Source organism: Salvelinus alpinus, chromosome 2, assembly GCF_045679555.1.
Source record: "Salvelinus alpinus chromosome 2, SLU_Salpinus.1, whole genome shotgun sequence".
In the NCBI taxonomy this organism is placed as follows: Eukaryota; Metazoa; Chordata; class Actinopteri; order Salmoniformes; family Salmonidae; genus Salvelinus; species Salvelinus alpinus.
In genome coordinates this window covers 97,533,540-97,605,407 of record NC_092087.1, presented here as the reverse complement: position 1 = coordinate 97,605,407, position 71,868 = coordinate 97,533,540, and the positions used below count along the sequence as shown (strand labels likewise).

The 71,868-nt window shown below is 40.0% G+C and overlaps 2 protein-coding genes, 1 long non-coding RNA gene and 1 pseudogene across 5 annotated transcripts in view; 3 read left to right on the top strand and 1 right to left on the bottom strand.

Moving 5' to 3' along the window:
• The first annotated feature begins 16,475 nt into the window (after positions 1–16,475).
• On the top strand, positions 16,476–16,604 carry LOC139569047 (5S ribosomal RNA; annotated as a pseudogene).
• Positions 16,605–27,244: 10,640 nt separating this feature from the next.
• On the top strand, positions 27,245–46,551 carry LOC139541913 (perforin-1-like). The gene is made up of 7 exons (XM_071346799.1): positions 27,245–27,255; positions 27,585–27,938; positions 28,043–28,282; positions 30,140–30,356; positions 30,831–31,139; positions 42,388–42,581; positions 45,562–46,551. The coding sequence occupies exons 1-7, from the start codon at positions 27,245–27,247 to the stop codon at positions 46,055–46,057; spliced, it is 1,821 nt and encodes a 606-aa protein (XP_071202900.1). The 3' UTR covers positions 46,058–46,551.
• A 4,646-nt stretch (positions 46,552–51,197) lies between these two features.
• Positions 51,198–53,284, top strand: LOC139541902 (uncharacterized). Its single transcript, XM_071346787.1, has 2 exons — positions 51,198–51,672; positions 52,482–53,284. The coding sequence occupies exons 1-2, from the start codon at positions 51,198–51,200 to the stop codon at positions 53,282–53,284; spliced, it is 1,278 nt and encodes a 425-aa protein (XP_071202888.1).
• Positions 53,285–66,155: 12,871 nt separating this feature from the next.
• Positions 66,156–71,868, bottom strand: part of LOC139568359 (uncharacterized) — a 9,141-nt gene continuing 3,428 nt past the window's right edge. For 2 of the 3 annotated variants that reach the window (XR_011673588.1, XR_011673590.1), the window contains one exon: positions 70,106–71,868. This exon is cut by the window's right edge. This is a non-coding gene — a long non-coding RNA (uncharacterized lncRNA). Of the gene's footprint in view, positions 69,035–70,105 lie in introns of those variants that run through there. The other variant, XR_011673589.1, reaches the window with a different exon arrangement.

Sequence of the window (71,868 nt, the reverse complement as noted above, 5' to 3'; positions counted from 1 at the left end):
TTCTGTTTCTGTTTCTTCTGTCTACTGTTTCTTCTAACTGTCTACTGTTTCTTCTAACTGTCTACTGTTTCTTCTAACTGTCTACTGTTTCTTCTAACTGTCTACTGTTTCTTCTAACTGTCTACTGTTTCTTCTAAGTGTCTACTGTTTCTTCTAACTGTCTACTGTTTCTTCTAACTGTCTACTGTTTCTTCTGTCTACTGTTTCTTCTAACTGTCTACTGTTTCTTCTAACTGTCTACTGTTTCTTCTAACTGTCTACTGTTTCTTCTAACTGTCTACTGTTTCTTCTGTCTACTGTTTCTTCTGTCTACTGTTTCTTCTGTCTACTGTTTCTTCTAACTGTCTACTGTTTCTTCTGTCTACTGTTTCTTCTAACTGTCTACTGTTTCTTCTGTCCTGTTTCTTCTAACTGTCTACAGTTTCTTCTAACTGTCTACTGTTTCTTCTAACTGTCTACAGTTTCTTCTAACTGTCTACTGTTTCTTCTAAGTGTCTACTGTTTCTTCTGTCTACTGTTTCTTCTGTCTACTGTTTCTTCTAACTGTCTACTGTTTCTTCCAACTGTCTACAGTTTCTTCTAACTGTCTACTGTTTCTTCTAACTGTCTACTGTTTCTTCTGTCTACTGTTTCTTCTAATTGTCTACTGTTTCTTCTAACTGTCTACTGTTTCTTCTAACTGTCTACTGTTTCTTCTAACTGTCTACTGTTTCTTCTAACTGTCTACTGTTTCCTCTAACTGTCTACTGTTTCTTCTAACTGTCTACAGTTTCTTCTAACTGTCTACTGTTTCTTCTAACTGTCTACAGTATTTCTAACTGTCTACTGTTTGTTCTAACTGTCTACTGTTTCTTCTGTCTCCTGTTTCTTCTAACTGTCTACAGTTTCTTCTAACTGTCTACTGTTTCTTCTAACTGTCTACAGTTTCTTCTAACTGTCTACTGTTTCTTCTAAGTGTCTACTGTTTCTTCTAACTGTCTACTGTTTCTTCTGTCTACAGTTTCTTCTAACTGTCTACTGTTTCTTCTAAGTGTCTACTGTTTCTTCTGTCTACTGTTTCTTCTGTCTACTGTTTCTTCTGTCTACTGTTTCTTCTAACTGTCTACTGTTTCTTCTAACTGTCTTCTGTTTCTTCTAACTGTCTACTGTTTCTTCTGTCTACTGTTTCTTCTAACTGTCTACTGTTTCTTCTGTCCTGTTTCTTCTAACTGTCTACAGTTTCTTCTAACTGTCTACTGTTTCTTCTAACTGTCTACAGTTTCTTCTAACTGTCTACTGTTTCTTCTAAGTGTCTACTGTTTCTTCTGTCTACTGTTTCTTCTGTCTACTGTTTCTTCTAACTGTCTACTGTTTCTTCTAACTGTCTACTGTTTCTTCTAACTGTCTACTGTTTCTTCTGTCTACTGTTTCTTCTAACTGTCTACTGTTTCTTCTGTCTACTGTTTCTTCTGTCTACTGTTTCTTCTAACTGTCTACTGTTTCTTCTAACTGTCTACTGTTTCTTCTAACTGTCTACTGTTTCTTCTAACTGTCTACTGTTTCTTCTAAGTGTCTACTGTTTCTTCTGTCTACTGTTTCTTCTGTCTACTGTTTCTTCTAACTGTCTACTGTTTCTTCTAACTGTCTACTGTTTCTTCTAACTGTCTACTGTTTGTTCTAACTGTCTACTGTTTCTTCTGTCTCCTGTTTCTTCTAACTGTCTACAGTTTCTTCTAACTGTCTACTGTTTCTTCTAACTGTCTACAGTTTCTTCTAACTGTCTACTGTTTCTTCTAAGTGTCTACTGTTTCTTCTAACTGTCTACTGTTTCTTCTGTCTACAGTTTCTTCTAACTGTCTACTGTTTCTTCTAAGTGTCTACTGTTTCTTCTGTCTACTGTTTCTTCTGTCTACTGTTTCTTCTGTCTACTGTTTCTTCTAACTGTCTACTGTTTCTTCTAACTGTCTTCTGTTTCTTCTAACTGTCTACTGTTTCTTCTGTCTACTGTTTCTTCTAACTGTCTACTGTTTCTTCTGTCCTGTTTCTTCTAACTGTCTACAGTTTCTTCTAACTGTCTACTGTTTCTTCTAACTGTCTACAGTTTCTTCTAACTGTCTACTGTTTCTTCTAAGTGTCTACTGTTTCTGCTGTCTACTGTTTCTTCTGTCTACTGTTTCTTCTAACTGTCTACTGTTTCTTCTAACTGTCTACTGTTTCTTCTAACTGTCTACTGTTTCTTCTAACTGTCTACTGTTTCTTCTGTCTACTGTTTCTTCTAACTGTCTACTGTTTCTTCTAACTGTCTACTGTTTCTTCTAACTGTCTACTGTTTCTTCTAACTGTCTACTGTTTCTTCTAAGTGTCTACTGTTTCTTCTGTCTACTGTTTCTTCTGTCTACTGTTTCTTCTAACTGTCTACTGTTTCTTCTAACTGTCTACTGTTTCTTCTAACTGTCTACCGTTTCTTCTGTCTACTGTTTCTTCTAACTGTCTACTGTTTCTTCTGTCTACTGTTTCTTCTGTCTACTGTTTCTTCTAACTGTCTACTGTTTCTTCTAACTGTCTACTGTTTCTTCTAACTGTCCACTGTTTCTTCTAACTGTCTACTGTTTCTTCTGTCTACTGTTTCTTCTAACTGTCTACTGTTTCTTCTAACTGTCTACTGTTTCTTCTGTCTACTGTTTATTCTAACTGTCTACTGTTTCTTCTAACTGTCTACTGTTTCTTCTGTCTACTGTTTCTTCTAACTGTCTACTGTTTCTTCTAAGTGTCTACTGTTTCTTCTGTCTACTGTTTCTTCTAACTGTCTACTGTTTCTTCTAACTGTCTACTGTTTCTTCTAACTGTCTACTGTTTCTTCTGTCTACTGTTTATTCTAACTGTCTACTGTTTCTTCTAACTGTCTACTGTTTCTTCTGTCTACTGTTTCTTCTAACTGTCTACTGTTTCTTCTAAGTGTCTACTGTTTCTTCTGTCTACTGTTTCTTCTAACTGTCTACTGTTTCTTCTAACTGTCTACTGTTTCTTCACAACCTCCCCCATCACCCCCCCCCCCCCCCCCCCCACGCACACACACACGACACAGAGGTCATGGTAGACAGTTTCTGTTTCTGTTTCTTCTGTCTACTGTTTCTTCTAACTGTCTACTGTTTCTTCTAACTGTCTACTGTTTCTTCTAACTGTCTACTGTTTCTTCTAAGTGTCTACTGTTTCTTCTAACTGTCTACTGTTTCTTCTAACTGTCTACTGTTTCTTCCAACTGTCTACAGTTTCTTCTAACTGTCTACTGTTTCTTCTAACTGTCTACTGTTTCTTCTGTCTACTGTTTCTTCTAATTGTCTACTGTTTCTTCTAACTGTCTACTGTTTCTTCTAACTGTCTACTGTTTCTTCTAACTGTCTACTGTTTCCTCTAACTGTCTACTGTTTCTTCTAACTGTCTACAGTTTCTTCTAACTGTCTACTGTTTCTTCTAACTGTCTACAGTTTCTTCTAACTGTCTACTGTTTGTTCTAACTGTCTACTGTTTCTTCTAACTGTCTACTGTTTCTTCTGTCTACAGTTTATTCTAACTGTCTACTGTTTCTTCTAACTGTCTACAGTTTCTTCTAACTGTCTACTGTTTCTTCTAAGTGTCTACTGTTTCTTCTGTCTACTGTTTCTTCTGTCTACTGTTTCTTCTGTCTACTGTTTCTTCTAACTGTCTACTGTTTCTTCTGTCTACTGTTTCTTCTAACTGTCTACTGTTTCTTCTGTCCTGTTTCTTCTAACTGTCTACAGTTTCTTCTAACTGTCTACTGTTTCTTCTAACTGTCTACAGTTTCTTCTAACTGTCTACTGTTTCTTCTAAGTGTCTACTGTTTCTTCTGTCTACTGTTTCTTCTGTCTACTGTTTCTCCTAACTGTCTACTGTTTCTTCTAACTGTCTACTGTTTCTTCTAACTGTCTACTGTTTCTTCTGTCTACTGTTTCTTCTAACTGTCTACTGTTTCTTCTGTCTACTGTTTCTTCTGTCTACTGTTTCTTCTAACTGTCTACTGTTTCTTCTAACTGTCTACTGTTTCTTCTAACTGTCCACTGTTTCTTCTAACTGTCTACTGTTTCTTCTGTCTACTGTTTCTTCTAACTGTCTACTGTTTCTTCTAACTGTCTACTGTTTCTTCTGTCTACTGTTTATTCTAACTGTCTACTGTTTCTTCTAACTGTCTACTGTTTCTTCTGTCTACTGTTTCTTCTAACTGTCTACTGTTTCTTCTAACTGTCTACTGTTTCTTCTAAGTGTCTACTGTTTCTTCTGTCTACTGTTTCTTCTAACTGTCTACTGTTTCTTCTAACTGTCTACTGTTTCTTCTAACTGTCTACTGTTTCTTCCAGCTGTCTACTGTTTCTTCTAACTGTCTACTGTTTCTTCTAACTGTCTAGTGTTTCTTCTAACTGTCTACTGTTTCTTCTAACTGTCTACTGTTTCTTTTAACTGTCTACTGTTTCTTCTAACTGTCTACTGTTTCTTCTAACTGTCTACTGTTTCTTCTAACTGTCTACTGTTTCTTCTAAGTGTCTCCTGTTTCTTCTAACTGTCTACTGTTTCTTCTGTCTACTGTTTCTTCTAACTGTCTACTGTTTCTTCTAACTGTCTACTGTTTCTTATAACTGTCTGCTGTTTCTTCTGTCTACTGTTTCTTCTAACTGTCTACTGTTTCTTCTAAGTGTCTACTGTTTCTTCTGTCTACTGTTTCTTGTAAGTGTCTCCTGTTTCTTCTAACTGTCTACTGTTTCTTCTGTCTGCTGTTTCTCCTAATTGTCTGCTGTTTCTTCTGTCTACTGTTTCTCCTAATTGTCTACTGTTTCTTCTAAGTGTCTACTGTTTCTTCTAACTGTCTACTGTTTCTTCTAACTGTCTACTGTTTCTTCTAACTGTCTACTGTTTCTTCTAACTGTCTACTGTTTCTTCTTTCTACTGTCTCTTCTAAGTGTCTACTGTTTCTTCTAACTGTCTACTGTTTGTTCTAACTGTCTACTGTTTCTTCTGTCTCCTGTTTCTTCTAACTGTCTACAGTTTCTTCTAACTGTCTACTGTTTCTTCTAACTGTCTACAGTTTCTTCTAACTGTCTACTGTTTCTTCTAAGTGTCTACTGTTTCTTCTAACTGTCTACTGTTTCTTCTGTCTACAGTTTCTTCTAACTGTCTACTGTTTCTTCTAAGTGTCTACTGTTTCTTCTGTCTACTGTTTCTTCTGTCTACTGTTTCTTCTGTCTACTGTTTCTTCTAACTGTCTACTGTTTCTTCTAACTGTCTTCTGTTTCTTCTAACTGTCTACTGTTTCTTCTGTCTACTGTTTCTTCTAACTGTCTACTGTTTCTTCTGTCCTGTTTCTTCTAACTGTCTACAGTTTCTTCTAACTGTCTACTGTTTCTTCTAACTGTCTACAGTTTCTTCTAACTGTCTACTGTTTCTTCTAAGTGTCTACTGTTTCTGCTGTCTACTGTTTCTTCTGTCTACTGTTTCTTCTAACTGTCTACTGTTTCTTCTAACTGTCTACTGTTTCTTCTGTCTACTGTTTCTTCTAACTGTCTACTGTTTCTTCTGTCTACTGTTTCTTCTAACTGTCTACTGTTTCTTCTAACTGTCTACTGTTTCTTCTAACTGTCTACTGTTTCTTCTAACTGTCTACTGTTTCTTCTAAGTGTCTACTGTTTCTTCTGTCTACTGTTTCTTCTGTCTACTGTTTCTTCTAACTGTCTACTGTTTCTTCTAACTGTCTACTGTTTCTTCTAACTGTCTACCGTTTCTTCTGTCTACTGTTTCTTCTAACTGTCTACTGTTTCTTCTGTCTACTGTTTCTTCTGTCTACTGTTTCTTCTAACTGTCTACTGTTTCTTCTAACTGTCTACTGTTTCTTCTAACTGTCCACTGTTTCTTCTAACTGTCTACTGTTTCTTCTGTCTACTGTTTCTTCTAACTGTCTACTGTTTCTTCTAACTGTCTACTGTTTCTTCTGTCTACTGTTTATTCTAACTGTCTACTGTTTCTTCTAACTGTCTACTGTTTCTTCTGTCTACTGTTTCTTCTAACTGTCTACTGTTTCTTCTAAGTGTCTACTGTTTCTTCTGTCTACTGTTTCTTCTAACTGTCTACTGTTTCTTCTAACTGTCTACTGTTTCTTCTAACTGTCTACTGTTTCTTCTGTCTACTGTTTATTCTAACTGTCTACTGTTTCTTCTAACTGTCTACTGTTTCTTCTGTCTACTGTTTCTTCTAACTGTCTACTGTTTCTTCTAAGTGTCTACTGTTTCTTCTGTCTACTGTTTCTTCTAACTGTCTACTGTTTCTTCTAACTGTCTACTGTTTCTTCACAACCTCCCCCATCACCCCCCCCCCCCCCCCCCACGCACACACACACGACACAGAGGTCATGGTAGACAGTTTCTGTTTCTGTTTCTTCTGTCTACTGTTTCTTCTAACTGTCTACTGTTTCTTCTAACTGTCTACTGTTTCTTCTAACTGTCTACTGTTTCTTCTAAGTGTCTACTGTTTCTTCTAACTGTCTACTGTTTCTTCTAACTGTCTACTGTTTCTTCCAACTGTCTACAGTTTCTTCTAACTGTCTACTGTTTCTTCTAACTGTCTACTGTTTCTTCTGTCTACTGTTTCTTCTAATTGTCTACTGTTTCTTCTAACTGTCTACTGTTTCTTCTAACTGTCTACTGTTTCTTCTAACTGTCTACTGTTTCCTCTAACTGTCTACTGTTTCTTCTAACTGTCTACAGTTTCTTCTAACTGTCTACTGTTTCTTCTAACTGTCTACTGTTTCTTCTAACTGTCTACTGTTTGTTCTAACTGTCTACTGTTTCTTCTAACTGTCTACTGTTTCTTCTGTCTACAGTTTATTCTAACTGTCTACTGTTTCTTCTAACTGTCTACAGTTTCTTCTAACTGTCTACTGTTTCTTCTAAGTGTCTACTGTTTCTTCTGTCTACTGTTTCTTCTGTCTACTGTTTCTTCTGTCTACTGTTTCTTCTAACTGTCTACTGTTTCTTCTGTCTACTGTTTCTTCTAACTGTCTACTGTTTCTTCTGTCCTGTTTCTTCTAACTGTCTACAGTTTCTTCTAACTGTCTACTGTTTCTTCTAACTGTCTACAGTTTCTTCTAACTGTCTACTGTTTCTTCTAAGTGTCTACTGTTTCTTCTGTCTACTGTTTCTTCTGTCTACTGTTTCTCCTAACTGTCTACTGTTTCTTCTAACTGTCTACTGTTTCTTCTAACTGTCTACTGTTTCTTCTGTCTACTGTTTCTTCTAACTGTCTACTGTTTCTTCTGTCTACTGTTTCTTCTGTCTACTGTTTCTTCTAACTGTCTACTGTTTCTTCTAACTGTCTACTGTTTCTTCTAACTGTCCACTGTTTCTTCTAACTGTCTACTGTTTCTTCTGTCTACTGTTTCTTCTAACTGTCTACTGTTTCTTCTAACTGTCTACTGTTTCTTCTGTCTACTGTTTATTCTAACTGTCTACTGTTTCTTCTAACTGTCTACTGTTTCTTCTGTCTACTGTTTCTTCTAACTGTCTACTGTTTCTTCTAACTGTCTACTGTTTCTTCTAAGTGTCTACTGTTTCTTCTGTCTACTGTTTCTTCTAACTGTCTACTGTTTCTTCTAACTGTCTACTGTTTCTTCTAACTGTCTACTGTTTCTTCCAGCTGTCTACTGTTTCTTCTAACTGTCTACTGTTTCTTCTAACTGTCTAGTGTTTCTTCTAACTGTCTACTGTTTCTTCTAACTGTCTACTGTTTCTTTTAACTGTCTACTGTTTCTTCTAACTGTCTACTGTTTCTTCTAACTGTCTACTGTTTCTTCTAACTGTCTACTGTTTCTTCTAAGTGTCTCCTGTTTCTTCTAACTGTCTACTGTTTCTTCTGTCTACTGTTTCTTCTAACTGTCTACTGTTTCTTCTAACTGTCTACTGTTTCTTATAACTGTCTGCTGTTTCTTCTGTCTACTGTTTCTTCTAACTGTCTACTGTTTCTTCTAAGTGTCTACTGTTTCTTCTGTCTACTGTTTCTTGTAAGTGTCTCCTGTTTCTTCTAACTGTCTACTGTTTCTTCTGTCTGCTGTTTCTCCTAATTGTCTGCTGTTTCTTCTGTCTACTGTTTCTCCTAATTGTCTACTGTTTCTTCTAAGTGTCTACTGTTTCTTCTAACTGTCTACTGTTTCTTCTAACTGTCTACTGTTTCTTCTAACTGTCTACTGTTTCTTCTAACTGTCTACTGTTTCTTCTTTCTACTGTCTCTTCTAAGTGTCTACTGTTTCTTCTGTCTACTGTCTCTTCTAAGTGTCTACTGTTTCTTCTGTCTACTGTTTCTTCTAAGTGTCTGTTGTTTCTTATAATTGTCTACTGTTTCTTCTGTCTACTGTCTCTTCTAAGTGTCTGCTGTTTCTTCTGTCTACTGTTTCTTCTAAGTGTCTGTTGTTTCTTATAATTGTCTACTGTTTCTTCTAACTGTCTACTGTTTCTTCTAACTGTCTACTGTTTCTTCTAAGTGTCTACTGTTTCTTCTGTCTACTGTTTCTTGTAAGTGTCTCCTGTTTCTTCTAACTGTCTACTGTTTCTTCTGTCTACTGTTTCTTCTGTCTACTGTTTCTTCTGTCTGCTGTTTCTCCTAATTGTCTGCTGTTTCTTCTGTCTACTGTTTCTCCTAATTGTCTACTGTCTCTTCTAAGTGTCTACTGTTTCTTCTGTCTACTGTTTCTCCTGTCTACTGTTTCTTCCAAGTGTCTCCTGTTTATTCTAACTGTCTACTGTTTCTTCTGTCTACTGTTTCTTCTAACTATCTACTGTTTCTTCTGTCTACTGTTTCTTCTGTCTACTGTTTCTTATGTCTGCTATTTGATCTAACTGTCTACTATTTCTTCTGTCTACTGTTTCTTCTGTCTACTGTTTCTTATGTCTGCTATTTCTTCTAACTGTCTACTATTTCTTCTGTCTACTGTTTCTTCTGTCTACTGTTTCTTATGTCTGCTATTTCTTCTAACTGTCTACTGTTTCTTCTAAGTGTCTACTGTTTCTTCTGTCTACTGTTTCTTCTAACTGTCTACTGTTTCTTCTAACTGTCTACTGTTTCTTCTAACTGTCTACTGTTTCTTCTAACTGTCTACTGTTTCTTCTAACTGTCTACTGTTTCTTCTAACTGTCTACTGTTTCTTCTAACTGTCTACTGTTTCTTCTAACTGTCTACTGTTTCTTCTAACTGTCTACTGTTTCTTTTAACTGTCTACTGTTTCTTCTAACTGTCTACTGTTTCTTCTAACTGTCTACTGTTTCTTCTAACTGTCTACTGTTTCTTCTAAGTGTCTCCTGTTTCTTCTAACTGTCTACTGTTTCTTCTGTCTACTGTTTCTTCTAACTGTCTACTGTTTCTTCTAACTGTCTACTGTTTCTTCTAACTGTCTGCTGTTTCTTCTGTCTACTGTTTCTTCTAACTGTCTACTGTTTCTTCTAACTGTCTACTGTTTCTTCTAAGTGTCTCCTGTTTCTTCTAACTGTCTACTGTTTCTTCTGTCTACTGTTTCTTCTAACTGTCTACTGTTTCTTCTAACTGTCTACTGTTTCTTCTAACTGTCTGCTGTTTCTTCTGTCTACTGTTTCTTCTAACTGTCTACTGTTTCTTCTAAGTGTCTACTGTTTCTTCTGTCTACTGTTTCTTGTAAGTGTCTCCTGTTTCTTCTAACTGTCTACTGTTTCTTCTGTCTGCTGTTTCTCCTAATTGTCTGCTGTTTCTTCTGTCTACTGTTTCTCCTAATTGTCTACTGTTTCTTCTAAGTGTCTACTGTTTCTTCTAACTGTCTACTGTTTCTTCTAACTGTCTACTGTTTCTTCTAACTGTCTACTGTTTCTTCTGTCTACTGTCTCTTCTAAGTGTCTACTGTTTCTTCTGTCTACTGTCTCTTCTAAGTGTCTGCTGTTTCTTCTGTCTACTGTTTCTTCTAAGTGTCTGTTGTTTCTTATAATTGTCTACTGTTTCTTCTAACTGTCTACTGTTTCTTCTGTCTACTGTTTCTTCTGTCTACTGTTTCTTCTAACTGTCTACTGTTTCTTCTAACTGTCTACTGTTTATTCTAACTGTCCACTGTTTCTTCTAACTGTCTACTGTTTCTTCTGTCTACTGTTTCTTCTAACTGTCTACTGTTTCTTCTAACTGTCTACTGTTTCTTCTGTCTACTGTTTATTCTAACTGTCTACTGTTTCTTCTAACTGTCTACTGTTTCTTCTGTCTACTGTTTCTTCTAACTGTCTACTGTTTCTTCTAACTGTCTACTGTTTCTTCTAAGTGTCTACTGTTTCTTCTGTCTACTGTTTCTTCTAACTGTCTACTGTTTCTTCTAACTGTCTACTGTTTCTTCTAACTGTCTACTCTTTCTTCTAGCTGTCTACTGTTTCTTCTAACTGTCTACTGTTTCTTCTAACTGTCTACTGTTTCTTCTAACTGTCTACTGTTTCTTCTAACTGTCTACTGTTTCTTTTAACTGTCTACTGTTTCTTCTATCTGTCTACTGTTTCTTCTAACTGTCTACTGTTTCTTCTAACTGTCTACTGTTTCTTCTAAGTGTCTCCTGTTTCTTCTAACTGTCTACTGTTTCTTCTGTCTACTGTCTCTTCTAACTGTCTACTGTTTCTTCTAACTGTCTACTGTTTCTTCTAACTGTCTGCTGTTTCTTCTGTCTACTGTTTCTTCTAACTGTCTACTGTTTCTTCTAAGTGTCTACTGTTTCTTCTGTCTACTGTTTCTTGTAAGTGTCTCCTGTTTCTTCTAACTGTCTACTGTTTCTTCTGTCTGCTGTTTCTCCTAATTGTCTGCTGTTTCTTCTGTCTACTGTTTCTCCTAATTGTCTACTGTTTCTTCTAACTGTCTACTGTTTCTTCTAACTGTCTACTGTTTCTTCTAACTGTCTACTGTTTCTTCTTTCTACTGTCTCTTCTAAGTGTCTACTGTTTCTTCTGTCTACTGTTTCTTCTAACTGTCTACTGTTTCTTCTAACTGTCTACTGTTTCTTCTAACTGTCTACTGTTTCTTCTAACTGTCTACTGTTTCTTCTAACTGTCTACTGTTTCTTCTAACTGTCTACTGTTTCTTTTAACTGTCTACTGTTTCTTCTAACTGTCTACTGTTTCTTCTAACTGTCTACTGTTTCTTCTAACTGTCTACTGTTTCTTCTAAGTGTCTCCTGTTTCTTCTAACTGTCTACTGTTTCTTCTGTCTACTGTTTCTTCTAACTGTCTACTGTTTCTTCTAACTGTCTACTGTTTCTTCTAACTGTCTGCTGTTTCTTCTGTCTACTGTTTCTTCTAACTGTCTACTGTTTCTTCTAACTGTCTACTGTTTCTTCTAAGTGTCTCCTGTTTCTTCTAACTGTCTACTGTTTCTTCTGTCTACTGTTTCTTCTAACTGTCTACTGTTTCTTCTAACTGTCTACTGTTTCTTCTAACTGTCTGCTGTTTCTTCTGTCTACTGTTTCTTCTAACTGTCTACTGTTTCTTCTAAGTGTCTACTGTTTCTTCTGTCTACTGTTTCTTGTAAGTGTCTCCTGTTTCTTCTAACTGTCTACTGTTTCTTCTGTCTGCTGTTTCTCCTAATTGTCTGCTGTTTCTTCTGTCTACTGTTTCTCCTAATTGTCTACTGTTTCTTCTAAGTGTCTACTGTTTCTTCTAACTGTCTACTGTTTCTTCTAACTGTCTACTGTTTCTTCTAACTGTCTACTGTTTCTTCTGTCTACTGTCTCTTCTAAGTGTCTACTGTTTCTTCTGTCTACTGTCTCTTCTAAGTGTCTGCTGTTTCTTCTGTCTACTGTTTCTTCTAAGTGTCTGTTGTTTCTTATAATTGTCTACTGTTTCTTCTAACTGTCTACTGTTTCTTCTGTCTACTGTTTCTTCTGTCTACTGTTTCTTCTAACTGTCTACTGTTTCTTCTAACTGTCTACTGTTTATTCTAACTGTCCACTGTTTCTTCTAACTGTCTACTGTTTCTTCTGTCTACTGTTTCTTCTAACTGTCTACTGTTTCTTCTAACTGTCTACTGTTTCTTCTGTCTACTGTTTATTCTAACTGTCTACTGTTTCTTCTAACTGTCTACTGTTTCTTCTGTCTACTGTTTCTTCTAACTGTCTACTGTTTCTTCTAACTGTCTACTGTTTCTTCTAAGTGTCTACTGTTTCTTCTGTCTACTGTTTCTTCTAACTGTCTACTGTTTCTTCTAACTGTCTACTGTTTCTTCTAACTGTCTACTCTTTCTTCTAGCTGTCTACTGTTTCTTCTAACTGTCTACTGTTTCTTCTAACTGTCTACTGTTTCTTCTAACTGTCTACTGTTTCTTCTAACTGTCTACTGTTTCTTTTAACTGTCTACTGTTTCTTCTATCTGTCTACTGTTTCTTCTAACTGTCTACTGTTTCTTCTAACTGTCTACTGTTTCTTCTAAGTGTCTCCTGTTTCTTCTAACTGTCTACTGTTTCTTCTGTCTACTGTTTCTTCTAACTGTCTACTGTTTCTTCTAACTGTCTACTGTTTCTTCTAACTGTCTGCTGTTTCTTCTGTCTACTGTTTCTTCTAACTGTCTACTGTTTCTTCTAAGTGTCTACTGTTTCTTCTGTCTACTGTTTCTTGTAAGTGTCTCCTGTTTCTTCTAACTGTCTACTGTTTCTTCTGTCTACTGTTTCTTCTGTCTACTGTTTCTTCTGTCTGCTGTTTCTCCTAATTGTCTGCTGTTTCTTCTGTCTACTGTTTCTCCTAATTGTCTACTGTTTCTTCTAACTGTCTACTGTTTCTTCTAACTGTCTACTGTTTCTTCTAACTGTCTACTGTTTCTTCTTTCTACTGTCTCTTCTAAGTGTCTACTGTTTCTTCTGTCTACTGTCTCTTCTAAGTGTCTACTGTTTCTTCTGTCTACTGTCTCTTCTAAGTGTCTGCTGTTTCTTCTGTCTACTGTTTCTTCTAAGTGTCTGTTGTTTCTTATAATTGTCTACTGTTTCTTCTAAGTGTCTACTGTTTCTTCTGTCTACTGTTTCTTGTAAGTGTCTCCTGTTTCTTCTAACTGTCTACTGTTTCTTCTGTCTACTGTTTCTTCTGTCTACTGTTTCTTCTGTCTGCTGTTTCTCCTAATTGTCTGCTGTTTCTTCTGTCTACTGTTTCTCCTAATTGTCTACTGTCTCTTCTAAGTGTCTACTGTTTCTTCTGTCTACTGTTTCTCCTGTCTACTGTTTCTTCCAAGTGTCTCCTGTTTATTCTAACTGTCTACTGTTTCTTCTGTCTACTGTTTCTTCTAACTATCTACTGTTTCTTCTGTCTACTGTTTCTTATGTCTACTGTTTCTTATGTCTGCTATTTATTCTAACTGTCTACTATTTCTTCTGTCTATTGTTTCTTCTGTCTACTGTTTCTTATGTCTGCTATTTCTTCTAACTGTCTACTATTTCTTCTGTCTACTGTTTCTTCTGTCTACTGTTTCTTATGTCTGCTATTTCTTCTAACTGTCTACTATTTCTTCTGTCTCCTGTTTCTTCTATCTACTGTTTCTTCTGTCTACTGTTTCTTCTGTCTGCTGTTTCTTCTAACTGTCTACTATTTCTTCTGTCTACTGTTTCTTCTGTCTACTGTTTCTTCTGTCTACTGTTTCTTCTGTCTACTGTTTCTTATGTCTGCTATTTCTTCTAACTGTCTGCTATTTCTTCTGTCTACTGTTTCTTCTGTCTACTGTTTCTTCTGTCTCCTGTTTCTTCTGTCTACTGTTTCTTCTGTCTCCTGTTTCTTCTAAGTATCTCCTGTTTTTTCTGTCTGCTGTCTCTTCTAAGTGCCTGCTGTTTCTTCTGTCTACTGTTTCTTCTATGTCGTTAGTTGTGTGAACATGCTGTACATGATGTCAGAGTGCAATTTTTTGTTGTTGTCTGAGTGAAATGCTGTAAATAAAGGAATCTATGTACTTTGAAAGATGAGACGTTGAGGATTATGTTAAATACAGATTTGATGTCATGCAAGCAAGCCAAACACCAAAAACACAGAAGGCCATAAAGATCATCAAGGCCAACAACCACCCGAGCCACGGCCTGTTCACCCCGCTATCATCCAGAAGGCCATAAAGATCATCAAGGCCAACAACCACCCGAGCCATGGCCGGTTCACCCCGCTATCATCCAGAAGGCCATAAAGATCATCAAGGACAACAACCACCCGAGCCACGGCCTGTTTACCCCGCTATCATCCAGAAGGCCATAAAGATCATCAAGGACAACAACCACCCGAGCCATGGCCTGTTCACCCCGCTATCATCCAGAAGGCGAGGTCAGTACAGGTGCATCAAAGCTGGGACTGAGAGACTGAAAAACAACTTCTATCATCAGGCCATCACTAGCCAACTCCCACATGATTATGCAACCCTGCACTTTAGAGGCTAATGCCTTATCTACATAGACTTGGAATCACTGGTCACTTTAATAATGGAACACTAGTCACTTTAATAATGTTTACATGCTGCTTTATTCATCTCATTTGTATACACTATTCTATTCAACTGTATTTTAGTCAATGCCACTCTGACATTGCTCAATCTAATATTGATATATTTGATATATTTCTTAATTCCATTCTTTTCCATTTAGATTTGTGTGTATTGTTGTGAATTGTTAGATACTACTGCACTGTTTGAGCTTGGAACACAAGCAATAACATGTGTATGTGACCAATACAATTTGATTTGATTTTTGATTTGAACTCTCTTGGGTTCCATGTAAAACCCTATTGGGAAAGAGTTCTACCTGGAACTAAAAAAGGGTTCTTCAAAGGGTTCTCCAATGGGGACAGCCGAAGAACGTTTTTAGGTTCTAGATAGCACCTTTTCTTCTAAGACTGTATGTACACAGAAATTACGATCAGTTTCTCTGAATTTCCTTGTGAAAGACTAACACTGTAAGGTCGTATTTTGTAACTTTGCCAGCCATGCTGGCATAGAAAACACTTTCAAATAATTGATGACATTCCAGGAATATTCTTATCATGTTACTGAATGTATCCAGAGTATTTTTAGATTTAGTTAGCATAAAAATGTGGTGAAAAGTAAATGTAAAGGTAAAATGCACATAAAATCAACAGCGTAATGTTTGGATTCAGTCTTAACGGTTTTGTCCTCACCTTTAGTTTAATCATTTTCCCATAATCTCCAACTGTTCCCTTTTGATTGGTCATGCATTTACTTTCATTATTATTCTGTAAAAAACATTTAAATTTAGCTCTATTATTATAGGCCAATTTCCAACAGTGTGAAGGGTTAAAGGACTCTAGCTTTAGGAACGTTTTGTCATAGTCAGAAAGTCAGCTGTTCTGTGTTAAAGACCATCCCTGGTTGTAGAGAAAAACAGACAGGCAAGAGAGGAGGGAGAGACAGACTTCATCACTGACTCCAGATCTGAGGACAATCTGAAGAACCCCTTTCACCAATTCAAACAGGTTGTAGAGAGAAGCAGACAGACAGAGAGGAGGGAGAGACAGACTTCATCACTGACTCCAGATCTGAGGACAAACTGAAGAACCCCTCACACCAATTCAAACAGGTGAGCGGATTTAAAGGCTTTAACGACAAGGTTAAGATTCAGAGGAATCTTTGTCAGATTTCCGACAGATTTCCGACTTAAAATGTGTTTTTTCATATCATAGTTGTGTATTTCAATTCAATCCAAAATCTTCAGGATGTTGTAACTTTTAAATTGTCACTAGCCTATTAACCAAACAAAGGTTTGGCAGTGGCAATTGTCAGGATAATGGTAAAACGCTAAATATTTCACCTAATCATTGTCTTTTGGTTCAACAATTCTGGTGTGTGTGTTGTTGAGAAGACTATGTAATCCCAATGATAATTAATAATAATGAGACTCTGTAAGTAATAATACTAATAATATAATTGTTATTCTGTAATTCTGGAGACATCCTGTGGAGAAGGTATAAATAAGACCAGCAGAAAGTCTGTTTTTTGGACTACTGCCAAGAGTAAGGAGATAAGATTTTCTTGCCAATGAACTCGTGGGACTGTTGAAATCCACAAGGACACACAAACTCAAGGTCACACAACGCCCACACAGGCTAATGGCCACATACCCACGCAGTATATTTAAACACACAGAATTACATGCACATTTACACGCACAAACAATGGTTGTGTGTCGACAGACAAACAGCATCTCAGGGGAAAACATAGGTTCTGGAAAGCCTTTATACTAAATACACACACTCTGACACACACCTATCACAAGAAAAACATACACTTACAGAATACTGAAGGGTTAATGAACAGGTGATTGAGTTATTAAATACGGGAATGAATGATTCAATACATGAATGAGATATTAAATACATGAATGAGTGAATAAATACATGAATGAGTGATTAAATACTCACACACTCACCCCCCCACACAGCGGTGAGACAAGGTTGTAATTCAGGGAGAAAATGGGGTAGAAAATACACTTGTGGTCATACCACCCTGAACACGTCTGACCTCGTCTGATCTCGTCTGATCTCGGTGGCTGAGCAGGGTCGGGCCTGGTTAGCACTTGGATGGGAGACCACCTGGGAATGCCAGGTGCTGTAAGCTCAAAACAATACATTTATAAAATACATGAATGACCAGAAGTAAAGTAGGAAATAATTTTTGTAGAAAATAATATTTGTTGTTCGATGGGGAGGGGACCGGGACCGGGGAGCTTTCACTGAGAGATTATACTGTGGAAGCTCTTGAGTCAGATACAGGGGTCTACACAGTCTACGCAAAAGGAGCTGACAGATCAAATCAAATTGTATTGGTCACATATATACGTGTTTAATTAACAGGTGTTATTGCAGGTGTGGAGAAATGCTTGTGTTTCTAGCTCCAACAGTGCAGTAATATCTAACAAGTAATATCTAACAAGTAATATCTAACAATTTCACAACAATCCAACACAAATCCAAAGTAAAGGAATGGAATTAAGAATACCAATGTCAGAGCGGCATAGACTAAGATACAGTAGAATAGAATACAGTATATGAGATGAGATAGGTAAACATTATTAAAGTGACCAGTGTTCCATTTTTAAAATGACCAGTGCTCCATTTTTAAAGTGACCAGTGTTCCATTATTAAAGTGACCAGTGTTCCATTATTAAAGTGACCAGTGTTCCATTTTTAAAGTGACCAGTGTTCCATTATTAAAGTGACCAGTGTTCCATTATTAAAGTGGCCAGTGTTCCATTATTAAAGTGACCAGTGTTCCATTATTAAAGTGGCCAGTGTTCCATTATTAAAGTGGCCAGTGTTCCATTATTAAAGTGGCCAGTGATTTCAAGTCTATGTATATAGAGCAGCCGCCTCTAAGGTGCTACTGATGGCTTTTTAACAGTCTGATGGCCTTGAGATTGAAGCTGTTTTTCAGTCTCTCGGGTCCCAGGTTTGATGCACCAGTACTGACCTCGCCTCCTGGATGATAGCGGGGTGAACAGGCAGTGGCTTGGTGGTTGTTTCCTTATATTTTACAACAGTGGGCTAATTTTACAACAGTGGGCTAATGAAAAAAGTGGAGTGGAGTTCACCTTTAAATGTATAAAACTCACTAAAAGGAGATTGTAACCTCTGAAAACCTTGTACCTTACTTGTATAAATATTAGTCACATACTGTAAATTATGTTTTGTGGTGTCAGGATTTCATGTTATTAGTGTATTGTGTTCATGAGGTAATATGATGAAACTAGCTTGCTAGCATTTACAGGCTTCGGTTTTCCATGTATATTTAGAGGTTGGACGTTGGCACGTCGGGCGCACCGATTGGTGTCACCTTGTTATTAAGTGTTACACCTGTGCTGGCTTGTCATCTCGTTGGTCAGAAGGTGTTACACCTGTGCTGGATTGTCATCTCGTTGGTCACAAGGTTTTTCAACTGTGCTGGCACAGGTGATATTGAAGAGCGGCTGGCCCAGTGCTTCAGTAGGCTTGAGAGATGTGGAGGGTTAACCTTTAGTTGGCTTGAGAGATGCGGAGGGTTAACCTTTAGTTGGCTTGAGAGATGTGGAGGGTTAACCTTTAGTTGGCTTGAGAGATGCGGAGGGTTAACCTTTAGTTGGCTTGAGAGATGCGGCGGGTTAACCTTTAGTTGGCTTGAGAGATGTGGAGGGTTAACCTTTAGTTGGCTTGAGAGATGCGGAGGGTTAACCTTTAGTTGGCTTGAGAGATGCGGAGGGTTAACCTTTAGTTGGCTTGAGAGATGTGGAGGGTTAACCTTTAGTTGGCTTGAGAGATGCGGAGGGTTAACCTTTAGTTGGCTTGAGAGATGTGGAGGGTTAACCTTTAGTTGGCTTGAGAGATGCGGAGGGGTAACTTCTTATGGCTGCAGCCCGGCGTCGGTACACCTATGACAACAGCCACTTCAAGTGCAGGGCGCGAAATATTTAACTTTCACACATTAACAAGTCCAATAGAGCTAATGAAAGATACACATCTTGTGAATCCAGCCAACATGTCCGATTTTAAAAATTTTTACAGGGAAAACACCACGTATATTTATGTTAGCTCACCAACAAATAGAAAAAAGCACAGACATTTTTCACAGCACAGGTAGCAGGCACAAAACCAACCAAACTAACCTAGAACCAACCAAACTAACCAAGAAACAACTTCATCAGATGACAGTCTTATAACATGTTATACAATAAATCTATGTTTTGTTCGAAAAATGTGCATATTTCAGGTATAAATCAGTTTTACATTGCAGCTACCATCACAGCTACCGTCACAAAAAGCACCGAAGCAGCCAGAGTAATTACAGACACCAACGTGAAATACCTAAATACTCATCATAAAACATTTCTGAAAAATACATGGTGTATAGCAAATGAAAGACAAAGATCTTGTGAATACAGCCAATATTTCCGATTTTTTAAGTGTTTTACAGCGAAAACACAATATAGCGTTATATTAGCTTACTACAATAGCTAACACACAACAGCATTGATTCAAGGCAAACGGTAGCGATAGCTAATAAACCAGCAAAAGATATTAATTATTTCACTAACGTTCATAAACTTCATAAACTTCATCAGATGACAGTCCTCTAACATCATATTACACTATACATATATGGTTTGTTCGAAAATGTGCATATTTAGAGCTGATATCAGTGGTTATACATTGTGCTAACGTAGAATATTTTCCCAGATTGTCCGGGTGTGTTTACGACACTCACCTATTCTGACCAAATAACAATTCATAATCTTTACTAAAAAAGACATGTTGTATTGGAAATGATAGATACACTAGTTCTTAATGCAATCGCCGTGTTAGAATTCTAAAAATATCTTCATTACAACATAAGGCTTACGTTATGGCGAGAGAGTGGCCAAAACCTGGGCGCAAAACTAATAGTACACAGTTCGACAGATATATGAAATAGCATCATAAAATGGGTCCTACTTTTGATGAGCTTCCATCAGAATGTTGTACAAGGGGTCCTTTGTCCAGAACAGTCGTTGTTTGGATTTAGAACGTCCTTTTTCCCTCTTGAATTAGCAAGCACACTGGCCAAGTGGCGCGAAGCTCTCCTTCCTGAACAAAGTCACACAACGCAACACGCCTAACGTCCCGAATAAATTTCAATAATCTAATAAAACTATATTGAAAAAACATACTTTATGATGATATGGTCACATTTATCAAATAAAATCAAAGCCGGAGATAGTAGTCGCCTATAACGACAGCTTTTCAGAAGGCAATTCCAGGTCCATCCTCGCGCCTTCCAGAAAACAGGAAATGGGTGACTTGTCATGCCAAGAGGATTTATTCCACCTCAGACCAAGATAAACACTCCATTTCTTCTCTCACTTCCTCTTGACATCTAGTGGAAGGTGTATGACGTGCATGTATACTAATACATATCATGCCCATTTATAGGCAGGCCCTAGAACAGAGCATCGATTTCAGACTTTCCACTTCCTGGTCAGGAAGTGTGCTGCCAAATGAGTTCTGTTTTACTCACAGACATAATTCAAACGGTTTTAGAAACTAGAGAGTGTTTTCTATCCAATAGTAATAATAATATGCATATTGTACGAGCAAGAATTGAGTACGAGGCCGTTTGAAATGGGCACATTTTATCCATCTACTCAATACTGCCCCTGCAGCCCAAACAGGTTAACATTTAGTTGGCTTGAGAGATGCGGAGGGTTAACCTTTAGTTGGCTCTCCCTATTTCTTCCCTGTTTTCGTTTTGCTCCACTTTTTGGTTTGCTTCCTTTTTATGTTTGGTGTGGGTTTTATTTTGTTTACCTTAAGTTTGGTGTGGGGTTTTATTTTGTTAACCTTAAGTTTGGTGTGGGGTTTTATTTTGTTTACCTTAAGTTTGGTGTGGGGTTTTATTTTGTTTACCTTAAGTTTGGTGTGGGGTTTTATTTTGTTTACCTTAAGTTTGGTGTGGGGTTTTATTTTGTTTACCTTAAGTTTGGTGTGGGTTTATATTTTGTTTACCTTAAGTTTGGTGTGGGGTTTTATTTTGTTTACCTTAAGTTTGGTGTGGGGTTTTATTTTGTTTACCTTAAGTTTGGTGTGGGGTTTTATTTTGTTTACCTTAAGTTTGGTGTGGGGTTTTATTTTGTTTACCTTAAGTTTGGTGTGGGGTTTTATTTTGTTTACCTTAAGTTTGGTGTGGGGTTTTATTTTGTTTACCTTAAGTTTGGTGTGGGGTTTATATTTTGTTTACCTTAAGTTTGGTGTGGGGTTTTATTTTGTTTACCTTAAGTTTGGTGTGGGTTTTATTTTGTTAACCTTAAGTTTGGTGTGGGTTTATATTTTGTTTACCTTAAGTTTGGTGTGGGTTTTATTTTGTTTACCTTAAGTTTGGTGTGGGGTTTTATTTTGTTTACCTTAAGTTTGGTGTGGGGTTTTATTTTGTTTACCTTAAGTTTGGTGTGGGGTTTTATTTTGTTTACCTTAAGTTTGGTGTGGGGTTTTATTTTGTTTACCTTAAGTTTGGTGTGGGTTTATATTTTGTTTACCTTAAGTTTGGTGTGGGGTTTTATTTTGTTTATCTTAAGTTTGGTGTGGGGTTTTATTTTGTTTACCTTAAGTTTGGTGTAGGGTTTAATTTTGTTTACCTTAAGTTTGGTGTGGGTTTATATTTTGTTTACCTTAAGTTTGGTGTGGGGTTTTATTTTGTTAACCTTAAGTTTGGTGTGGGGTTTTATTTTGTTTACCTTAAGTTTGGTGTGGGGTTTTATTTTGTTTACCTTAAGTTTGGTGTGGGGTTTTATTTTGTTTACCTTAAGTTTGGTGTGGGGTTTTATTTTGTTTACCTTAAGTTTGGTGTGGGTTTATATTTTGTTTACCTTAAGTTTGGTGTGGGGTTTTATTTTGTTTACCTTAAGTTTGGTGTGGGGTTTTATTTTGTTTACCTTAAGTTTGGTGTGGGGTTTTATTTTGTTTACCTTAAGTTTGGTGTGGGGTTTTATTTTGTTTACCTTAAGTTTGGTGTGGGGTTTTATTTTGTTTACCTTAAGTTTGGTGTGGGGTTTTATTTTGTTTACCTTAAGTTTGGTGTGGGGTTTATATTTTGTTTACCTTAAATTTGGTGTGGGGTTTTATTTTGTTTACCTTAAGTTTGGTGTGGGTTTTATTTTGTTAACCTTAAGTTTGGTGTGGGTTTATATTTTGTTTACCTTAAGTTTGGTGTGGGTTTTATTTTGTTAACCTTAAGTTTGGTGTGGGTTTATATTTTGTTTACCTTAAGTTTGGTGTGGGTTTTATTTTGTTTACCTTAAGTTTGGTGTGGGGTTTTATTTTGTTTACCTTAAGTTTGGTGTGGGGTTTTATTTTGTTTACCTTAAGTTTGGTGTGGGGTTTTATTTTGTTTACCTTAAGTTTGGTGTGGGGTTTTATTTTGTTTACCTTAAGTTTGGTGTGGGTTTATATTTTGTTTACCTTAAGTTTGGTGTGGGGTTTTATTTTGTTTACCTTAAGTTTGGTGTGGGGTTTTATTTTGTTTACCTTAAGTTTGGTGTGGGGTTTTATTTTGTTTACCTTAAGTTTGGTGTGGGGTTTTATTTTGTTTACCTTAAGTTTGGTGTGGGGTTTTATTTTGTTTACCTTAAGTTTGGTGTGGGGTTTTATTTTGTTTACCTTAAGTTTGGTGTGGGGTTTTATTTTGTTTACCTTAAGTTTGGTGTGGGTTTATATTTTGTTTACCTTAAGTTTGGTGTGGGGTTTTATTTTGTTTACCTTAAGTTTGGTGTGGGGTTTTATTTTGTTTACCTTAAGTTTGGTGTGGGGTTTTATTTTGTTTACCTTAAGTTTGGTGTGGGGTTTTATTTTGTTTACCTTAAGTTTGGTGTGGGGTTTTATTTTGTTTACCTTAAGTTTGGTGTGGGGTTTTATTTTGTTTACCTTAAGTTTGGTGTGGGGTTTATATTTTGTTTACCTTAAATTTGGTGTGGGGTTTTATTTTGTTTACCTTAAGTTTGGTGTGGGTTTTATTTTGTTAACCTTAAGTTTGGTGTGGGTTTATATTTTGTTTACCTTAAGTTTGGTGTGGGTTTTATTTTGTTTACCTTAAGTTTGGTGTGGGGTTTTATTTTGTTTACCTTAAGTTTGGTGTGGGGTTTTATTTTGTTTACCTTAAGTTTGGTGTGGGGTTTTATTTTGTTTACCTTAAGTTTGGTGTGGGGTTTTATTTTGTTTACCTTAAGTTTGGTGTGGGTTTATATTTTGTTTACCTTAAGTTTGGTGTGGGGTTTTATTTTGTTTACCTTAAGTTTGGTGTGGGTTTATATTTTGTTTACCTTAAGTTTGGTGTGGGGTTTTATTTTGTTTACCTTAAGTTTGGTGTGGGGTTTTATTTTGTTTACCTTAAGTTTGGTGTGGGGTTTTATTTTGTTTACCTTAAGTTTGGTGTGGGGTTTTATTTTGTTTACCTTAAGTTTGGTGTGGGGTTTTATTTTGTTTACCTTAAGTTTGGTGTGGGGTTTTATTTTGTTTACCTTAAGTTTGGTGTGGGGTTTATATTTTGTTTACCTTAAATTTGGTGTGGGGTTTTATTTTGTTTACCTTAAGTTTGGTGTGGGTTTTATTTTGTTAACCTTAAGTTTGGTGTGGGTTTATATTTTGTTTACCTTAAGTTTGGTGTGGGTTTTATTTTGTTTACCTTAAGTTTGGTGTGGGGTTTTATTTTGTTTACCTTAAGTTTGGTGTGGGGTTTTATTTTGTTTACCTTAAGTTTGGTGTGGGGTTTTATTTTGTTTACCTTAAGTTTGGTGTGGGGTTTTATTTTGTTTACCTTAAGTTTGGTGTGGGTTTATATTTTGTTTACCTTAAGTTTGGTGTGGGGTTTTATTTTGTTTACCTTAAGTTTGGTGTGGGGTTTTATTTTGTTTACCTTAAGTTTGGTGTAGGGTTTTATTTTGTTTACCTTAAGTTTGGTGTGGGTATATATTTTGTTTACCTTAAGTTTGGTGTGGGGTTTTATTTTGTTTACCTTAAGTTTGGTGTGGGGTTTTATTTTGTTTACCTTAAGTTTGGTGTGGGGTTTTATTTTGTTTACCTTAAGTTTGGTGTGGGGTTTTATTTTGTTTACCTTAAGTTTGGTGTGGGGTTTATATTTTGTTTACCTTAAGTTTGGTGTGGGGTTTTATTTTGTTTACCTTAAGTTTGGTGTGGGTTTTATTTTGTTAACCTTAAGTTTGGTGTGGGTTTATATTTTGTTTACCTTAAGTTTGGTGTGGGTTTATATTTTGTTTACCTTAAGTTTGGTGTGGGGTTTTATTTTGTTTACCTTAAGTTTGGTGTGGGGTTTTATTTTGTTTACCTTAAGTTTGGTGTGGGGTTTTATTTTGTTTACCTTAAGTTTGGTGTGGGTTTTATTTTGTTAACCTTAAGTTTGGTGTGGGGTTTTATTTTGTTTACCTTAAGTTTGGTGTGGGGTTTTATTTTGTTTACCTTAAGTTTGGTGTGGGGTTTTATTTTGTTTACCTTAAGTTTGGTGTGGGGTTTTATTTTGTTTACCTTAAGTTTGGTGTGGGTTTTATTTTGTTAACCTTAAGTTTGGTGTGGGGTTTTATTTTGTTTACCTTAAGTTTGGTGTGGGGTTTATATTTTGTTTACCTTAAGTTTGGTGTGGGTTTTATTTTGTTTACCTTAAGTTTGGTGTGGGTTTATATTTTGTTTACCTTAAGTTTGGTGTGGGTTTTATTTTGTTTACCTTAAGTTTGGTGTGGGGTTTTATTTTGTTTACCTTAAGTTTGGTGTGGGTTTATATTTTGTTTACCTTAAGTTTGGTGTGGGTTTTATTTTGTTTACCTTAAGTTTGGTGTGGGTTTATATTTTGTTTACCTTAAGTTTGGTGTGGGGTTTTATTTTGTTTACCTTAAGTTTGGTGTGGGTTTATATTTTGTTTACCTTAAGTTTGGTGTGGGGTTTTATTTTGTTTACCTTAAGTTTGGTGTGGGTTTATATTTTGTTTACCTTAAGTTTGGTGTGGGTTTTATTTTGTTTACCTTAAGTTTGGTGTGGGTATATATTTTGTTTACCTTAAGTTTGGTGTGGGGTTTTATTTTGTTTACCTTAAGTTTGGTGTGGGTTTATATTTTGTTTACCTTTATTTGGGTGTGGGGTTTTTATTTTGTTTACCTTAAGTTTGGTGTGGGGTTTTATTTTGTTTACCTTAAGTTTGGTGTGGGGTTTTATTTTGTTTACCTTAAGTTTGGTGTGGGGTTTTATTTTGTTTACCTTAAGTTTGGTGTGGGGTTTTATTTTGTTTACCTTAAGTTTGGTGTGGGGTTTTATTTTGTTTACCTTAAGTTTGGTGTGGGTTTATATTTTGTTTACCTTAAGTTTGGTGTGGGGTTTTATTTTGTTTACCTTAAGTTTGGTGTAGGGTTTTATTTTGTTTACCTTAAGTTTGGTGTGGGTTTATATTTTGTTTACCTTAAGTTTGGTGTGGGGTTTTATTTTGTTTACCTTAAGTTTGGTGTGGGGTTTTATTTTGTTTACCTTAAGTTTGGTGTGGGGTTTTATTTTGTTTACCTTAAGTTTGGTGTGGGGTTTTATTTTGTTTACCTTAAGTTTGGTGTGGGGTTTATATTTTGTTTACCTTAAGTTTGGTGTGGGGTTTTATTTTGTTTACCTTAAGTTTGGTGTGGGTTTTATTTTGTTAACCTTAAGTTTGGTGTGGGTTTATATTTTGTTTACCTTAAGTTTGGTGTGGGTTTTATTTTGTTTACCTTAAGTTTGGTGTGGGTTTATATTTTGTTTACCTTAAGTTTGGTGTGGGTTTTATTTTGTTTACCTTAAGTTTGGTGTGGGGTTTTATTTTGTTTACCTTAAGTTTGGTGTGGGTTTATATTTTGTTTACCTTAAGTTTGGTGTGGGTTTTATTTTGTTTACCTTAAGTTTGGTGTGGGTTTATATTTTGTTTACCTTAAGTTTGGTGTGGGGTTTTATTTTGTTTACCTTAAGTTTGGTGTGGGTTTATATTTTGTTTACCTTAAGTTTGGTGTGGGGTTTTATTTTGTTTACCTTAAGTTTGGTGTGGGTTTATATTTTGTTTACCTTAAGTTTGGTGTGGGTTTTATTTTGTTTACCTTAAGTTTGGTGTGGGGTTTTATTTTGTTTACCTTAAGTTTGGTGTGGGTATATATTTTGTTTACCTTAAGTTTGGTGTGGGGTTTTATTTTGTTTACCTTAAGTTTGGTGTGGGTTTATATTTTGTTTACCTTTATTTGGGTGTGGGGTTTTTATTTTGTTTACCTTAAGTTTGGTGTGGGGTTTTATTTTGTTTACCTTAAGTTTGGTGTGGGGTTTTATTTTGTTTACCTTAAGTTTGGTGTGGGTTTATATTTTGTTTACCTTTATTTGGGTGTGGGGTTTTTATTTTGTTTACCTTAAGTTTGGTGTGGGGTTTTATTTTGTTTACCTTAAGTTTGGTGTGGGGTTTTATTTTGTTTACCTTAAGTTTGGTGTGGGTTTATATTTTGTTTACCTTAAGTTTGGTGTGGGTTTTTATTTTGTTTACCTTAAGTTTGGTGTGGGTTTATATTTTGTTTACCTTAAGTTTGGTGTGGGTTTTATTTTGTTTACCTTAAGTTTGGTGTGGGGTTTTATTTTGTTTACCTTAAGTTTGGTGTGGGTATATATTTTGTTTACCTTAAGTTTGGTGTGGGGTTTTATTTTGTTTACCTTAAGTTTGGTGTGGGTTTATATTTTGTTTACCTTTATTTGGGTGTGGGGTTTTTATTTTGTTTACCTTAAGTTTGGTGTGGGGTTTTATTTTGTTTACCTTAAGTTTGGTGTGGGGTTTTATTTTGTTTACCTTAAGTTTGGTGTGGGTTTATATTTTGTTTACCTTTATTTGGGTGTGGGGTTTTTATTTTGTTTACCTTAAGTTTGGTGTGGGGTTTTATTTTGTTTACCTTAAGTTTGGTGTGGGGTTTTATTTTGTTTACCTTAAGTTTGGTGTGGGTTTATATTTTGTTTACCTTAAGTTTGGTGTGGGTTTTTATTTTGTTTACCTTAAGTTTGGTGTGGGTTTATATTTTGTTTACCTTTATTTGGGTGTGGGGTTTTTATTTTGTTTACCTTAAGTTTGGTGTGGGGTTTTTATTTTGTTTACCTTAAGTTTGGTGTGGGTTTATATTTTGTTTACCTTTATTTGGGTGTGGGGTTTTTATTTTGTTTACCTTAAGTTTGGTGTGGGGTTTTATTTTGTTTACCTTAAGTTTGGTGTGGGGTTTTATTTTGTTTACCTTAAGTTTGGTGTGGGTTTATATTTTGTTTACCTTAAGTTTGGTGTGGGTTTTTATTTTGTTTACCTTAAGTTTGGTGTGGGTTTATATTTTGTTTACCTTAAGTTTGGTGTGGGTTTATATTTTGTTTACCTTAAGTTTGGTGTTGGTTTTTATTTTGTTTACCTTCTCTGTGGTTTTGTTCCGATTTTCGGAAACTCAATGCCATTACTGAGTCGGACTCATACCCTTTGCCCAGGGTCGATGATTGTGTTGGTGCTGCTAAGTACGCTAGCAAGTTCAATATGCAGAAGGGATATTTGCAGGTCTCTCCGAACGTGCCAAAAATTTCCTGCATTTGTCACTCCTGATGACTTTTCCTACCTTCTACCTTGTCCTCGGGGACATCCTTCATCTCCTTTTCGGTTTGCTGGAACCCTTTTTGTCTCTGCACCGGTGCTAGCTGCTCCGGATTTCCATCGTCCATTTGCTTTGTACACTGATGCCAGCGATGTAGGAGCAAGGGCTGCTTTGTCATTACAGGGTATTGATGAGAATTGTTTTATTTAATCAATTTTGGAAAGAGGCTGTAACGTAACAAATTGTGGAAAAAGTCAAGGGGTCTGATTACTTTCCGAATGCACTGTATATAGCGCTTTCATTTCAAGTCACAAAGTGCTTCACATCATGGAGTTTAAACAGCCTCTTTCTCCTTCTCTCTCCCCACACCTCTCACTTTCTCTCATCCCTTCTGTCTCTGCCATTTTCTTCCCCACTCCTCTCATACTCGCTCTCCTCCTTTTTCTCTCTCTCTCTCTACTCCCTCACCTCCCTCCCTTTAGTTCAGTAATGCCCTTATCAGCCCCTCCCCTCTTCTCCCTTCCTCTTCTCCTTCTCCTTTCTCAACTGGACTCCGCCCTCACCTGTCGTACTGCCAGCCAATCCCTGTGTGACTCCGCCCCATTTGTCCCCGGTCACAACCTGGCAGGGGAGGGGTTTGACGTGGTGACCCTGAAACGTAAAGGGGCCTACCTGATAGACCTGAAGACCTACCTGTCCCCCAGTAAAACCTGTACACTGTGTAGTAACCCCCTACAGGGGAACGAGCTGCAGAAAATTCCCCTGTCTGTTGTAGACTGGAGGCCCTACAGCCACTGTACTGAGGATATCTCCAGCCACTCTCATGCCTCTGTCAGGTGAGTAGGATGGTTTCTGACTGTTTACTTGATGGAAATTGGACAGTAAACATCTTTCCTCCGCTCTCCTCTCCTCACCTATCCTCTCCTCTTCTCTCCTCCAGTAACCTGGCACAGTCCACTACCAACGAGATCTCTACAAAATGGAAGGGGGGTTTGAGTAATGAGGCGAAGGTGTCTGTAAGCGTACCTGTGGGACCGGTGAGTGTGAGTGTGGAGAAGGATGTGGGCGCTAGCATAGAGATGGGAGGGTCCCAGTCTGATGTAGCCATCTTTGCCACAACCAAGACCAAAGAGGACCGCCACTCTTTCTTCTCACAGAATCTCCTCTGCCGTCACTACAGGTAAAAATAACAATAATGATTTGTTCAACTTTTATAGCGCTTCCCTTACAGATGCAACATTTCACATGTGATCTTATGTGATCACGTGACACAAAAAAACGAAACAAAATGTGAAAACAACATGATTTCATGTGATTTTTTTTTTTACAACATGGGGATGCAAAATGTAAAAATGACAACATTTGAGCTACACAAAAACCTCCAGGGGACCATTCAACAGCATCCCAAGGACGTCTTAAAAACGTCCTCGGGGACATCCCTGGAACAAACCAGGAACTAGGCAGTACCTCCAGGGGAACATGACAAAATGTTCTGAGAACATCCCAAAAAAACGTCCTTGCGTCCCTGGAAAAAAACGGATAATTTACTGTGCTGAGAATATAAGATATATTTCCAGAATGGTAGTGGCCAGACCGAAGCCACTCCTCAGTAAAAGGCACATGACAGCCCGTTTGGAGTTTGACAAAAGGAACCTAAGTTTTCTCAGACCATGAGAAACAAGATTCTCTGGTCTAATGAAATCAAGATTGAACTCTTTAGCCTGAATGACTGGTGTCACGTCTGGAGGAAACGTGGCACCATCCCTATGGTGAAGCATGGTGGTGGCAGCATCATGCTGTGGGGATGTTTTTCAGTGGCAGGGACTTGGAGACTAGTCAGGATCGAGGGAAAGATGAACGGAGCAAAGTACAGAGCAATCCTTGATGAAAACCTAATCTAGAGCGCCCAGGACCTCAGACTGGGGTGAAGGTTCACCTTCCAACAGGACTACGACCCTAAGCACACAGCCAAGGAGTGGCTTCAGGAAAAGTCTCTAAATGCCCTTGAGTGGCCCAGCCAGAGCCCAGACTTGAACCCGATCAAACATCTCTGGCAAGACCTGAATATAGCTGTGCATCGACGCTCCCCATTCAACCTGACAGAGCTTGAGAAGATCTGCAGAGAAGAATGGGAGAAACTCCCCAAATACAGGTGTGCCAAGCTTGTCGCTCTGGATAAGAGCGTCTGCTAAATGACTTAAATGTAATGTAAAATGTAGTGTCATACCCAAGAAGACTCGAGGCTGTAATCGCTGCCAAAGGTGATCCAACAAAGTACTGAGTAAAGGGTCTGAATATATATGTAACTGTGATATTTCAGTTTTTTTTGTATACATTTGCCAACATGTCTAAAAAACAGTTTTTGCTTTGTCATTATGGGCTATTGTGTTTAAAACAATTTTATCAATTTTAGAATAAGGTTGTAATGGAAATGGAAAAAATCAAGGGGTCTGAATATTTTCATTTTTTTTGTAAGTTGAAAACATTATGTTAAAAGATCTGTTTGTGTTTCATAGTGACTAACAGGGCATCTCGTGAAAATGTGAATCCACATGTGAAAGGTTATGTGTAAAACTCCACATCTGAAGTGTTCCAAAAACACACGGTTTCACATGATTTCACATGTGAAATTGTATCTGAAAATAAAAGTTGCGCAAAATGTGGAATTTTCCCATGTGAAATCATGTGAATTTTCCATAAGGTTCTTCATTTCATAAAGGCTTTGTTCACACAGTCACCTCAGTTCCGATGTCTGGGCATATCAGATACATATATCTGATCTTTTCCCCAATGTGTGAACTGCAACAACAACAAAAAACACAATGAATCTGATCTTTGGGGTTCCGATTTGTTACACATTCAAGTTTAAGTGGTTTTTCTGTATGTGACCTGCTGTTACCGCGACACCCACCAAAATGTTGAAATGACCATTGCTTCTGTGTGCTATAGGCTGAGAAAGGGTCAACCAATTGTAGATCAAGGTCGTCTCTGTGTCGTATTTTAATTCACATCTGATATGCTAATTCCTGTGTTCCAGTTATCGCACGCCAAACACTCCAACTCTCAGTGATGAGTTCCGGAAGGACATTGATCGTCTGGGCTCATACTCTAAGACTTCCAAGGCCCAGTACCGCCGGCTCATAGACACCTATGGGACTCACTACATCCGCCAAGTTGACCTGGGAGGCCGGCTGACGATGACCACAGCAATACACACCTGTCAGGCCTCACATAGTGGCCTCTCTACAAACCAGGTGACTGACTTAGTCTCAATGCCTGCTGTAATAGAGGACATTTTCCATTAAAGGAAGCTACAGGAATTCAAACAGCAATCTGTAACCATTACGTACCACCAGATCCTTATACTGTTAGAGCAGGGCTCTTGAACCCTGTTCCTGGAGAGATACCCTCCTGTACGTTTACATCTATCTAATCCAGGTTTCTCCAACCCTGTTTTTTTGAGAACTATCCTCCTGTAGGTTTTCGCTCCAACCCCAGTTGTAACTAACCTGATTCAACTCATCAACCAGCTAATTATTAGAATAAGGTGTACTAGATTATAGCGAAAACCTACAGCACAAAACATTTTGTAACTATTTCTAGAAGTTCAGTTACATTCAGAAAATTCCATTGATTAATATTGCCCACGTCGCAAATGCATCACAGTCTTTTATGGAAGAAACCTTAAAGACAACTCTGAATATATGGCTCTGTATTCCTTCTCTCAGGTGGAATCCTGCTTGTCCAGGGGCTTCCAGGTAAACGTTGGGATGTCAGTTTCCTCTAGCGACGAAAGGTGCTCCAAAGTTCTGGACAACCGTGACTCAAAGACCTCCTACAGCTCTAGCTTCCTCAGCCACCACACCAAGGTGGTGGGAGGCACTGGTTGGCCGGGGGAGCTGTCACTCAACCGTAACGACTCAGTGGGGTTCCGTAGTTGGATGAGAACCTTGAAGAACTTCCCGGACGTAATCTACTATTCTCTAACGCCTCTGCACCTGCTCATACCCAACACGGCTGTCCAGCAGGGAGTGAAGGTAGCCTTTGGTTGTTGATATATTTCCCTCAAATTCATTACTGGACCTTGAAGCCAGTTCCACAGGTTTTTCTTTCTTGCCCTCCAATCAGGGACTGATTTAGACCTGGCACACCAGGTGGGTGAAATAATAAGGTTTGGACATACACATTTTTCTAGGTGGCAAAGGTCTGGCTTGATATTGTCATTTCTCTGTGTAGTAACAAACCCCCAGCCATGCAACCCCAAACTGCTCACATCTGTTGTTGGCGGAGAGAACATTTTGCAGTTTTAAAGCAGATTTCCTTCCATTCTACACATCTTGCCATGTCTTATGTGTGTTCAAGTGATACCTGTGACGGGGCCCCCTGGGATGAGAACCTTGAAGAACTTCCCGGACGTAATCTACTATTCTCTAACGCCTCTGCACCTGCTCATACCCAACACGGCTGTCCAGCAGGGAGTGAAGGTAGCCTTTGGTTGTTGATATATTTGGGGGTTGAGGCATAAATACGCAATGAATAACAATAACGTTGCTATATACAGGGGGTGACAGTACAGAGTCAATGTGCAGGGGTATGAGGTAACTGAAGTAGATGTGCACAGATAGGTAGGGGTAACTAGGCAACATGATTGACAACAGATAATAAACACAGCGTATGTGTGATAATTAATCAAATGGCCTATTTACATTACCCCCCATAGACTATTTACACTGACCCCCCCATAGACTATTTACATTAACCCCCCCCCCACCCACGTGGACTATTTACATTGACCCCCCCCCCGTTGACTATTTACATTGATCCCCCCATGGACTATTTACATTGACACCCCCATGGACTATTTACATTGACCCCCCATGGACTATTTACATTGACCCCCCCATGGCCTATTTACATTGACCCCCCCATGGACTATTTACATTGACCCCCATGGACTATTTACATTGACCTCCCCCCATGGACTATTTACATTGACCTCCCATGGCCTATTTACATTGATCCCCCATGGACTATTTACATTGACCCCCCATGGACTATTTGCATTGACCCCCCATGGACTATTTACATTGACCCCCCATGGACTATTTACATTGATCCCCCCATGGACTATTTACATTGACCCCCCATGGACTATTTACATTGACCCCCCCATGGACTATTTACATTGACCCCCCATGGACTATTTACATTGACCCCCCATGGACTATTTACATTGACCCCCCATGGACTATTTACATTGACCCCCCCAATGGACTATTTACATTAACCCCCCCCCCGTTGACTATTTACATTGACCTCCCCCCATGGACTATTTACATTAACCCCCCATGGACTATTTACATTGACCCCCCCAATGGACTATTTACATTAACCCCCCATGGACTATTTACATTGACCCCCCCAATGGACTATTTACATTAACCCCCCCCGTTGACTATTTACATTGACCTCCCCCCATGGACTATTTACATTAACCCCCCATGGACTATTTACATTGACCCCCCCAATGGACTATTTACATTAACCCCCCCAATGGACTATTTACATTAACCCCCCCCCCCGTTGACTATTAACATTGATCCCCCCATGGACTATTTACATTGACCCCCCCAATGGACTATTTACATTAACCCCCCCCATTTGACTATTAACATTGATCCCCCCATGGACTATTTACATTGATCCCCCATGGCCTATTTACATTGACCCCCCCATGGCCTGCTACCTGCTGTCTATTATCTATGCATAGTCACTTTACCCATACCTACATGAACAAAGTACCTTGACAACCTGTTCCCCCGCACATTGACTCGATACCAGCACGTTTGTCTTGCTGACCTTGAGAGGTTGTTGTCCTGGTTCCACAATGCCAGGTCACTGACCTCCTCCCTATAGGCTGTGTGGTAAACCGCAGGGTGTTGGGTTGAGGGTGCAGAGATTAACGGAGAGACAGGGAGGTTTTAGTCCACAAACACAACTTTACTAGGCCACAAATAAACATAACAAAGAAAATCACGTAGGTTTGGCTCGGTCCGTCTTCTCAACTTCGGCTCTGTGTCGGTCTCTCCCGGTTCTCTCTCCCGGTTCTCTCTCCCGGTTCTCTCTCGCGGTGTGCCACAGTGCTCCTTTTATGTGGCCTCCACGGCTGGTTGGCACTTTCCCCTAATTACCTCCGATATCCGTGTCGGGGTGCCCAGCTTGTGTACTCCCAGCAGAGGGAGCCGACGTCGCAACACGTACCTCCCCTCTATTACCCCCCCCCCACCCCCGGGTTAGACCTCCTGGGATACCACCCCCCCCCCCCCCCACCCTTAGCCCTGACTGGGAGGGAGGCACGCTCAGGGCTAGGATTGCATCCCTCCTGGGGAGGGCGTCCCCATTGCCGTACTGGGCCCCCGACCTGTGGATGACGGAGAACGAGAATCATTCTAAGGACAGGAACCAGCGGGTGACACGGTCATTCGTGTCCTTACCTCTTGCCATCAACATGGGGGCATGGTCAGTGATCAGGGTGAACTTCCTACTGAGGAGGTAATACTTGAGGGTGTCCAGTGCCCACTTCACGGCAAGGCACTCCTTCTCGACAATCGAGTACAACTTCTCTCTCAGGAGGAGCTTTCTGCTGACATACATTATTGGGTGCTCCTCGCCTTCCTGCTCTTGGGACAAAACGGCCCCTACCCCTGTGTCAGACGTGTCTGTCTGGACCAGGAGGTTTATTGAGAAGTCCGGGGTGACGAGTACCGGGTGCAAACATAGGGCATCCTTCAGGGCCTGGAATGCCGCCTCTGTGTCGTCCGTTCATCGCACCATCTGGGGTAGTCGTGCCTTAGTTATGTACAAATCGACTGTAGTAGCCTGCTAACCCCAGGAATGACTACACCTGCCCCTTGGTTCAGGGGACCGGCCATTCCCTAATGGCAGCGATTTTCTTTTTTCTTGGGGCTTCACATTTCCCCTCCCGATCTGATAGCCCAGGTACTCCACTTCGGTGTAGCCGCAAGATGCGGTCCATGAGTCGCTGAAAGGTCGCTGGGGCCCCGTGGAGCCTGAAAGGAAGAACCTGGTAGTGGTATAGCCCCACCGGGGTGTAGAAGGCCGTCTTCTTCAGGTCCAACGCGCTGACGTATCTCACCATACCCAAGCGGTCGAACAGTTCATCCACCAGTGGCATGGGGTAGGCGTCGAACTTACTGACCTCTTTCAGGCCCCGGAAGTCATTGCAGAAGCGGACGGCTACGTCCAGTTTCGGTTCCAGCACTAGAGGGCTAGACCACCCACTGTGGGACTCCTCCAGTACCCCCATCTCTAGCATTGTCGTCACTTCCTGCTGGACCGCCACCCTCTGGGCTTCTGGTATCAGGTATGGCCGTTTACGCACTTTTTCTCCCAGACGTGGTGTTCTTCGGCTTACAAGCATTTTTCCTCCAAACATAATGATGGTCAATATAGCCAAACAGTTCTATTTTTGTTTCATCAGACCAGAGGACATTTCTCCAAAAAGCACGATCTTTGTCCCAATGTGCAGTTGCAAACCGTAGACTGGCTTTTTTATGTTGGTTTTGGAGCAGTGGCTTCTTCCTTGCTGAGCGGCCTTTCAGATTATGTCGATATAGATCTCGTTTTACTGTGGATATAGATACTTTGTACCTGTTTCCTCCAGCATCTTCACAAGGTCCTTTGCTGTTGTTCTGGGATTGATTTGCACTTTTCACACCAAAACTTGTTAATCTCTAGGAGACCGAACTCATCTCCTTTCTTAGAGGTATGACGGCTGCGTTGTCCCATGGTGTTTATACTTGCGTACTATTGTTTGTATAGATGAACGTGGTACCTTCAGGCATTTGGAAACTGCTCCCAAGGATGAACCAGACATGTGGAGGTCTACAATTTTTTTTCTGAGGTCTTGGCTGATTTCTTTTGATTTTGCCATGATGTCAAGCAAAGAGGCACTGAGTTTGAAGGTAGGCCTTGAAATACATCCACAGTTACACCTCCAATTGACTCAAATTATGTCAATTAGCCTATCAGAAGCTTCTAAAGCCATGACATAATTTTCTGGAATTTTACAAGCTGTTTATAGGCACAGTCATCTTAGTGTATGTAAACTTCTGACCCACTGGAATTGTGATAAAGTAAATTATAAGTGAAATAATCTGTTTGTAAACAATTGTTGGAAAACTGACTTGTGTCATAGACAAAGTAGATGTCCTAACCGACTTGCCAAAACTATAGTTTGTAAACAATACATTTGTGGAGTGGTTGCAAAACGAGTTTTAATGACTCCAACCTAAGTGTATGTAAACTTCCGATTTCAAATGTAGTTGCCCAAGCTACAAGAGAAAATAACTAGGTAAGATATTAAAATAATTTATTTGTCACATGTGCCGAATAGAACAGGTGAAATGCTTACTTACAAGTCCTTAACTTCTTTGGGCTGCAGGGGCAGTATTGAGTAACTTGGATGAAAGGTGCCCATTTCAAACGGCCTCGTACTCAATTCTTGCTCGTACAATATGCATATTATTATTACTATTGGATAGAAAACACTCAAGTTTCTAAAACCGTTTGAATTATATCTGTGAGTAAAACAGAACTCATTTTGCAGCAAACTTCCTGTCAGAAAGTGAAAAATCTCAAATCGAGGCTCTGTTCCAGGCCCTCCCTATCATTTTGCTTGAGATTTATGACTATAACAGGCACTTCATACGCCTTCCACTAGATGTCAATAGGCAGTGAGAGAAGAAATGGAGTGTATAGCTTGATCTGAGGTCGAATAAGAGCTCTTGGCATGACGTGACACCAATTTCCTGTTTTCAGGAAGATGCGAGGAGGAACCTGCGATTGCCTTCTGAAAAGCTGTCGTTATAGACGGCTATTATCTCCGGCTTTGATTTTATTTGATAAATGTGACAATATCATCGTAAAGTATGTTTTTTCAATATAGTTTAATCAGATTATTGAAATTCTTTCGCGAGTTTTGCCGTGTTCCGTTCTCTGAGTTTGTTGACGATGGAGAGCTTCGCGGCACTTGGCAAGTTTTGCTTGCTAAATCGAGAGGGAAAAAGGCCGTTCTAAAACCAAACAACGATTGTTCTGGACAAAGGACCCCTTGTACAAGATTCTGATGGAAGATCATCAAAAGTAGGACCCATTTATGGTGTTATTTCATATATCTGTCGAACATGTGTACTATTAGTTTGTGCCCAGATTTTGGGCACTCTCTCGCCATAACGTAAGCTGGATGTCGTAATGAAGTTATTTTTAGAATTCTAACACGGCGATTGCATTAAGAACTAAGCTATCTTTAATTTGCTGTCCAACATGTATTTTTTAGTAACGTTTATGATTAGTTATTGATTAGATTAGGTGCATCTCCAAGATTTCTCCGGACATTGTTATTGCATTTTGCCTAGTATTCACATTGTATAACCACGATTTGTGCTGTTAAATATGCACATTTTCGAACAAACAATATATGTATTGTGTAATATGATGTTATAGGACTGTCATCTGATGAATTTTGAGAAGGTTAGTGAAAAAATTAATATCTTTTGCTGGTTTATTCGTTATCACTACTGTTGGCTTGAATCAATGTTGTTGTGTTTTTGGCTATTGTGGTAAGCTAATATAATGCTATATTGTGTTTTCGCTGTAAAACACTTAAAGAATCGGAAATATTGGCTGGATTCACAAGATGTTTGTCTTTAATTTGCTGTACACCATGTATTTTTCATAAATGTTTTATGATGAGTATTTAGGTATTTCAATTTGGTCTCTGTAAATGTTCTAGCTGCTTCGGTGCTATTTCCGATTGTAGCTGCAATGTAAAACTATGGGATTAAACACCTCCAGTTTGTCCAGTTTGAGGTGAGTAATCGCTGTTCTGATGTCTAGAAGCTATTTCCGGTCATAAGAGACGGTAGCAGCAACATTATGTACAAAATGAGTTACAAACGATGTGAAAAAACTAACAAAATAGCACAGGTGGTTAGGAGCCAATAAAACGCTAGCTATCCCCTCCGGCGCCATTTTAAGTGAGAGAGCCTTCCTCTGTTTCCTTCCTCAAAGAACAACTCGTCAAAACCGTATCTGTTTTGGCGATGGTCTTCGTTTTGGCGATGAGACCGCTACTGACACAACTGCCGGTTAAAACTGCCGCTGAGAAACTAGGGGAGACTGAAGTACTAATTGGTGAATGCCTAGGAGAGGAGAAACCACTTCCCTTTAGCTGGTTAGCCTAACTTACCTACCTAGTGTCATGACGTGGTCCTTTCTGGGTGTAGATCGTGCCCCGCCCCCAGACATCACATTAGGTGTCATGGACCGCCCTTTTCCACTGTTACGTATAAAACCCACTCTTGATGAAATTCACTTCAGACTAAGCAAACCCCACCGTGAGCTGAGGTTGCAAATGGTTGAATTTCTGAGACCAAAACATGCCTGGTGACGCTGGTGTGTGAAGTGGTTTAAAACTTCTTGTCAGTAGGGGGGCGCCATTTCGACTTTGTAAAAATTTGTTCCCAAATTAAACTGCCTCGTACTCAATTCTTGCTCGTACAATATGCATATTATTATTACTATTGGATAGAAAACACTCTCTAGTTTCTAAAACCGTTTGAATTATATCTGTGAGTAAAACAGAACTCAAGTTGCAGCTAACTTCCTGTCAGGAAGTGAGAAATCTGAAATCGATGCTCTGTTCCAGGGTCAGTTTATTAAATTGCATGTGATCTATGAGTCAACATGCACTGCATACGATTTCCCCTAGATGTCAGTAAGCAGTGAGAATTGGAATTGTGTTGCTAGGCAGATCTGAGGCCATTTAAAGGCTCATGGAACCGGGGGTGCGCTCTTTTCAACGTTCGTCATGGCGCAGAGGAGGACCTCAGGATGGCATTCTGAAAGCTCTCGTTATAGGCCTTAGATATATCCGGCTCTGATTTTATTCGATATAGGTGTTTAAGACATCATAATGTAGTTATTTTAAACCGAGTTATATCAGTTTATATCAGTATATTGCGATTTTTGGATTTTTCTTTGTCCTGCATTATGGTGAGTTGGACACGTCTTCGCCACATGGCTAATGTTTGCTGCTAATTCCTAAGTTGAAGACGGCAATCTACAACCGAGCAACGATGATTCTGGACAAAGGACCACTTGCACAACATTCTGATGGAAGCTCATCAAAAAGTAAGAACTATTTATGATGTTAATTCGTTGTTCTGTTGAAAAATGTAAAACTATTATTCGGCCATTCATTTCGGTGCGGTCTCGCTTTAGCGCACGCTGTATGTCGTAGTAACGTTAATTTTAAAAATCTAACACAGCGGTTGCATTAACCTCTAACGAGCCTCTACCCCGGATCCGGGAGCACCCCCCACCCCCCCCCACACTGATTAGCATAGCTAGCATAGCTTCACAAGTAAATAGTAGCATCTAAATATCATTAAATCACAAGTCCAAGACACCAGATGAAAGATACAGATCTTGTGAATAAAGCCACCATTTCAGATTTTTAAAATGTTTTACAGGGAAGACAAAATATGTAAATCTATTAGCTAAACACGTTAGCAAAATACACCACTTCTAACTCCATCAGTTTCTTACTACTTCAGGTGCTATCACCAATTCGGCTAAACTAAGATATTGATAGCCACTAACAAAGAAAAAACCTCTTCAGATGACAGTCTGATAACATATTTATGGTATAGGATAGGTTTTGTTAGAAAAAAGTGCATATTTCAGGTAGAAATCATAGTTTACAATTGCACCTACCATCACAAGACGACTAGAATTACTATAGAGAGCAACGTGTATGACCAATTTACTCTTAATAAAACATTTCATAAGAATAGACAAAGCATAGCAATGGAAAGACCCAGATCTTGTGATTCCAGACAATATTTCAGATTTTCTAAGCGTTTTACAGCGAAAACACAATAAATCGATAAGTTAGCATACCACATGTGAAAACGTTACCAGAGCATCGATTCCAGCCAAAGAGCGCTATAACGTAATCACCGCCAAAATATATTAATTTTTTCACTAACCTTCTCAGAATTCTTCCGATGACACTCCTGTAACATCATTTTACAACATACATATACAGTTTGTTCGAAAAGGTGCATATTTAGCCATACAAAACCGTGGTTACACAATAAAAATACTAGGAAATCAAGCCTCAATATGTCTGACGTCATCTATCAGAGTGATCTAGTTTAATTGAAAGCTAATCATATACTTGACTAAAAAATACAGGGTTGACAGGAATCGAAAGACAAATTAGTTCTTAATGCAACCGCTGACTTACATTTTTAAAATTATCCTTACTTTTCAATACAGGGTTCGCCAAGTGACGCGATAACAAACAAAATGGCGAAATATGCGTTTAAAATATTTCGACAGAACAACGATTTATCATATTAAATATTGCTTACTTTGAGCTGTTCTTCCATCAGATTCTTGGGCAATGTATCCTTTCTATGTTGTAATCTTCTTTTGGTCGATAGATGTCCTCTGTCCTTCGAAATATCCACTAACGATCGAACGGGACCACAAAACGTGTCCAAAGTTTCAGAGTGCACGACAAATAAATTCCTCAGAATCGCACTAAACGGATATAAATTGCTATAAAACGGTTCAAATTAACTACATTATGATGTTTTTAACAACTATAACGACTGAAAACATGACCGGAGAAATATTGCTGGTTAGACAACGATTTGGAATGAGGCAAGTCCGATGTCCTTCACGCTTCAGGCGCGCGACGAGAAAGGGAGGTACCTATACGTTTTGTTCTTTTATAATGGCTGTGATTGTGCAATCGATTCCATTCAAAACGTGATGACGTACAGACACCCAGAGGAAGACGTAGGCAGTGTCGGTTTCTTCATAGCATTCACTGTCGCCTTAAAAACAGACTCCAGATCAGGGGTAAAAATTTCTGAAATCTGACCCCTGTCATGAAAAGTGCTGTAGATATTGTTCTGTACCACTCAGAGACAAAATTCCAACGCTTATAGAAACTAGAAAGTGTTTTCTATCCAATAATAACAATAATATGCATATTGTACGATCAAGAATTTAGCACGAGGCAGTTTAATTTGGAGACCCAAATATGCTAATGCGGAACAGCACCCCCTATAGTTCCAAGAGGTTAAGAACTAATGTATCTTTCATTTGCTGTCCAACCTGTATTTTTTAGTCAAGTTTATGATTAGTTATTGATTAGATTAGGTGCCTCTCCCAAGATTTCTCCCGACATTTTGTTGGCAGCTTGGCTACTATTCTCATTGTATAAAAACGATTTGTGCCGCTAAATATGCACATTTTCGAACAAACAATATATGTATTGTGTAATATGATGTTATAGGACTGTCATCTGAAGAAGTTTGAGAAGGTTAGTGAAAAAATTTATATCTTTTGCTGGTTTATTTGTTATCGCTACTGTTGGCTTGAATCAATGCTGTTGTGTGGTTGGCTATTGTAGTAAGCTAATATAATGCTAAATTGTGTTTTCGCTGTAAAACACTTAAAGAATCTGAAATATTGGCTGGATTCACAAGATCTTTGTCTTTCATTTGCTGTACGCTGTGTATTTTTCATAAATGTTTTATGATGAGTATTTAGGTAATTCACGTTTGCTCTTTGTAGTTATTCTAGTTGCTTTGGTGAGAGTTGTGATGGTGGCTGCAAAGTAAAACTATGATTTATACCTGAAATATGCACATTTTTCGAACAAAACATATGCTATACAATAAATATGTTATCAGACTGTAATCTGATGAAGTTGTTTATTGGTTAGTGACTATTTATATCTTTATTTGGTCGAATTTGTGATAGCTACCTATGCAGGAAAAAAATGGTGGGAAAAAAAAGTTGTGTCTTTTGCTATGGTGGTTAGCTAATAGAAATACATATTGTGTCTTCCCTGTAAAACATTTTAAAAATCAGAAATGATGGCTGGATTCACAAGATGTGTATCTTTCATTTGGTGTCTTGGACTTGTGATTTCATGAACATTTTATTATATGATATCCCTGTGGCTTTAGGCTAGGCTATGCTAGTCAGCTTTTTTGATGGGGGGGATCCCGGATCCGGGTTTGTGACTCGTCAGAGGTACTACAACTCTACCAAAGGACAGGACTATACCACGTGGAGCATTGGCTTCACGACTGGAAATGGTTAAACTCAGACTATTGATCCCTACAGAATAAAAGCAAATCTTAGAGACAAATTAGCAGTCTGCAGCTAGAAATTTCGTAATTGATCAGATATAAAAATATCTGAAGAATTATATTCAGAAAATTAACTTTTTAATCTGAACATTTTCCGTGTTGCCCCGACTTCCTAGTTAATTAAGTTCACATGACTAGTTTAATCACGTTGTCACGATCGTGTGGAGAGACGGACCAAGGCGCAGCGGGATATGAATACATCTTCTTTTATTAGACCGATGAAGATGAACACGAAACGAAACACTATTACAAACTATACAAAAACAACAAACGACCGTGAAGCTATCAACGTAGTGCACACACACATGCTACAAACGTTCAACATAGACAATTCCCCACAAACAGCTAAAGCCTATGGTTGCCTTAAATATGGCTCCCAATCAGAGACAACAATAACCAGCTGTCTCTAATTGAGACCCAATTCAGGCAACCATAGACTTTCCTAGATACCTACACTCAACATAGACACAGCTAGACTACTATACTAAACATAAACCCAACTACTCTAATAAACCCCCTAAAACTTACAACCACCCTAGACACTACAAAAACCACATACATTCCCCATGTCACACCCTGACCTAACTAAAATAATAAAGAAAACAAAGAATACTAAGGCCAGGGCGTGACACACGTAATAATAATTACACATAGAGAATTGATTTGATAAAATAACAGTCTTCACATTTGATGATTCTAAAGACAGGACACTAGCTAACATGGGCTAGTAGGTTAAGATATGTACATATACATGAGGCACATCAAGACTATTATATTCTATTCATTTCTAATGTTATCGACCAGAGATTCCAAAGAGTTTGAACTTTGGAGAATAAAACACAAAAGTTTGACGTAACCTGTTGAACGTTGTTTGTTATATGATTCTATTACCTCGGGTAGGTTTGTTTTAATTGAAGATTCTTGTTACAGGATGCAGAAATACAACCTAAAATCGGGATCTTAGGGATCTTAGGTTATATGTTATATGTCAATTAATATGTTAACATTTGTTCAAAATACAAAGGAGGCTGTTCAGGATTACCTGAAGGAGAACGCCCTCCTGAAGAGCACCGGGGAACTGTCCTGTGGGGATCGTTACTCTAATCTGGACTCAAACTGCTGCCTCAGGAAGGTCTCGCAGGGAAGACTGGTGGTGACGGTGGTCAGAGCCTGGGAACTTTGGGGAGACTACTATTGGATAGCGGGAGACACTGAAGGGTATGTGATGTTACTGCATAATTTCAGTCCTCTTCAGAGGTGTAGTGGAGGCTAAACACAAGTAAACAGGTTTTCACCCATCTATCGAGCAAAAAGTTTATTGCAGTTTAACCAAAGATAATTTAAATAATGAGGGCCATAACTGCTTTTTCAATAGAAATTCCTGATGCAGGTTATCATTCTTGTTCTGGAGACAGCTCTGCAGACTGGTCACTAGCTGGCACCGCCATAAAGTCATCAAATCTGATTTTAACCCTAACCTTAACCACACTGTGCCTAACCCTAACCTTAACCACACCGCTAAACCTAATGCCTAACCCTAACCTTAACCACACTGCTAAACCTAATGCCTAACCCTAACCTTAACCACACTGCTAAACCTAATGCCTAACCCTAACCTTAACGACACCGCTAAACCTAATACCTAACCCTAACCTTAACCACACCGCTAAACCTAATACCTAACCCTAACCTTAACCACACTGCTAAACCTAATACCTAACCCTAACCCTAACCACACCGCTAAACCTAATGCCTAACCCTAACCCTAACCACACCGCTAAACCTAATACCTAACCCTAACCCTAACCCTAACCCTAACCCTAACCCTAACCTTAAATTAAGAGCAAAAAGCCAATTTTGGTTTTTATAAAAGTTTACAATATAGCCAATTTTGACTTTGCTAGCGGAAATCACTCAGTACGGGCCTCAAGGACATGACTCATGCCAATAATAAACCTGCCTCCCTGATCATGGTTGCAGGCGATGTCATGGCGGCGTTAGCTGCCATAGTTGTTGCGCAGAAATACGTCATCAGGTCTAACTGTCACGTTAGTTTGTCACTTTCACTAGGTTGTAGTAATGACAGTTTCAGCTACATAAAGATGCACTCCAGGATCTTAAGCACAACACATTTGTAACATATAGTACAATTAGATTTGTAACATATCATACAAAATGGATGACGTAGTACACAATTTGATGACATAGTACACAATTTGATGACATAGTGCACAATTTAATGATGTAGTACACAATTTCATGACGTAGTACACAATTTGATGACCTAGTGCACAATTTGACGTAGTACATAATTTTATGACGCAGTACAGAAAAAACGGAGACCACTTTTGGCTCGTGAGCGCCACTTTCAAAACTAATGGCTGAAATTAAACGAAAGATTGAAAGCACATCTTTAAGACATTGTCTCACATCCAGGTTTTCCCGTTAACTGGCTAAACCCCAAACCCTGGTTTACTTCATGAGGTGTTCACGGCACTATTGGCCTGTTGAACATCTGGGTTTGAAAACTCTGTTGTTTTGCTTTCTCAATAGTGTTTTCGGGGCTGATCTGGCTTTTACTAATCTTGATGCTGTCACGACTTCCGCCGGAGTCGGTCCCTCTTCTTGTTCGAGCGGCGTTCGGCGGTCGACGTCACCGGCCATCTAGCCATCACTGATCCACTTTTCATTTTCCATTTGTTTTTTACACACCTGGTTTCAATTACCCCATTACATGTTAATTATTTAACCTTCTGGTTTCCCCCATGTTTGTGTTCATGTTTTTTTTATTGTAAGGCTGTATCTGACGGCTGGTATATTGTTACCGGGTTTTGTTATTACGCCCGTTTATTTCGTGGTACCGGTATTTTTCCAGCACCATAGTATTGTGTTTATACTGGTGTTTATTCTTGTATTAAATACCTTGTCCACGCATCTCAGCTCTCCTGTGCCTGACAAAAGCGTGATCATTTTCTGTTACAAGTCTTTTATTCTCTATAGAGTGCACTAAACTCTTAAAAAAAGGGTTCCAAACGGTTTATTCGGCTGACTGATTTAGCGGCACAAATCGTGGTTATACAATGTGAATACTAGGCAAAATGCAATAACAATGTCCGGAGAAATCTTGGAGAGGCACCTAATCTAATCAAATAACTATTCATAAACGTTACTAAAAAATACATGTTGGACAGCAAATTAAAGATAGCTTAGTTCTTAATGCAATCGCCGTGTTAGAATTCTAAAAATAACTTCATTACGACATCCATCTTACGTTATGGCGAGAGAGCGCCCAAAATCAAAGCGGAAAACACAACGACACATTTTCCACAGAAATAGGAAATAACATCATAAATGGGTCCTACTTTTGCTGATCTTCCATCAGAATGTTGTACAAGTGGTCCTTTGTCCAGAACAATCGTTGTTTGGATTTAGAATGTAATTTTTCCCTCTCGAATGAGCAAGCAAAACTTGCCAAGTGGCGCGAAGCTGTCCATCGTGAACAAACGCAAAGAACGGAACACGCCAAAACTCCCGGAAAAAATTCAATAATCTGATTAAAATATATTGAAAAAACATACTTTACGATGATATTGTCACATTTATCAAATAAAATCAAAGCCGGAGATAGTAGCCGTCTATAACGACAGCTTTTCAGAAGGCAATCCCCGGTTCCTTCTCGCGCCTTCCTGAAAACAGGAAATTGGTGTCACATCATGCCAAGAGCTCTAATTCGACCTCAGATCAAGCTATACACTCCATTTCTTCTCTCAATGCCTATTGACATCTAGTGGAAGGCGTATGAAGTGCATGTATACTAATAGATTTCAAGCAAAAGATTAGGTAGGCCCTGGAACAGAGCCTCGATTTGAGATTTTTCACTTTCTGACAGGAAGTTTGCTGCAAAATGAGTTCTGTTTTACTCACAGATATAAATCAAACGGTTTTAGAAACTTGAGAGTGTTTTCTATCCAATAGTAATAATAATATGCATATTGTACGGGCAAGAATTGAGTACGAGGCCGTTTGAAATGGGCACCTTTCATCCAAGTTACTCAATACTGCCCCTGCAGCCCAAAGAAGTTAAACCAGTATAGACTAGGTCCTCCATGGAATGAGTTTGATCGCCCTCTTGTGGCATGCCATAGTATTTGAATCTTTCCAGTTTGTTTCCAACTTCCTGTTTCTCCACCTGCTACAGGTACGCTGTGGTCACCTACGGTTCCAAGTTCCATAAGACCAATGTGATTCCGTCCAACAATCCTGTCTGGAATGCTACCTTTGACATGGGTCCCTTTGACAAAGACCTGAGTCTAAAGGTGGCGGTCTGGGATGACGATCCTGTGGATGAAGATGACAACCTGTTGGACTGTACCGTCGACCTCGAGCAGGGAACACACGGACGCTGGTGTAACAACAGCGGGGAGGGCTTTTATTTCCTGTACACCCTCACCTGTGACCCTCACCTGACCGGAGACAAGTGTGAAAAATACAAACCTTCCACTCCCACAGTACACAAACCTTCCACCCCCACAGTACACTCTACTCCACTCTACAGTAAGAGTGTGCATCTCTTTTCTACCTTTTCTGTCCAGAGTTCAACACTCCTATACCTATGGTTCTTTTACATCTGCAGAGAGAGGGTAGTTGCTGAGCAATTGACTGGTCCCTTGAATACTAGTGATTTGTCATTGTAACCCATGCAATTCGGCTTCAGAGATGGTCTTTTTTGGAGAAGGTTTAAATACAAATTTGACAAAGGTGAAGTGGGAGGAGCTGTGTTTTATATATTTTCTAAAAGCATTTGACACTGTAAATCACAGAATACTACTCTCTAAACTAGCAAAGTTACAATTCTCCCCCAATGCTTTAAAATGGATGTATTAGTTTATCTTACAGAATACAGTGTTTGAATCAAGCAGAAAGTCTAATTGTCTGGCAACTGCACAATGGGGTCCCACAAGGATCCGTTTTAGGGCCTTTACACTTTAGCTGATATATACAGGACATGCTTCATGTGTCACGGTGTTGATATATAATATGCTGATGATATTGTTATATACACATGCCGCAAGTGAAAAATAAAATCTGCCCAGGGACTACAGATAGACAGTTGTCTCAATCTGGCATATTTACAGAACTGTTCATTGATGTGCATTGTCCCTGTTAAATAAATATATAAATCAAATGACTGTCGTTGTGGTGTTTTACTCTCTGACTGTAGGGTTGTGCTGCAGTAACTCAGTCTGTCCTGTAGATGGCAGCACTGCTACAGCTGCAGTAACTCAGTCTGTCCTGTAGATGGCAGCACTGCTACAGCTGCAGTAACTCAGTCTGTCCTGTAGATGGCAGCACTGCTACAGCTGCAGTAACTCAGTCTGTCCTGTAGATGACAGCACTGCTACAGCTGCAGTAACCCAGTATGTCCTGTAGGTGGCAGCACTGCTACAGCTGCAGTAACTCAGTATGTCCTGTAGATGGCAGCACTGCTACATCTGCAGTAACTCAGTCTGTCCTGTAGATGACAGCATTGCTACAGCTGCAGTAAATCAGTCTGTCCTGTAGATGGCAGCACTGCTACAGCTGCAGTAACTCAGTCTGTCCTGTAGATGGCAGCACTGCTACAGCTGCAGTAACTCAGTCTGTCCTGTAGATGGCAGCACTGCCACAGCTGCAGTAACTCAGTCTGTCCTGTAGATGACAGCACTGCTACAGCTGCAGTAACCCAGTATGTCCTGTAGGTGGCAGCACTGCTACAGCTGCAGTAACTCAGTATGTCCTGTAGATGGCAGCACTGCTACATCTGCAGTAACTCAGTCTGTCCTGTAGGTGGCAGCACTGCTACAGCTGCAGTAACTCAGTCTGTCCTGTAGATGGCAGCACTGCTACAGCTGCAGTAACTCAGTCTGTCCTGTAGATGGCAGCATTGCTACAGCTGCAGTAACTCAGTCTGTCCTGTAGATGGCAGCACTGCTACAGCTGCAGTAACTCAGTCTGTCCTGTAGATGGCAGCACTGATACAGCTGCAGTAACTCAGTCTGTCCTGTAGATGGCAGCACTGCTACAGCTGCAGTAACTCAGTCTGTCCTGTAGATGGCAGCACTGATACAGCTGCAGTAACTCAGTCTGTCCTGTAGATGGCAGCACTGCTACAGCTGCAGTAACTCAGTCTGTCCTGTAGATGGCAGCACTGCTACAGCTGCAGTAACTCAGTCTGTCCTGTAGATGGCAGCACTGATACAGCTGCAGTAACTCAGTCTGTCCTGTAGATGGCAGCACTGCTACAGCTGCAGTAACTCAGTCTGTCCTGTAGATGGCAGCACTGCTAGAGAGATACATAATCTTTTATGGCATCCATCAGCCACAGATCTAGGAGCAGTTTAACCTAGACACATCATAACACGAAGAGGGGAGGAGAAAGAGAGAGGGAAAGAGAGAGGAACGGGAGGAAGAGAGAGGGAGGAAGAGAGGGGGAAGAAGAGAGGGAGGAACAGCAGGAGACAGGGGGAAGAAGAGAGAGAGAGGGAGGATGAGGGGGGAAGAAGAGAGAGAGAGGGAGGAACAGCAGGATACAGGGGGAAGAAGAGAGAGAGGGAGGATGAGATGGGGAAGAAGAGAGAGAGAGGGAGGATGAGGGGGGGAAGAAGAGAGAGAGAGGGAGGATGAGAGGGGGAAGAAGAGAGAGAGAGGGAGAAACAGCAGGAGACAGGGGGAAGAAGAGAGAGAGAGGGAGGAACAACAGGAGACAGGGGGAAGAAGAGAGAGAGGATGAGAGGGGGAAGAAGAGAGAGAGGGAAAAAGATCAGGAGAGAGGGGGAAGAAGAGAGAGAGAGGGAGGAACAGCAGGAGACAGGGGGAAGAAGAGAGAGAGAGGGAGGAACAACAGGAGACAGGGGGAAGAAGAGAGAGAGGATGAGAGGGGGAAGAAGAGAGAGAGGGAGGAAGATCAGGAGAGAGGGGGAAGAAGAGAGAGAGAGGGAGGAACAGCAGGAGACAGGGGGAAGATGAGAGAGAGGGAGGAAGAGCAGGAGACAGGGGGAAGAAGAGAGAGAGAGAGGGAGGAACAACAGGAGACAGGGGGAAGAAGAGAGAGAGAGGGAGGAACAACAGGAGACAGGGGGAAGAAGAGAGAGAGAGGGAGGATGAAAGGGGGATAGATGCACCAGCAGTTTCCCTGACCGCCTTTTTGCATTGGATTTGAGAATGGTACTTAATACTTATGACATCGCCATCTAGCCCAGACCATTTGTGTCTTATTTTCAATTATTATGTGACATTTGTCCATTTTTTGATTTTCTTCTTCTGTCATTCTGTGTGTAATATATACATTAATGACTCACTGTCCACTAGTAACGTATATATGTGTCTCCACTCCCAAGTGGCTCAGCGGTATAAGGCATCTCAGTGCAAGAGGTGTCACTGCAGTACCTGGTTTGAATCCAGGCTGCATCACATCCGGCCGTGATTGGGCGGCGCACAATTGGCCCAGCATTGGCCGGGGTAGGCTGTCATTGTAAATAAGAATTAGTTCTTTACTGTCTTGCCTAGTTAAATATAAACATGTGTACAGGACTGATGAAGGCATAACATTGGTCTGTATGCTCTTTTTTTGGGATTACCACTTTGTAGCTTTTTCTTCTTCTTTCTGAGAATGAAATGAAGTACATTTTAGCATCTGCCTCCGTATTTTGTTCCTTGCTATGGTTTGAGTGAGAGTCATCTCTATACGGTGTCTTCTGAAAGTATTCAGACCCCTTGACCTTTTTCCAGCCTTTGAAACGTTACAGCCTCATTCTAAAATGTATTAAATAGTTTTTTCCTCTAATCAATCTACACACAATACCCCATCATGACATCACAATTCCCCATAATGACATCACAATACCCCATAATGACATCATAATACCCCATAATGACATCACAATACCCCATAATGACAAATCAAAAACAGGTTTTTAGAAATTTTAGCAAATGTATAAAAAAATAAAACTGAAAAATCACATTTATATATATATTCTAAACGTTTACTCAACACTTTGTGGATAAGGCAGTGATTACAGCCTTGAGTCTTCTTCGATATGTTGCTACAAGCTTGGCAAACCTGTATTTGGGGAATTTCTCCCATTCTTCTCTGCAGATCCTCTCAGGCTCTGTCAGGTTGGATGGGGAGGGTCGCTTTACAGCTATTTTCAGGTCTTTCCAGAGATGTTTGATCGGGTTCAAGTCCGGGGTCTGGCTGGGCCACTCAAGGACATTCAGAGACTTGTCCCGAAGCCACTCCTGCATTGTCTTGGCTGTGTGCTTGGGGTCGTTGTCCTGTTGGAAGGTGAACGTTGACCCCAGTTTGAGCTCCTGAACGCTCTGGAGCAGGTTTTCATCAAGGATCTCTCTTTACATTGCTCCGTTCATCTTTCCCTCGATACTGAGTAGTCTGTTCCCGCAGCCCAATGTTCCCCCGGCCCTATGTTCCCTCAGCCTTGTGTTCCACCCAGCCCTATGTTCCCTTTATTCATGTTCCCCCAGACCTATGTTCCCCCAGCTCTATGTACCCCAGCCCTGTGTTCCCTTTATTCATGTTCCCCCAGCCCTGTGTTCCCTTTATTCATGTTCCCCCAGCCCCATGTTCCCCCAACCCTATGTTCCCTTTATTCATGTTCCCCCAGCCCCATGTTCCCCTAGCCCTGTGTTCCCTTTATTCATGTTCCCCCAGCCCTGTGTTCCTTTTATTCATGTTCCCCCAACCCTATGTTCCCTTTATTCATGTTCCCCCAGCCCCATGTTCCCCCAGCCCTGTGTTCCCTTTAATCATGTTCCCCCAGCCCTATGTTCCCCCAGCCCTATGTTCCCCCAGCCCTATGTTCCCTTTATTCATGTTCCCCCAGCCCCATGTTCCCCCAGCCCTATGTTTTACCAGCCCTATGTTCCCCCAGCTCTATGTTCCCCTAGTCCTATGTTCCCCCAGCCCTATGTTCCCCTAGTCCTATGTTCCCTCAGCCCTATGTTCCCCTAGTCCTATGTTCCCTCAGCCCTATGTTCCCCTAGTCCTATTTTCCACCAGCCCTATGTTCTCCTAGTCCTATTTTCCCCCAGCCCTATTTTCCCCCAGCCCTATGTTCCCCTAGTCCTATTTTCCCCCAGCCCTATTTTCCCACAGCCCTATGTTCCCCTAGTCCTATTTTCCCCCAGCCCCATGTTCCCCCAGCCCTATTTTCCCTTTATTCATGTTCCCCCAGCCCTATGTTCCCCTAGTCCTATGTTCCCTCAGCCCTATGTTCCCCTAGTCCTATGTTCCCTCAGCCCTATCGTCCCCCAGCCCTATGTTCCCCTAGTCCTATTTTCCCCCAGCCCTATGTTCCCCTAGTCCTATTTTCCCCCAGCCCTATGTTCCCCTAGTCCTATTTTCCCCCAGCCCTATTTTCCCCCAGGCCTATGTTCCCCTAGTCCTATTTTCCCCCAGCCCCATGTTCCCCCAGCCCTATGTTCCCCTCGCCCCATGTTCCCCCAGCCCTATGTTCCCTTTATTCATGTTCCCCCAGCCCCATGTTCCCCTAGCCCTATGTTCCCTTTATTCATGTTCCCCCAGCCCTATGTTCCCTTTATTCATGTTCCCCTAGCCCTATGTTCCCTTTATTCATGTTCCCCTAGCCCCATGTTCCCCTAGCCCTATGTTCCCTTTATTCATGTTCCCCCAGCCCTATGTTCCCCTAGCCCTATGTTCCCTTTATTCATGTTCCCCCAGCCCCATGTTCCCCTTGCCCTATGTTCCTTTTATTCATGTTCCCCCAGCCCCATGTTCCCCCAGCCCTATGTTCCCTTTATTCATGTTCCCCAAGCCCCATGTTCCCCCAGCCCTATGTTCCCTTTATTCATGTTCCCCCAGCCTCATGTTCCCCCAGCCCTATGTTCCCTTTATCCATGTTCCCCCAGCCCTATGTTCCCCTCGCCCCATGTTCCCCCAGCCCCATGTTCCCTTTATTAATGTTCCCCCAGCCCATGTTCCCCCAGCCCTCTGTTCCCTTTATTCATGCCCCATGTTCCCCCAGCCTTATGTTCCCTTTATTCATGTTCCCCAGCCCCATGTTCCCCCAGCCCTATGTTCCCTTTATTCATGTTCACCCAGCCCCATGTTCCCCCAACCCTATCTTCCCTTTATTCATGTTCATCAGCCCCATGTTCCCCCTGCCCTATGTTCCCTTTATCCATGTTCCCCCAGCCCTATGTTCCCTTTATTCATGTTCCCCCAGCCCCATGTTCCCCCAGCCCTATGTTCCCTTTATTCATGTCCCCGAGCCCTATGTTCCCCCAGCCCTATGTTCCCTTTATTCATGTTCACCCAGCCCCATGTTCCCCCAACCCTATCTTCCCTTTATTCATGTTCCCCAGCCCCATGTTCCCTCAGCCCTATGTTCCCTTTATTCATGTTCACCCAGCCCTATGTTCCCCTCGCCCCATGTTCCCCCAGCCCCATGTTCCCTTTATTCATGTTCCCCCAGCCCCATGTTCCCCCAGCTCTATATTCCCTTTATTCATGTTCCCCAAGCCCCATGTTCCCCCAGCCCTATTTTCCATTTATCCATGTTCCCCCCAGCCCTATGTTCCCCCAGCCCTATTTTCCATTTATCCATGTTCCCCCAGCCCCATGTTCTCCCCAGCCCTATGTTCCCCCAGCCCCATGTTCCCCCAGCCCTATTTTCCCTTTATTCATGTTCCCCCAGCCCCATGTTCCCCAAGCCCCATGTTCCCCAAGCCCTATTTTCCATTTATCCATGTTTCCCCAGCCCTATGTTCCCTTTATTCCTGTTCACCCAGCCCCATGTTCCCCCAGCTCTATGTTCCCTTTATTCATGTTCCCCCAGCTCCATGTTCCTTTTATTCATGTTCCCCCAGCCCCATGTTCCCCCAGCTCTATATTCTCTTTATTCATGTTCCCCCAGCCCTATGTTCCCTTTATTCATGTTCCCCCAGTCCCATGTTCCCCCAGTCCTATGTTCCCTTTATTCATGTCCCCCAGCCCCATGTTCCTCCAGCACCAATGTTCCCTTTATTCATGTTCCCCCAGTCCTATGTTCCCTTTATTAATATTCCCCCAGCCCTATGTTCCCTTTATTCATGTTCCCCCAGCCCTATTTTCCCCCAGCTCTATGTACCCCAGCCCTATGTTCCCCCAGCCCTATGTTCCCTCAGCCCTATGGTCCCCCAGCCCTATGTTCCCTCAGCCCTATGTTCTCTCAGCTCTGTGTTCCCCCAGCCCTGTGTTCCCCCAGCCCTATGTTCCTTCAGCTCTATATTCACCCAGCCCTGTGTTCCCTCAGCAATGTGTTCCCTCAGCCCTATGTTCCTTCAGCCCTATGTTCCCTCAGCTCTGTGTTCCCTCAGCCCTGTGTTCCCTCAGCACTATGTTCCCTCAGCTCTATGTACCCTCAGCCCTATTTTCCTTCAGCCCTATCTTCCCCAAGCGCTATGTTTCCCCAGCGCTATGTTCCCCCAGCGCTTTGTTCCCCCAGCCCTGTGTTCCCTTAGCCCTATGTTCCCCCAGGGCTATATTCCCCCAGCCCTGTGTTCCCCCAGCCCTATGTTCCCCCAGCCCTATGTTCCCCCAGCCCTATGTTCCCCCAGCCCTGTGTTCCCTCAGCCCTATTTTCCTTCAGCCCTATGTTCCCCCAGCGCTATGTTCCCCGAGTGCTATGTTCCCCCAGCGCTTTGTTCCCCCAGCGCTTTGTTCCCTCAGCCCTATGTTCCCCCAGCCCTGTGTTCCCCCAGCCCTATGTTCCCCCAGCCCTATGTTCCCCCAGCCCTATGTTCCCCCAGCCCTATGTTCCCCCAGCCCTGTGTTCCCCCAGCCCTATGTTCCCCCTGCCCTATGTTCCCCCAGCTCTTTGTTCCCCCAGCCCTATTTAAAAAAGATATATTGTACCTTTATTTGACCAGGTTAGTCTCATTGAGATACAACATATATTGTACAACAGAGACCACATATTGGACAAACTAGAAGCACACAAAGTTTCAAACATTACCAACACATGATACATAAAGCGTTACAGTTTAAATCAGACATTAACACATTATACATAAAGCGCTACAGTTTAAAACAGACATTAACACATTATACATAAAGCGCTACAGTTTAAAACAGACATTAACACATTATGCATAAAGCGGCGACAGTTTAAAACAGACATTAACACATTATACATGAAGTGCTACAGTTTAAAACAGACATTAACACATTATACATAAAGCGCTACAGTTTAAAACAGACATTAACACATTATCCATAAAGCGCTACAGTTTAAAACAGACATTAATATGGCTGCAGGGGCAGTATTGAGTAGTTTGGATGAAAGGTGCACAGAGGTGCCCATATTAAACGGCCTGCTCCTCATTCCCAGTTGCTAATATATGCATATTATTATTCATATTGGATAGAAAACACTCTGAAGTTTCTAAAACTGTTTGAATTATATCTGTGAGTATAACAGAACTCACATGGCAGGCAAAAACCTGAGAAGTTCCACTTCCTGTTTTGTATTTTTTCTGGGGGTGCCAATTTTCAACCAAGCTCTCAAAAAATCACAGCGAGCCATTGATGAGTTTTCACTTCCTACGGCTTCCACTAGATGTCAACAGTCAATAAAACTTTGTCTGATGAGTCTAATGTGAAGGGGGGCCGAAGGAGACCGAAATGATTCACCACTGCCACTAGCCGACCATGCTTTCACCTTGCGCGTTCATGTGAGAGGCATCTCCGTTCCATCTCTCAATTGAAGTCGATGTAATTCTCTGGTTGGAACTTTATTCAAGATGTATGTTCACAACATTCTAAAGATTGATTCAGTAGATCGTTTGACATGTTTCCACTGACTGTAACGGAACGTTTGGACATTTCGTCACGTTATAGTGGTCGCGCTTTGAGACTTTGGTTAGGGCGTTTTGTAAACAATTCGAAAGTAGCTAATTTGACATAAATAACGGAAATTAACCTTTTGTCAATATGGGGGCGCTGTTTTCACTTTGTAAAAAATCGTTCCCAAATTAAACTGCCTCGTACTCAATTCTTGCTCGTACAATATGCATATTATTATTACTATTGGATAGAAAACACTCTAGTTTCTAAAACCGTTTGAATTATATCTGTGAGTAAAACAGAACTCATTTTGCAGCAAACTTCCTGTCAGGAAGTGAGAAATCTGAAATCGAGGGCTCTGTTCCAGGGTCAGTTTATTAATTTCCATGGAATCTATGGGTCTACATGCACTGCATACGCCTTCCACTAGATGTCAGTAGGCAGTGAGAGTTGGAATGGGGTGTCTAGCTAGATCTGAGGCCGAACAAGACGTCTTGGAACGGAAGGTCTGGTCTTTTCACCGTTCGTCTTGGCGCGAGACAGACCTCAGGATTGCGTTCTGAAAAGCTGTCGTTATAGGCGTTAGATATATCCGGCTCTGATTTTATTCGATATATGTTTTAAAAACATCATAAACTAGTTATATTAAACCGACTTATAGCAGTTTAAATCAGTTGATTGCGATTTTCTGGAATTTCTTTGTTTTGCGTTATGGTGCGTTGGACACTGCTGCGCCACATGGCTAGCGTTGGCTGCTAATTCTACAGATGAAGAGGGCATTCTACAACCAAACAACGATTATTCTGGACAAAGGACAACGTGTACAAGATTCTGATGGAAGCTCATCAAATAGTAGGAACCATTTATGATATTATTTCGTATTTCTATCGAAAAATGTTTAGACTATATTCCGCCCAGATTTCGGGCGCTGTTTCGCTATAACGTAAGCTGTATGTCGTAATAAGGTTATTTTAAAAAATCTAACACAGCGGTTGCATTAAAACCTCTTGACACTACAGGGGGTGCTGTTTCAACTTGGACATTTATCGTTCCCAAATTAAACTGCCTCGTACTCAATTCTTGCTCGTACAATATGCATATTATTATTACTATTGGATAGAAAACAATCTCTAGTTTCTAAAACCGTTTTGAATTATGTCTGTGGGTGAACCAGAACTCTTTCTGCAGCAATATCCATGACAGGAACTGCGAAGGTCTGAAAACGAGGCTCTGTTCTCAGATCAGTTTAAAACTCTGTATGTGTCCTATGGGTCGACATGAACTGCACCCGCCTTCCCCTGGATGTCAGTAACCAATGAGAAGTGGAATGGAGTGTCTACGTAGTTCTCAGAGCTTATAAAAGGCCAAGGAACGAAGTGCGCTCTCTTTTCGACGCTCGTCATTGCGCAAAGCAAGACCTCAAGATGGCATTTAGAAACGCTCAGTTATCGGCCTTAGCTATATCCGTCTGTAATTTAATTCGATATAGGTGTTAGAAACATCATAACAAAGTTATTTTAAACCGAGTTATATCAGTTTATGCGAGTATATTGCTATTTTCGGAATTTCCTTAGTACAGTAATCCCTCGTTTATCGCGGGGGTTACGTTCCGAAAATGACCCGCGATAAGTGAAATCCGCGAAATAGAAAACTTTTTTTTTTTTTACAATTAGCAACTATTACATGTATACAAATACAGTGACTCACGTGTAGGCCGTTTCGTCGACATTATGGGTTTAGGAGATGTTCGAAATTACAAGATAATTTGGCCAACTTAATGTAAATTTGCCAAGCTGTTTTATGTACGTACACATAACTGCACGAGACGACAAAATGATAGCACAATTCGTAGCATGTTTTGATACAAGAAGCGGGAGTGAGTTTTTAGCGAATCAGAATGCAGAGCACAATGCACCAAAAAAAAAAAAAAAATGCATTATGAAAATCCGCGAAATAGCGAATCCGCGATAAGTGAACCGCGAAGTGGCGAGGGATCACTGTATTGCGTTTTGGGGATTTGGGAATGTTGTGGCCACATAGCTATTGTTAGCTTCTATTTCCGAAGTTGAAGACGACGTTTTACAACCAAGCAACGATTCTTTTGGACAAAGGACACCTTGCCCAAGATTCTGATGGAAGCTCGTCCAAAAGTAAGAACTATTTATGATGTTATTCCGTATTTATGTGGAAAAACGCATTTGTCCGCCGTTATTGCGGCACTAGTCTGGCTGTAACGCACACTGTATGTCTAGTAACGTTAATTTTACAAATCTAACTCAGCGGTTGCATTAATAACTAATGCATCTTTCATTTGCTGTCCAACCTGTATTTTTTAGTCAATCTAATCGATAAATAATCGTAAACTTATGTGCCTTTCCAAGATGGCGCCGGCCAGAATGCATGACCTGTTGCCACTCATCACATTGTATAACCACGATTTGTGCTGCTAAATATGCACATTTTCGAACAAAACCTATATGCATTGTGTAATATGATGTTACAGGACTGTCATCTGATGAAGTATATCAAGGTTAGTCAAAAATTATATATCTTTTGCTGTATTGTTACGATCGCTAACCTGTGCTGCTGGTAAATTGCTTGTGTTTCTGGCTATTGTGCTAAGCTAATATAATGCTATATTGTGTTTTCGCTGTAAAAAATCTGACATATTGGCTGGATTCACAAGATGTTGGGCTTTCATTTGCTGTACGCTGTGTATTTTTCATAAATGTTTTATGATGAGTATTTAGGTAATTCACGTTGGTCTCTGTAGTTATTCTAGCTGCTTTGGTGAGATTTTGTGATGGTGGCTGCAATGTAAAACTATGATTTATACCTGAAATATGCACATTTTCAGAACAAAACATATGCTATACAATAAATATGTTATCAGACTGCCATCTGATGAAGTTGTTTCTTGGTTAGTGACTATTTATATCTTTATTTGGTCGAATTTGTGATAGCTACCTATGCAGTAAAAAAATTGTGAAAATATGCGGTTGGGTCTTTTGCTATCGTGGTTAGCTAATAGAAATACATATTGTGTTTTTTTCCCTGTAAAACATTTTAAAAATCGGAAATGATGGCTGGATTCACAAGATGTGTATTTTTCATCTGGTGTCTTGGACTTGTGATTTCATGATATTTAGTTGCTAGTATTTACTTGTGGCGCTATGCTAGGCTATGCTAGTCAGCTTTTTTACTGATGAGGGTGCTCCCGGATCCGGGATGGTGACTCGTGAGAAGTTAACGAACAAATCAAGCGTTTATTGTGGACCTGGGATTCCTAGGACTGCATTCTGATGAATTCATCAAAGGTAAGGAAACATTTATCATGTATTTTCTGGTTTCTGTTGAGTCCAACATGGCGGCTAATTTGGCTATTCATCTAAGCTCCGTTTCAGAATATTGCATGGTTTATTTTTCCGTAAAGTTTTTTTGAAATCTGACACAGCGGTTGCATTAAGGAGAGGTGTATCTATAATTCCATGTGTATAACTTGTATTATCATCTATATTTATGATGAGTATTTCTGTTGAAACGATGTGGCTATGCAAAGTCACTTGATGTTTTTGCAACTACTAACTAATCTAACGCGTCAATGTAAACTCAGATTTTTTTATATAAATATGAACTTAATCAAACAAAACGTGAATATATTGTGTAACATGAAGTCCTATGAGTGTCATCTGATGAAAATAATCAAAGTTTAGTGATTCATTTTATCTCTATTTCTGTTTTTTGTGAAAGCTATCTTTCGCTGGAAAAAATGGCTGTGGTTATTGTGGTTTTGTGGTGACCTAACATAATCGTTTGTAGTGATTTCGCTGAAAAGCCTATTTGAAATCGGACACTTTGGTGGGATTAACAACAAGATTACCTTTAAAATGATATAAGACACATGAATGTCTGAGGAATTTTAATTATGAGATTTCTGTTTTTTGAATTTGGCGCCCTGCACTTCGACTGGCTGTTGGCATATCGATCCCGGTAGCGGGATGCAGCCATAAAAAGTTAATATTTGATCGTCTCTAAGCTTTACAGGAATGTGGTTCTGAATATAGACCGCAACACCGCCTCCGTTGGTATTTCTGTCTTTTCTGTAGATGTTATAACCATGTATTGCTACCCACTGTATCATCAAAGGTATTGTCTAAGAGAGTTTCAGAAATAGTCAGAATATCAATGTCTTCTGTTACAAGCAAGTTATTGGCTTCATGGATCTTGTTTCTCAGGCTACATATGTTAATATGGGCTATTTTTAGCACTTTTCTGGGTTGCTTGATTGTTTTTAATGCTCTACTGGGAAGCTTATCAGAGGTAGACTTACTCATGTTATTTACATTGGAGCTGATAGTACAGGGTGAGCTGCATAAAGTGGTCTTCCTACTATTGCACACCACCTTAGTGCTAACAGTGTAACTCTGGTCTATAGGCTCATGATTACTGCTTACAATAGTAACTCCAGCAGAGCTACAGTGGACCTGAAATTATTGACAATTTTTTGGAGTCTTTTCACGCTAAAATCAGTTCTTTAAAATCAATTTTCAAATGTTCCGAGCTAACCCTCCTGATGAGATGAAGGGGAGAGAGAGAAGAGAGGGGAGAGAGAGAAGAGAGGGGAGAGAGAGAAGAGAGGGGAGAGAGAGAAGAGAGGGGAGAGAGAGAAGAGAGGGGAGAGAGAGAAGAGAGAGTTTGAAGGACCAAAGCAGCTTTTTTTCATCAATGGCAAAATCATTACTGTGTAGCAATGAAGTACCTTACTGTAATAGAGTTCTATTAAATAGGGCAAAAATTGCTTTTTGGCAAAAAACTTTCTCAAGCAAGAATTTAGCTATGACTGTCTGGGAGTTGTCTGAGTGGAGATGGGAAACCTGTTATTGGCAGAGAAGTTTGGAAATCTCTTTGATATTGTTTTTTTAACCAATTTACCGCAGGGTGATGTCATCATGGAACGCGAATCTCCCGCCCATGCAAACCTGTTGATTAGAAGCTCTTGTGTACATCGTATTTTCAACTAGAAACTATCAGGAAATAACTAATTTTTTCACACTTTACAGTGTTAGTTTCATCAGCTGTTGTACAATATGATACAAAACACAGGAAATTACATTTTGACTGCACCGGGCCTTTACACTAACCAAAGATAGAAATACATCTCACACCCATTGCAAAACAAAAATAAAGGACATATCAACTGATATTGTCATGGCCCAGCAACTTTACAACAAGCGCTCACAGACACACTGCAGAATCCGACGTTTGAAACTTCTTAAGGATCGGCGTTCCGTCAACGGGACAGTTGTGAATCATTCAGCGCATTGTCAGATCACAGATTTTAAAGAAACAACAAATGTCGGTACATAGAAGTGTCTTATATTGGCTGAAAGCTTAAACTCGTATTAATTTAACTGCACTGTCCAATTTACAGTAGCTATTACTGCAAAAAAATGCCATGCTCTTGTTTGAGGAGAGCTCCTAACAAACAAAACCGTTTTTTCACCGCGATAGGGTTGATAAATTCACCTGTGAAGGTGAAATGTGTACTTACATTCTGAAATCTTGCTCTGATTTATCATCCAAAGGGTCCCAGAGATAACATGAAGTGTCGTCTTGTTAGATCAAATCATTTTTCGTATCCTAAAAAAGTCCATATAGCATGCACGATAGAGTTTGTATCTCCACTCGTTCAATTTGCAAAGAAAGGAATCTGTGAAAAATCTGCGAAATTTCTCAACGAGTTAAATCACGTTTGTATCTATTCCTCAGAGATCCTAGAAGGTAACAAGACTTCACTATTTCATTAGGGGTGTAGTATATCCTATAGGACTCCATATTTGGTCAGAGAGCGAGGACTTCATGGCATACAGATGACGAGGGCGTCCATCTCTTGAATGACTGTATCTTTGTCAAATAATCACCAATCGGGGTCAAACAAAGCTAGCTAGATAGCCAATAGGCTGGGCTTTACGGGAGTAAAATGTAGATTCTTATCTTTTACAACAGCATGCCTTTGGACAAATATTACAAGAATATTCAAGGATATACAAGGAGTTATGAAGTTATGAAGTAACTTATGAAGTTATGAAAACTGGTTGTTTTGCAAATGTTGAACTTATAATATGGCTACAAAAAGTATTGAGGATCAGTCATACTCCAAGTTATCCATCTGAAACTTTGCACATACACTGCTGCCATCTTGTGGACACTATAGAAGTTACAACCAGAGTGATGGCTATAACAGAGACATTTCTCTTGCATTTCAAAGATGGCGGTAAAAAAACACAGGTTGTTTTTTCTTTGTATTTTCTTGTACTTCTTCTACTTCTTCTATTTCTTCTATTTCTTCTATTTCTTCTACCAGATCTATTGTGTTATATTCTCCTAAATTCAATTTCCACAAACTTCAAAGTGTTTCCTTTCAAATGGTACCAAAAATATTTATATCCTTGCTTCAGGTCCTGAGCTACAGGCAGTTAGATTTGGGTATGTCATTTAGGCAAAAATTGAAAAAAACAGGGCTATCCCGAAGAATATTTATTAATTTTAAACGTTACATTTTTGAAGGTTAAGTTTAGGGTGAAAGGAGTAGTTCACTATTTTACAACTTGATGTTATCAACTTGATGTTTCATCCTGAAAATCGTCTATGGGCCAGGAGAAACTGAAATCCGCGACTACATTTTATTTTGACTACCTTTAGAATCTTCAGCTAACTTTAGCCATCACTAGCTAAAAATCAATGGAAGTGATCGGGACATGTGAGCATGTTTTAAAAAATAATGTCCAAATGCCCTGAAATCAACTCCTTATTTGGGTTGATGCTACTTAAAGGTGATTTGGCCATTTAAAAAAAAAAACATGCTCACATGCCCCCATCACTTCCAGTGATTTTTAGCTAGCATTGGTTAAAGTTTGTAATGGACAGATTTTCCTGGTCCTTAGACTTTCAGGGTGAGGAACCACATAACATGAAGTTGTAAAATAGTGAACGACTCCTTTAAGGTTTGGTATAAAACCAAAAAAAAGGGTGCATAGCACATGGATTGAACACGCCCTTAGAGCCGGATCTCAGTCTTACTCACATCCACCATTCCCGTCGACAACCCCCTAGGAAAACCCAAGCCTACTTGATGGTAATAGCGCTCATGGTTGCTCCTAGTGGCAGATTTTGAAGAAGGCATCTCCCGACATTCTGGGACCTGGATGGACTTAATTAAAACATTTATTTTGACATGTTTAATGGAAAATGCTTACTTGAATGTTAGCTGAATATTACTTGAATTGAAGCTTTGTTTGATTTGTCTTAATCTCATAGCAATATGTCTTAATTGAACACACAGTAAGACGTGTTTTGGCTTGCACCTTAATCTTGAGGGCAGGGGGCAGCTTTTTCACTTTCGGGAAAAATAGCATGCCAAAATTCAACTGCTTGCTACTCATCCCCAGAATATAAGATATGCATATTATTAGTAGATTTGGATAGAAAACACTCTGAAGTTTCTAAAACTGTTTGAATCATGTCTGTGAGAATAACAGAATTAGGATTTTTAGAGACACCAGATTTCTAATGGACTTGCTTGCAGTTTCTACCGCTTCCACTGGATGTCTCCAGTCATTGGAAATGGGTTGAGGTTATTCCTTTGTGTACTGAAGAAGTAGGGCTATCGTAAATGAGGGTCACATGAAGTACATTTTTGGAGAGAATCACGTTATGTAAAAAGTTGCGTCAGTTTGGTTTCGTTTTGTATTGAACACAGATCATCCCGTCTTCAAATTGATCGATTATTAACGTTGAAAAAAACGTTGTATGACAAAAGTAGTTTGAAATGTTTTGGTAAATTTACATGTAACTTTTGATATATTTTGTAGTGACTTGGCGAAAGTTGGAAGCAGTGTTTTTCTGGATGAAACGGTCCAAATAAATTGACATTTTGGATATATATCGACAGAATTAATCGAACAAAAGGACCATTTGTGATGTTTATGGGACATATTGGAGTGCCAACAAAAGAATTTCGTCAAAGGTAAGGCATGATTTATATTTTATTTCTGCGTTTTGTGTCGTGCTTGCAGTGTTGAAATATGCTACTCTGTTGTTTACTGATGTGCTATCATCAGATAATAGCATCTTATGCTTTCGCCGAAAAGCTTTTTTGATATCTGACATGTTGGCTGGATACACAACGAGTGTAGCTTTAATTTGGTATCTTACATGTGTGATTTAATGAAAGTAAAATTTTTATATCATGTTATTTGAATATGGCTCGCTGTATTTTCCCTGGCTATTGGCCCGTGGGACGTTTGCGTCCCACCTGCCCCAGAGAAGTTAACAGTAGCAGGTTGTTAGAGCGTTTGAGTTGTAACTGAAAGGTTGCAAGATCAAATCCCTGAGCTGACAAGGTAAAATTCTGTCATTCTGCCCCTGAACAAGGCAGTTAACCCAGTGTTCCTAGGCAGTTAATGAAAATAAGAATTTGTTCTTTACTGACTTGCCTAGTAAAATAAAATAAATAAAAAATAATGCCCTGCCAAACAGTGTTCATTTTGTCAACAATAACTATGACATAAAAAAATCGTTGTCAACGACCTATTTTTTTCTGACAAAATCTATTAATGAGACAATTATAACAAATTAACCAAATGTCTCCTATCTTAACTTCCAGAAAATATTCTGGGCTGTTCTACCGATTGGTCTGAGGAGGTCACAGTCACCTGCATGAACCGCAATATAGTGAGAGAGAACAAGCACAAGATGTACAATGCAATATCTCTTCAGACAACAACATTTCCCACCACACCTTCTCTTATCACTCTGTGATAAGTTACTCTGTGATAGTTATTACTATTGTAAAATGTTAAGGTGAGCGTTAGATTATGGCTTTAAACTATCAAAGGAGGTTCTATCAAAACACTGAAGTCAACTCGTAAAATGCCACTTTATCCTTTCAAACCCTTCATTCTGGGTTGTAAAATCTAAATGATAACTTATCCTTATTCCATAAGTCTAACACTTGTAACACCATGGCAGTAGAATGGTTTAAATTAAGACCTTCCTTTCATACAGGTACACGCATGCTTCATTACATAAGTTCATTTATGGAAATAATATCATAAAATTTAAGCTAAAATCTACAGTCAAGGTTATACTTCTGTCAACGGGAGTGAATCTATCAAAAAATACACCCACATACACAAGGTATTTATAGCTCAATGTTTAACCATTGTTTCCATAGCCCTTACCACAATGGTGTTAATATAGATGATTAACTCAACTTTAAACCTTCTAAACTTGTCAAACAAAAACAACCCTCAGTTATTACTCATCGTCTATATCTACAGGGGGGAAAGGGAAGCTCCTCCAGCTTCAGTTATTACTCATCGTCTATATCTACAGGGGGAAAAGGGAAGCTCCTCCAGCTTCAGTTATTACTCATCGTCTATATCTACAGGGGGAAAAGGGAAGCTCCTCCAGCTTCAGTTATTACTCATCGTCTATATCTACAGGGGGAAAAGGGAAGCTCCTCCAGCTTCAGTTATTACTCATCGTCTATATCTACAGGGGGGAAAGGGAAGCTCCTCCAGCTTCAGTTATTACTCATCGTCTATATCTACAGGGGGAAAAGGGAAGCTCCTCCAGCTTCAGTTATTACTCATCGTCTATATCTACAGGGGGAAAAGGGAAGCTCCTCCAGCTTCAGTTATTACTCATCGTCTATATCTACAGGGGGAAAAGGGAAGCTCCTCCAGCTTCAGTTATTACTCATCGTCTATATCTACAGGGGGAAAGGGAAGCTCCTCCAGCTTCAGTTATTACTCATCGTCTATATCTACAGGGGGGAAAGGGAAGCTCCTCCAGCTTCAGTTATTACTCATCGTCTATATCTACAGGGGGAAAAGGGAAGCTCATCCAGCGTCACCATCCTCTTGAAGAGCATTAACTTGTTATGGCTGCAGGGGGCGTATTGAAAAACTGGAAAATATGTGCCAATTTTCAAACGGCCTCTTAATCAATTTTTGCTCTTACAATATGCATATTATTATTACTATTGGATAGAAAACAGTCTCTAGTTTCTAAAACCGTTTTAATTATTTCTCTAAGTTGAACAGAACTATTTTTACAGCCCATTTCCTTTCCGGAAGTGAGATTTCTAAAATCGATGTCGCTCTTCAAGAGCTTGTCTATAAAAGGGCATGTCACTTAGGACTGTAGAAACACGTCATACACCTTCCTCTGGGTGTCATGCGGAAGTGAGAGCAGAAATGACTTGATTATCTCGTCCTGGGATTGAACACAACCTCTTGGAGTGACAGGAGCGCCATTTATTTTTTTTCCTGGGCGCGAAGTTGGACCTGGGCTCGGCTCCTGGAAAGCCCTCGTTAAAGGTGAATATGTTCTCTGGCTTCGATTTTACTTGATACATGTCACAATATCATCCTAAAGTATGTTTTTTCAATATAGTTTAATTATATTATTGAAATTTATTCTGGACTTTAGAGGTGATGCGTCGCAAGAATTGGTTCAAGAACGAGAGGTTAGCAACGCACGGCCAGTGTGCTTGCTAATTCTGAGGGAAATCGTTCGTTATGGATCCAAATAAAGTCGGTTCTGAACAAAGGACCCCTTGGAGAACATTCTGATGGAAGATCAACAAAGATAAGGACCCAATTTGGGATGCTATTTCATATATATCTGTCGAACTGTGCTATGCTACCGTTTGCCTTGAGCCAATGCTGTTGTGATGTTAGCTATTGTAGTAAGCTAATATGACGATATATTGTGTTTTCGCTGTAAAACACTTCAAAAATCGGAAATATTGGCTCTATTCACAAGATCTTTCTCTTTCATTAGCTATCCACCATATATTGTTCTGAAATGTTTTATGATGTGTAATTAGTAGTTGACGTTGGTGTCTGTATTTTCTCTGGCTACTCCCGTGCGATTTCTGACTGTAGCTGTGATGGTGGCTATGATGGTAGCAGTAATGTAAAACTGATTTATAGCTAAAATATGCACATTTTTCGAACAAAACATAGATTTATTGTGTAACATGTTATAGGACTGTCATCTGAGGGAGTTTTTTCTAGGTTATTTAGGTTGGTTCTAGGTTGGTTCTAGGTTAGTTGGGTTAGCTTTGTGCATGCTACTTGCATGCTACCGTTGCTGTGAAAAATGTCTGTGTCTTTTGTATTTGGTGGTGAACTAACATAAATATATGTGGTGTTTTCGCTGTAAAACACTTCAAAAATCGGAAATATTGGCTCTATTCACAAGATCTTTCTCTTTCATTAGCTATCCACCATATATTGTTCTGAAATGTTTTATGATGTGTAATTAGTAGTTGACGTTGGTGTCAGTATTTTCTCTGGCTACTCCCGTGCGATTTCTGACTGTAGCTATGATGGTAGCAGTAATGTAAAACTGATTTATAGCTAAAATATGCACATTTTTTTATAGGACTGTCATCTGAGGTAGTTTTTTCTAGGTTATTTAGGTTGGTTCTAGGTTAGTTAGGTTGGCTTGTGCATGCTACCTGCAGCCTACTTGTGCTGTGAAAAATGTCTGTCCTCTTTTTTATTTGGTGGTGAGCTAACATAAATATATGTGGTGTTTTCTCTGTAAAACATTTAAAAAATCGGACATGTTGGCTGGATTGACAAGATGTTTATCTTTCAAATGCTGTATTGGACTTGTTAATGTGTGAAAGTTAAATATTAAAAAAAAATAGATTTTGAATTTCTGCCCTGCACTTGAGCTGGATGTTGTCATAGGTGTACCGGTGTCGGGCTGCAGCCATAACAGGTTTAACCTGTTTGGGGTGCAGCCCGACACCGGTACACTTATGACAACATCCAGCTCAAATGCAGGGCGCGAAATTCAAAAGCTATTTTTTAAAAATATTTAACTTTCACACATTAACAAGTCCAAGACACCAGATGAAAGATAAACTTCTTGTGAATCAAACCAACATGTCCGATTTTTAAAATGTTTTACAGGGAAGACAAAATATGTAAATCTATTAGCTAACCACGTTAGCAAATGACACCACTTTTCTAACTCCATCAGTTTCTTACTCCATCAGGTGCTATCACTAATTCGACCAAATAAAGATATAAATAGCCACTAACCAAGAAACAAATTCATCAGATGACAGTCTGATAACATATTTATTGTATAGCATATTTTTTTTCGAAAAATGTGCATATTTCAGGTATAAATCATATTTTACATTTCAGCTACACTCAGAAAGTGCACCGAAAGCAGCCATAATATTTACAGACACCAACGTCAAATAGCTAATTACTCATCATTAAACATTTCCGAAAAATATTTAGTTTGCAGCAATTGAAAGATAGGCAACTTGTGATTCCAAACAATATTTCCGATTTATAAAATGTTTTACAGCGAAAACAAAATGTATCGCTAAATTAGCGTAGCCACAATAGAGAGACACATTTGGGCGCCCACGACCCGTTCACATGCACGACAGATATATGAAATAACATCATAAAATGAGTCTTACTTTGGCTGATCTTTCATCAGAAGGTTGAAGAAGGTGTCCTCTGTCCAGATGAGTCGTTGTTTTGATTCAGAATGGCAAATTTCCCTCTTCAATTAGCATTGGCACGAGCCGAGTGGCATAAATTTCTCCAACGTAAACACAGTCAGAGGACGGAACACGGCAAAACTCCCGAATAAAGTTTCAATAATCTGATTAAACTATATTGAAAAAACATACATTACGATGATATGGTCACATGTATCAAAAAAAAATCGAGCCGGAGATGTTAGCCGTTTGTTACGAAGGCAAAACAGAAGTCAATCCCACTTCCTTCAGAGTACCGGAAGTGGACGCTCACGTCAAAGAAATAGGTTTTTTTCCACCACAGGACAAGATGAGCACAAAAATTTCTTCTCTGACATCCTCTTTACACCAATAGGAAGGCGTATAGAGTGTCAGCAGACTCCTAAGTGTCAAGACCATGTATAGGCATCAAGTTGAAAAGAGCATCGATTTCTGACATTTCACTTCCTGGTCAGGAAAAGTGCTGCAGAAGGACTTCTGTTTCACTCAGAGAAATAATTCCAACTCTTTTAGAAACTAGAAAGTGTTTTCTATCCAAAAAGAATAATAATATTCATATTGTACGAGCAAGATTTGAGTAGGAGGCCGTTTGAAATGGGCACGATTTCACTGGCTACTCAACACTTTGCCTTGCAGCCTTAACAGGTTTTAAACATGATTTCTGCTGAGACCTTATTAGCCAGGGAGAATAGCCTTACAGCATGTTAGATAGCCTTACAGCATGTTAATAATACAATTATGCAGACTAAGCAAAAAACACACGCTGCAGCCCATTGGGCAATTTGTGCTCCCCAACTTCCAAACAGTGATTCCAACCAAGATGCAAGCGTCTACTCTAGTTGTGGGGAATTATTTTTAGCAACAGTGGCAATGTATTCGGCAAGATCAGTCATATTAGAAGAGCGACCTGGGACAAAAGTACAACATTCATCGCCAATGATCGCACAAGTGCCCCCTTGAGCTGCCAAAAGATAGTCAAGAGCCTCTCTGTTTTGAAGAGTCAATTCAGCCAATTCTTTTAGTACCCCATTCAATTGTTCCAGGGCATTTCGAGTTGCATTGCCAATTTTCTCTACGTGTCTAGAGATATCACGAATTTGGTCTAGGGCACCTGCAACTCCATACCCAGGGAAAACCCCGTCAAAGAACCTGGAGGCAGGTGCCTGAGTGTGAGTGACGTCAGCCAGAGACCTCTTATCTCTCCTCATTCCAGGAGGTCTGTAGTGTCTAAAGAGAGCCTTCAGATTCTTGTCATTGTTTTGAACGGTTCTCATTGCTGTCACCACAAACCCAACAGTACAAGTACCTCCCCAGTTCAGGGGAAGGCTATAGTAAGCCGTCTTACCACACAACCAGTAGGTGCCATTAGGGGCTCCTCTCAGAGTTGTTCTATGTTTGTCAAACCAAATTGTAAACGGTTCCTTATCAGCCTGACCATTCTCCTGTATCACCTTTAAATTGCAAGCATTTGATCCATTAATATTCATTGTACAATTACATTTGAATTCACCCAAATAGTGATCTCCATATCCTCTAATACACCAAGGGGCAGTCATCACCCAAGCCACTGAAATGGGTGGGAGTGAAACATTATCTGGTCTCACATAACAGAATATATTGGGTTGATTATATACCTTAACATTGTTGGTCATAGTATAAAAAGGTATTTTTCCTGCCAATGCTATAGTAAAGTTAACCCCTATCGGGACTCCTAAAAGGGGGAAGCCTGCCCCTACCTTCACCGGACTCAACCCACACACCCAACAGTCCTTTCCTTTGGATGTCAGGTTGGCAACCATTTGTGCTCTAGATAAGAACAAATTGTCCTCATGGTTTTGAGGGCCCAGCAGGGCTCTCCTTCTACGGTGACCATCTACTTCTAGGCCACTGCTCCAGGCCTGTGTTTGCCCCTTTGGCTCAGGACTCATTTGACCCTCTGTCAGGTTTCCTACAAGAAGACAGCCTACTGTTCCTATTAGCATTCCTGTGCTAATGCAGAGGAGGGCCACACGGCAGCGCCGGAACTGGCGAATCCTCATCTTCTCCTGGATCAGGAACTCGTCTGCAGGGCGACACGTGGATCCAGGTATCTCTCTCAGCAACCTTCACCGCAGTGGGGGGGGTCTGAAGAACTTGATATCAACGGGGGTCCTTCCAACTCTTTCTCCTGGAGTCTTTGACCACCACGGAATCACCTGGGTTCAACCAGCGCTCCGCTCCACCTGCTAAGTTCGGCAAAGACGCCTTCACCCGTGGGAAAAGAGTCTTAAGAACACCGTTAAGGGAGACACAATTCTCTACAATGTCTTCCTCCGTTCCTTGCAGGGACAACCTGTTCTGGGGAAAAGGTGTATTAGTCATTAGTCTTAACGGGGTGTCTCTCAAGTCCAATCTAGGGCTACAGTCAACGTCACTGGCTAGGTCACAGTCATGGTCTTCACCGGCATCTGCTGTAGGGAGAAGCGTTGAAGGGTTAAGAATTGTACATTGTTTCAGAGTAACATGGGACATTGTCAACAATATGTTCTGATAGTCTAGGAGTCTCGCACGTGTCAAATGAGACATTTTTTTTTGCCTGTGTAAGGTATTGTTAGAGGAGACATTGCCACAATATTAGAACATGCCAAAACAGCCTCAGTAGTAGCCACTACCGATCTCAAACAGGAAACCATTCCCCCTGATCACAGTATCCAGTAATAATAACCAACAGGTCTATATCCCATAATACTGTGTCAGTAGTAGCCACTACCGATCTCAAACAGGAAACCATTCCCCCTGATCACAGTACCCAGTAATAATAACCAACAGGTCTATATCCCATAATACTGTGTCAGTAGTAGCCACTACCGATCTCAAACAGGAAACAATTCCCCCTGATCACAGTATCCAGTAATAATAACCAACAGGTCTATATCCCATAATACTGTGTCAGTAGTAGCCACTACCGATCTCAAACAGGAAACAATTCCCCCTGATCACAGTATCCAGTAATAATAACCAACAGGTCTATATCCCATAATACCGTGTCAGTAGTAGCCACTACCGATCTCAAACAGGAAACAATTCCCCCTGATCACAGTATCCAGTAATAATAACCAACAGGTCTATATCCCATAATACTGTGTCAGTAGTAGCCACTACCGATCTCAAACAGGAAACAATTCCCCCTGATCACAGTATCCAGTAATAATAACCAACAGGTCTATATCCCATAATACTGTGTCAAAACTGCTGACATGAAACAACCTGTTAGTTCCTTACGTCCTTCTTTGTCAATCATTGGTTCATTGGTGAAATTAGCATTATGACAATATCTTTAATTAAATAATTCAAAAACCTTTATTATTGCAATTGCAGACAGAAGTTTGCAAACAGGAACATAGCACGCATGTTTCTGAGTAAGTTCTGCCTCAAACAAAAGGTCTCCAGTGGTTTAAACCCTAAGTCGCGCCCTGATGACGTCACTGCCTATATCATCATCCTCTACTCCTGGGACCAAAACCATGCCTACGAAGCTGTATAAACAGGGCCCTTATTGTTAGCTAAACACTTAGCAGTAAATGTCCCCTTCCCCCAAAGTTGACCCATTGTGGAACCAAGTCTTATCTCCTTCACTCGCCTGCAGAGTTCTGTCTAAGGGCCTCTTTATAATGAGGCAGAGAGAGAGAGAGAGAGAACTAAAATACAAATGTAGAACAATACTAAACTTCTACAATGACTATATCTATTGTTAATCAGTAGTCTAAAACCCTATAAATGTAAGCAGGGTATTTTAACCCCTCCCCTTCTATTAATAAAACATAAGCATAATACATTATTCTAATACATCAAACTTTTGGGTTTTTATGACCCCTGGGTGAACCCGACAAACCCGTCTCTGATACAAAGAGTTGGAGCGGTTCAGTTTGGTCCGTCAAGCCCAAGAAAGGGCTAGATATTAATGTCTGTTTCAATTTTAACAATGCCAACTCAGCCTTATCACTCCAGACCACAACTTCACTCGCCTCCATCTTTCTCCCATTAATACAATCCTGCAGCGGTTGAACTATCTCTGCATAGTCCTTCAACCACGAACAATAGTAACCAGCACACACCCAACAAAGACATCATGTGCTGCTTGGTGACAGGTTTAGGCAAGGCTTTAATTGCCTCTAATCTATCCTCGTGAGATATATTTTTTGACTGTGAGCAAATCAACAAATCATCAACATATTGAACCAAAATACTTCCACCGGGGGCAACAAAACCTTCAAGGTTTCGAGCCATTTCTTGGGCAGAGATGGCAGGTGATTCAACCTAGCCTTGAGGCATCACGTCCATGTCCATTATTTTTTTACCAAGAAACGTAAACAGGAACAACTCCTGTGACTCTTCAGGGATACTGAAGAAATCATTCACCAAATCAATTACCGAAAAACACCAACTACCTGGAGACACCTGGGATAACATGCTAAGAATGTTAGGCACCAACTACCTGGAGACACCTGGGATAACATGCTAACAGTGTTAGGCACCTGGGATAACATGCTAAGAGTGTTAGGCACCAACTACCTGGAGACACCTGGGATAACATGCTAAGAGTGTTAGGCACCAACTACCTGGAGGCACCTGGGATAACATGCTAACAGTGTTAGGCACCAACTACCTGGAGGCACCTGGGATAACATGCTAACAGTGTTAGGCACCAACTACCTGGAGGCACCTGGGATAACATGGTAACAGTGTGAGGCACCTTGGATAACATGCTAACAGTGTGAGGCACCAACTACCTGGAGGCACCTGGGATAACATGCTAATAGTGTGAGGCACCTGGGATAACATGCTAACAGTGTGAGGCACCAACTACCTGGAGGCACCTGGGATAACATGCTAACAGTGTTAGGCACCAACTACCTGGAGGCACCTGGGATAACATGCTAACAGTGTTAGGCACCAACTACCTGGAGGCACCTGGGATAACATGCTAACAGTGTTAGGCACCAACTACCTGGAGGCACCTGGGATAACATGCTAACAGTGTGAGGCACCAATTACCTGGAGGCACCTGGGATAACATGCTAACAGTGTTAGGCACCAAC

Bases quoted from the DNA above. Each gene is read 5' to 3' on its own strand.
- LOC139541902 (XM_071346787.1), top strand. From the start codon at position 51,198: ATGTTCCCCCAGCCCTATGTTCCCTTTATTCATGTTCCCCCAGCCTCA. The intron at 51,673-52,481 runs GTTCCCTTTATT...ATGTTCCCCCAG, and splicing joins CTATGTTCCCCCAGCCCTAT to CCCTATTTTCCCCCAGCTCT.
- LOC139541913 (XM_071346799.1), top strand. The intron at 28,283-30,139 runs GTAAAAATAACA...CCTGTGTTCCAG, and splicing joins CTCCTCTGCCGTCACTACAG to TTATCGCACGCCAAACACTC. The intron at 31,140-42,387 runs GTAGCCTTTGGT...CAAAATACAAAG, and splicing joins CTGTCCAGCAGGGAGTGAAG to GAGGCTGTTCAGGATTACCT.